This window comes from Nuphar pumila, chromosome 1 (assembly GCF_984573655.1).
Source record: "Nuphar pumila chromosome 1, dmNupPumi1.hap1.1, whole genome shotgun sequence".
NCBI classification, from domain to species: domain Eukaryota; kingdom Viridiplantae; phylum Streptophyta; class Magnoliopsida; order Nymphaeales; family Nymphaeaceae; genus Nuphar; species Nuphar pumila.
In genome coordinates, this window is record NC_143249.1 from 177,928,104 (window position 1) to 177,993,036 (window position 64,933).

The window sequence follows — 64,933 nt, forward strand, 5'->3', positions numbered from 1 at the left end:
CTAACCACAACTCTTCATTCTTTGTACATTCTGTGAGTTCTTTTGTGCTGTGTAATGCATGCAATTGCATTATTTGGATTGTCTTATTGAAATTGTGGGCCAGCACTTTATGCAGCTCGATCACGATCTAGTGGGCAAATCAACGGTAAAGATTGAAGTGATTCAGGTTTGAATTGGGGGGTCCCACTTCCATGTTTTCTTTGTTTGACTGGTAATAAGAAACTTAAGATTTAGTTATGTTTGTCCCTAAATCAGCCTACATTTATTTAGATAGCGAGTAGTTTTTCTAATCTAAAGTCAAGTCAAGATTTCAAATAGAACTAGATATTCATGGATCTGGATCAAGATTGGGCCCTACATTTCGAGAACCTTAGGTTCTACCTGATAAGGGTATTTTGGTTATTATATGTCACGTGTTCACAAAGATAAAGAGCCATGGGATTCTCTTGGAACTTGATCCACTAATTCAAGCAAACCTATCTAAAAAGATGAGGCTAAACTGAGATCCAGGACCACTTGGCTTTTACAATAAGAGAGGATAGTCATAAGCAATAACTGGATAATTTTGATGAACTAAAATGCCCTTAAGATTTGAGTCTATTAGTCCTGATATTTTGAGTAGCTTTAGTGATAGGAGGGTTCAATTGACTTGGTCAGACTATTGGATCACATAGAGATCATACTGAAAAGTTTGGTCTTCTCGAGCTAGACTCACTTTGACTCTAACCAAGTTGACTTGAGTTCATGTGCTCGTGGGCTTTGAGACCTTGCACAAACTTGACCAAGAGACAATGGACCAGCTCATTTTCTCTCTTCAGATACGGATCTCAAAATAAGATTGGAATGCATATTTAGATCAGGCTTGGATTTGCATGATTTAATTTTCTCGGATTTTGGATTTGAAATTGAATAAATACTTTATATGGGATGTATGCATGAATCTGGACCAAATCCAATCCATGGGCAACTTTTTAAATGCAAAAGCCACGTTTTGGAACCTTTTTCTATTGGATCTGATATTATTATCTAAACTTTGGATCTGGATTGAACTCTAGTATATTGGATATAATTCTGATTTGAAATTCATATTCAAGCTGTCTACCTAATTATGGGTTCAATTTTGGATCTACTATAAGCTTGAGGAACCATTTATATTTTTTTAAACAAGCCAGTTCGTGCTCGGGCTCATTGTGAGCTCAAACTTAGCTCGACCCCTCTGCGGCCAACCTAGCCCATTTCGGTAATTTCTCCTTCAACATCGGCCCCTCACTTTCTTGGTACATTCCTTCCCATAGGAAGAAAGATGGAAAGAGAGTTTCATTCATCCAAACACGACCACCGACATTTACTTTTTCCAGAAAAAAAAACCATCTATCGTCCGTAATAAATTGTTTTTAGCGACGTGCCCGTCTCTTTGTCTTGGACTAAAAATATTCCAAAATTCAACACCGTCTTTGTTACTTCACTGTTACAAAAAACCCTCGTTTCTTTTACCATTCTTGCAATTTGGCGGTTTTCTCTCTGCCTCTGGTGCACTGATCCTCGGTTTCTTGCTCTAGGATTATTGGGTATCATGCAGTTCTCTAAAGATGGTATTTTTTTTTCTTTTTTACTTTTTTGGTAAAGGTTTTGCAGATTTCCGGTTAATTTTTGTTGTGGGCTATCATTAATTTTGACTTATTGGGGGTTTTCGGTGGATTTCGAGACGGTGGTCGTCGTGAAATTTGGGTTTTGGGGAGTTGGGATTGTTTGATCTGTTGATGGGCGGTGTTGGTTACGATGGAGGTGCTGCTGGTTTGCATTAAGTGTTTATTTGATGTATTGCTTTTGTTTTAACTTCCTTTCTTTTGTTTCTTTTGTTGGTGATGATTAGTTGCAAGTCGTAGCCTCTCTTCAATTAATGAATCACAAACCTAATATTGGCATGTGCTACAGGTGTTAAGAACTGATTTCTGGCGAATTCTCAAAGGCTTTGCTTTTTTTTTTTTACTTTCTGTTTGTTTGTGTCTGCAGAATTTGATTTCAATGAACTTCTACAAGAAGCTCAGCAGCGTTGGCTGAAGCCAGCAGAGGTACTGTTTCTTTTACAGAATCATGAGAAGTTCAGGATCACTCCAGCAGCTCCAAATAAGCCACCAAGTGAGTTAATTTTATTTCCCATCTTGTTGATGGTTGTTGGCGTATATCTATGTCTCTATTCTTGCTTAGCATCTTAAAGTTGAAGAGTGGTGGTTATGATTATGAATATCTATGGTTCTATTCTTGCTTAGCATCTTAAAGCTGATGATTGGTGGTTATGATTATGAATATCTATGGTTATATTCTTGCTTAGCATCTTAAAGTAATTTTTTCCCCGTCATGGTTTCATTCTTGCTTAGTATCTTAAAAAGTTGTCTCTTTGCCATCTGATGATTGATGGTGTCCCGATATCTACGATTCTGTTCTTGATTAGTATCTTAATGTGATATTTTATCACCGATTTTCATTGCCTCTATTGTCTTTTTGTTTTTATTCCCTACAGGCGGCTCTTTGTTCCTGTTCAACAGGCGAATACTTCGTTTTTTCCGGAAGGATGGTTATAATTGGCGGAAAAAAAGGGATGGAAGAACTGTTGGGGAAGCGCATGAAAGGCTGAAGGTTAGCTGCGGATGAACATAACCTGGTCCTGTAGAGTCTGTCTGCTTGTTTTAGTTTTAGTTGAAATGCACTTGTTTTTCATCAGTGTCATTAGCTTGCCAACCAACCGTTGCACTAGATAAATCTTATTTTTGTATTTTATCTTCAATATAATAGATGGGTCATATTTTTTTATAGTATACCCTGGATGGAGGTTCAATATTGGTCATTTGTTGGCATCCATGGTGAATGCTTCTGGAACTTCAATTATCGACTAAAGGCTTCTAGTGAATTTTGGTTGTTAAATCCACAATTTCATATTGTAGTAACAGAAGTCATTACGATAAATGCTTATGTCAAGAAACAGACAGTACATAGAAAACCTACTTGGGAAGCCATGCATTGGGAGGTTGTTGAAGGGCTCTAGGGTTACATTATTCCAATGCTCTCTGTAGTCTGTATGCATGTAGATAGGCAAATAGGCATCGGTGTTGGTTATATATATATATATATATATATATATATATATATATATATATATATATATATATATATATATATATATATATATATAAAGGAAGGGGGACCGTCTAACCAAAGGAAGGTCCAAAATCTACAAATGATGATTGTCGGCAGCGTTCCTTCTCTAATGAGTGAGTTTTTCATCGATCGAACTTTACATATTGGATTTTTATCATTCATTTAGTAAGAAACATTTTTAGATTATGAATTTTCGATATTCAGATGTGTTTTTGAAAGTGCTAAAAATCAACGGCCCACAATACTTTATATTGTAAAATTTTAAATGCATTGTGAGCCGTGGATTTCTCATGTTTCAAAAAACATGTCTAGATGACATAAAGTCTTCATGTAAAGCATATTTCTCAATAAATAAATTATAATAAACAAATATATATGGTCCAATCGATCAAACACTCAAACATTGGAGAAGGGGAGCCATCTTGGTTGTACATTGTGGACCTTCCTTTGGTTGGATGGTCTCCCTTCCACACACACACACATTAATGATAGGATGTACCTAGTGCACCTACTTCCCAATGTAGACCATTGAATATTTTCAATTCAACAGTTGTGCTAGTTTAGATTAAGAACATGCATTGCGTGAAGCATCGAAACCGTTTACCTCATACCTGATTGATAACCATAATAAATGCAATCCATATTCTTTTTCCTACATTATGATAACTGTTGGATTGGAAATGTTCTAACACACACACACACACACACACACATATATATAGTGGAGGTGTTAATAACTTTGTTTACAACTTTACATCCTAGCCATGAATGTGTCACTTGCTGGAAGCGATGTAGCACTTCTATTTCTCAGTCATAGTTTGTGGCCTTTTTAGATAACGTGCTTTTTATGTTTCTTTGTTGTTGAATTTCCTAATCAATTTCCCCCCTTATCTTTTTTATCAAAAGTTTTTTCAAGACATTTTGACCTATAGATTGAATTGGGAAACACTTGGTGGAAGATTCCACTGTACTAAGTTTGCAGGCATCACAATTGTGATTTGTCAGTTATTTTGAATGTAGAAATATGTAATATAATTGTTGATTATATCTAATACTGAATCTTTTACAGGCCGAAAACTTAAAATGTTTCTTGCTTTGTATCTGGCTAGGTAGGGAACGTTGATGCATTAAACTGCTATTATGCTCATGGAGAGGAGAATCCTAATTTTCAAAGGCGAAGCTATTGGATGCTAGATGAGTAAGTTTAGTCTTTACCTTCTTAGATGGTATTTTTAGATTTTCCTTACCTTTTAGTTGTATATCTTGGTAGATTAATCTTTTACCCTTATTGTCCTAGTTATTCTCAAATTTTTGCTTTTGTTTTTTCATTTAGAGTAGGTTGTCATGTAATGTTGAATAGAATGTGATGATTTAGTGGGACAATTGGACCAAGTTTTTGTACTAGAATAAGTGGATCAATTCTTCCATTTCTATTTGTTATTGACCCTGTTTATTCCATAAGCTTATTCCAAAGTAATCAAAATTCTTTTGGCTATTTGCTTGGATTTGTTAAATTGTAATACCGAATCAATGTAATTGTATATATTATATATATATATAGATATATATATAGGAAGATACATGCACATATATATTTCATATATATGTACATATATCTACCTTTATATCTATATATATAATATATATTTATTTCTCGTAATAGTCGAAAGGGTAGTTTAGTCATTTTGCACATATCCATTTTTTGGATATGTTGTAATTTCTTTTTATTTTTTTCTCTTTAATTTCTTTTTTTTTTTGTAAACCTAGGTTAGTGTGTACCTTGGGGGGCCCACCATCTAGTCGTTGGGCCCCTCCAACGGTTGTTAAATTATGTATATATAAATATATATATACATATACTTATATATATATATACATTAGTATATATATATAAGTATATATACGTATATATGTATATATACATAATTATATAGCTTTTTCCTGTTTTGTATAAACCAAAAACCCGATAGGGGTGTTTTGGTAATTCCATATGTAATTTTTGTTTTTTACTTTTCTTTCTTTTTTCCCCTTTTTCTTTTTCTTTTTTTATTTCTGTTTTTTGCTTTTTGGAACCATAAAGGGGCCCCACCCATCTAGTCGTTGGGGCCCCAACAGTCATATTTATGACCGTTGGGGCTCCCAACGACTAGAAGGGAGCCCCCTTTATGGTCCCTCTAAAGTGCTCTCCTCCTCTATAAAAGGAGGAGGTTTCCCCTTGTAATTGTATGGGTTTTTCAAACCCCGCTCTTCCTTTCTTCAATAAATCCAACTTATGACTTTAAGTCATTTTCTATATTCTTGAGTTTTGTGTATGCACATTTGGTATTTGTGTTCTTGGCTCTTGTAGTCACTCTTAAAGAGTGACTTTTGCCCTATTGGTGCTTCCGCCTCTTTTCATTACATGGTATCAAAGCTCGGTTGGTGATTGGGCTTCTCTTTTGTCATCTTGGAAAGCGTGTCTCTCAAAGTTTTGAAGAAAGGAAGTATATTTGGTGCCGATGGAACGTGACTCTAAAGTGGAGCTCTCTTTCAAGCTAAATGGGTCCAACTATCTCATGTGGGCCTCCGCTATGGAAAATCATCTAAGAGGTAAGAAACTTTGGGGCTTTGTTATGGGAACTACTCCCGAACCCTCTCTTGTTCTTACCAAAATTGAAAATGATGTTGAAAAGGCTTTAGATGGCGATGAGCGCATCAAAGCCATTAATGAACATCAATCAAAAATCGAGGATTGGGAAAGTAACCATGCCAAAATTTTGGCATGGTTTATGAACAATGTAGATCTTAAAAATTGTGCTAATATTGCCAAGTTTAGAAGGGCCAATGAGGCTTGGTTTTTCCTTAAGGGTATGTATACCCAAAAGGATCTTGCTCGGCAATTCTTTTGTCAAGAAAAAATTCGTTCCACCAAACAAATGGATATGAGTGTCCGGGACTATTTTAGCTCTCTAACCCCTCTTTGGGATGAGCTTGCCCTTCTTGAGCCCAAATGGGTTGCTCCACAAGATATTGAACTTAGAAGGGAACAAATTGAAAAGGAGCACTTTTTTCAATTCCTTCATGGACTTCGCCCGGAATTTGAACAAGTGAGGGCATCTCTTCTCCATAGAAGCAAAGCCCTACCTATTGAAGATGCTCTTGCCGAGGTATGTCAAGAAGAAACTAGACTTGGCTTGAGCATTAGGAATGATGAGGTTTTGGCCGTTAATAGGCCCGGATCAAATGTTAAAGCATATAGACCTCCCCACTTTAACAAAAATATAAATGGTCCTAGAAAGGGAATCATATGCCACTATTGTAATGAACCGGGGCATATTAGACCGGTATGTCCAAAGCTTAAAGGAAAGGTTGCCGCGGTTGGAAAAAATTCTCCAAAGAAGGAAGAAAGTACCAAAGAAGGAGATATCAAAGAAACTCTTAATCATATCTCCGAAGTGCTCCAACACCTTCTCAAGTCTTCTCCTTCAACATCCGGAGCCGCCATCGCCTACTCTTCATCACCTCCAGGATCTCCAGTCAGGGAAGCTGATTGGGCAAGGCCATAGAAGGGGTGATCTCTATTTTATGGACTTTTTGACGCTTCCATCTAAGTCATCTTGCAATCTTGTTAAAGACAAAAGTATTGGAATTTGGCATGAGAGACTTGGTCATCCAAATTTTGTAAAAATGTCTCTCTTCCCTTTTTTGAACAATACTTGTAAAGACAATCACATGACTTGTAAAGATTGCATTTTTAGGAAATCTAAGGCTACTCCGTTTCCTCAAAGAAGTTATTTTACCACTCGACCATTTGAGCTTGTTCATTCCGATGTGTGGGGGCCTTCCCCAATTTTATCTAAAGGAGGTTTTTCGTATTATGTGGTCTTTATTGATGACTTCACTAGATTTACGTGGATATACTTCCTAAGTCGCAAATCTGAAGTTTTCTCTTTCTTTAAAGAATTTCATGCAATGGTTAAAAATCAATTTTTGGGAAATCTATCTATTCTTAGGTCAGATTCGGGAGGTGAATATATGTCTAATGATTTTCAAAATTACTTAAAAGAAAATGGAATTTGTCATCAACGTTCTTGTCCCAACACTCCGCAACAAAATGGTCTTGCGGAAAGAAAGCATAGGCACATAATAGAAACTACAAGAACATTATTGATTTCAAAAAATATCCCAAAATCCTTTTGGGCCGAAGCGGTTCTAACTTCAACATATCTCATCAATAGAATCCCTTCATCCTCTTTAAAAAATCTTTCTCCATTTGAAAAACTTTACAATATGTCTCCCGATTATAAAAGATTAAGAATTTTTGGATGTAAATGTTTTGTCTTAACTCGCAAAAATGATAAACTTTCTCCTAGGGCTATTGAATGCATTTTTTTGGGATATGGCGAAAAACAAAAAGGATATCGATGTTTTGACATAATTAAAAATAAACTTTATATCTCAAAAGATGTCACATTCCTCGAAGAAGAAAATGGTTTTTTCGCATCAACCAAATGAAAATATTGACTATTTCTTTTTATTTGACTTGTTACCTCAAGAAAACATCATAGATGATCATATTGATCCTAATGAACCTCTTAATGAAGATCTTGTTGAAAATAATGACCAAAACTTAGAAGAAAATGCTTCAAGACAAATACAAGTCTACTCTAGAAGGAATGAAAGAAATCCTCCTTGTGCCCTTGAAAGATTTTCTCAAAGTGAGTCGATAGAAGAAACCTCTCAAAGAAGATCAAATCGCGTTCCTAAGATTCCAAATAGATTTGTTTCTTATGACTCTTTTTCCCCCAATTATCGAGCATGTCTTCTTGCTCTTCACTCCTTTCATGAACCATCTCATTACAATGATGCTAAACAATATGCTCATTGGAATGAAGCTATGGAGCTTGAACTTATGCCCTTAAAAATGCACAAACTTGGGAAATCATTGATCCTCCCAATGGCAAGAAACCCATTGGATGTAGATGGGTGTTTAAAGTAAAAACTAAGAGTGATGGTTCATTAGAAAGATATAAGGTTAGGTTGGTAGCCAAAGGTTATGCCCAAGAGTATGGGGTAGACTATGATGAAACTTTTGCCCCAGTTGCTCGAATGACTAGTGTTCGAGCCCTTATTGCTATAGCTTCTGTTAAAAAATGACCCATCTTTCAACTTGATGTTAAAAATGCCTTCTTGAATGATAATTTAAATGAAGAAGTTTATATGGAACCACCTCCAGGTATGAATTTAAATGGAAAAGTTTTAAAATTAAAAAAGGCTTTATATGGACTTAAGCAAGCTCCTAAAGCTTGGTATGACAGGTTTAGTAATGTATTAATCAATTTAGGTTTTTCTTCTTGTTATAATGACACTGCTCTTTTTGTCAAAAGGAAAGGCGACTCCATTATTATGCTTCTGCTGTATGTTGATGATATAATCATCACTGGGAATGACAAAAAGGGAGTAAATGATGTTAAGTCTATGTTAAAAGATACTTTTGATATGTCTGACCTTGGTTATTTGAGATATTTTTTAGGAATTGAAGTGGCTTATTCAGCGCGTGGGTACATCTTATCTCAAATGAAGTTAACTGCCGAAATTTGTACCAAATCAGGAATATCTGATGAAAAGAAAGTGGAGACTCCTGAAGTTATCAATGCGAAACTAAGACTTGAAGATGGTGTTCTTCTTGAAGATTCAACCCCCTACCGTCAATTAATTGGATCTCTCACCTATCTATCCATCACACGTCCAGACATAGCTCATGCGATTCATGCAGCGAGCCAATTTCAGCACGCTCCTACTACAGTTCATATGGCGGCCGTAATGAGAATTGTGCGATATATCAAAAATACCATCTCCAAGGGACTCTTCTTATCCTCTTCCTCATCTCTTGAATTGACTGCTTTTACTGATGCTGACTGGGGAGGAAATCCCAATGATCGGATCTCAATTACGGGTCTTTGCATTTTTTTAGGTGAATCTCTCATCTCGTGGAGATGCAAGAAGCAGCAGAAGGTCTCCTTATCATCTACTGAAGCTGAATATCGGGCTATGGCGATGACAACTATGGAGATTGTGTGGCTCAGAAGTCTTCTTGGTGACATGGGCGTTTCCATTTCCACTCCCACCAAGCTCTGTTGTGATAACAAGAGTGCGATATACATTGCCAGCAATCACACCTTTCATGAGCGGACCAAGCATATCGAAATGGATTGCCATTATGTTCGAGACGAATATCTCAAAGGGACCATCACATTGCCATATGTCACTTCAGAGTATCAACTAGCTGACTTCTTCACCAAGGCGCTCCCAACTCCACGATTCATGTTTCTTCTTGGCAAACTTTCAGTCTTTTCCCCGTAAAGTTTGAGGGGGCATGTTAAATTATGTATATATAAATATATATATATACATATACTTATATATATATACATTAGTATATATATATAAGTATATATACGTATATATGTATAAGTATATATACGTATATATGTATATATACATAATTATATAGCTTTTTCCTGTTTTGTATAAACCAAAAACCCGATAGGGGTGTTTTGGTAATTCCATATGTAATTTTTGTTTTTTACTTTTCTTTCTTTTTTCCCCTTTTTCTTTTTCTTTTTTTATTTCTGTTTTTTGCTTTTTGGAACCATAAAGGGGCCCCACCCATCTAGTCGTTGGGGCCCCAACAGTCATATTTATGACCGTTGGGGCTCCCAACGACTAGAAGGGAGCCCCCTTTATGGTCCCTCTAAAGTGCTCTCCTCCTCTATAAAAGGAGGAGGTTCCCCCTTGTAATTGTATCGGTTTTTCAAACCCCTCTCTTCCTTTCTTCAATAAATCCAACTTATGACTTTAAGTCATTTTCTATATTCTTGAGTTTTGTGTATGCACATTTGGTATTTGTGTTCTTGGCTCTTGTAGTCACTCTTAAAGAGTGACTTTTGCCCTATTGGTGCTTCCGCCTCTTTTCATTACAACGGTCACATTTGTGACCGTTGGAGGGGCTCCAACGACTAGAAGTGGAGCCCCTCCAAGGTCTCCACCTCTATATAAATGGGGATTCTCCCATTGTAAAAATTATGGCTTTGGGTCAAAGCCCAAGTGTTCAATAAAGTTTTTATTCATTTCTTAAGTGCATTTGTGAGATTGATTGGGTTGTGCTTTTGTGCACAAGTGTTCTAAGTATTCTTATTGTGCATGTGTGTACTTGTCTTTCATCAATAACATTTGGTCTTGATTATAGTATCTTGTTGAAGATACTTTCACATGGTATCAAAGCGAGGTTGGAGAAAGAAGATCGAGTGGACTCTCACACTTTTCGGTGCCTCGAAAAACATGCCCTCAAAATTTTGGCGATTGGCGTGGATTCTCTTATTCAACCAATATTTTAGAGGCCTCTTCTATCAAGAAAAATATAAAACGCTCTTGTGGTACGTAACTTTTTCCCTTATTTTTCCTCTCTAATGGGTGAAAAAGACTCCCATTTTTCTCTCGGTTTCAAACTTAATGACTCCAATTATCACGTATGGTCCAAAAACATGGAGACTCATATTAAAGGAAAAGGGCTTTGGGGTTATGTCCAAGGCTCAATTCCAGAACTGGAGCCTAAAATCACTTTGATAGAGAGAGGAGAAATAAAGATCCTTGAAGGAGAAGAAAGAGCTAAGGCGCTTGAAGACTATAGTAAGAAGCATGAAGACTGGGAGATGAGGAACTTTAAAATCCTCTCATGGATTTTCTCATCCGTTGAGACAAGAATTAATGCCAACATTATAAAATTCAAGAAAACCTCCCAAGCGTGGGAATACCTTGAAAAAATGTACACTTCAAGGGATTTGTCCCACAAATATTACCTTAAAAAAAGGGCATTGACCCTTCAACAAAATGAAATGACTATTAGAGAGTATTTCACAGAGTTGTCTTCCATTTGGGATGAGCTTGTCATGCTTGAGCACAAATGGAGCGGAGTGAGTATTGAGCTTAGGCATAAACAATTAGAGGAAAATCGTTTTTTTAATTTCTTGAATGTGCTTAGGCCCGAATTCGAACTGTTAAGATTAGTCAACTGAATTCTTTTTTATTCTTAAAAGTGTCTTTTTGATATTTCATTCGTAATAAGGGACCCATATGTAATTTCTTCTTGAGACTAACCTCCTCTATTTAAACTAAGGTATGAAAATCAGTCTCTCTCTCTCTCTGCCTCAGTTCCTGTGTATTCAACATGGTATCAGAGCAGGTCTCCCTTCTGGTATGACGTTGCTGCTGACAATCACAGTGATCCTGTTGCTGATCACAGATCGTGAAGGAGGATCAGATATATTGAATCGTGAACTGCTCGTGGATTCTAAAGATGTTGCAGTCGCTGATCGTGGAGAAGCTTCTAAAATCGTGTGCTTGTGGCTTGAAGACACTGCTGGTGGTGGTTGTAGATCATGAAGAAGGATCGAATGTGTGGATCGTGAACTGCTCGTGGATCCTGAAGTCGCTGTGTTGCTGATCGTGGAGCAGCTGATGCAGATCGTAGATCATGTTTGATTATCGTGAAACATAAGAAGAAGATATTTCAGATCTAAAGACATCGTCTTGATCGGTTAGATCAAATTGATATTATTTTGGGGTAGAATAATTTTTTTTGGATACTGTTGAATCATTGCAGTCGGTGATCAGGTCTAAAATTAGTGATAAATCACTGTTAAATGCCTGCGATCAGATTATTGATGTGAAGCTTATATCATCATGTGTTTTTGGATCTGCCTATGGTCTTTATTTTAGGTCCTGATTGATTCAGATCTGATCACAGATCGACTTATATCACCATTCCTTTTAATGTTCTGGTTGTCGAGAACAAAAAATTTTATAGGGATTCTTATATAAGTCGTGGACCTGCATATGGATCTGATCGTATGTTTAGGGTGCTGTGAAGCCTCTATCGTCGGTTTTTTGTTTAAAGATTCAGATCTGATATTTTCTAGTCGAAGTCAGATTTCTCAAAATCAGATCGTATTCAGATCTGATATTCTTTCTGTTGTAGTTGAAGTCGTTTGATGCCAGATATGGAAATTGTTTGAAGACCCAACAAGGAGATCACGTGAAGGTTGAAGTCGTGTGAAGACGTTGATCTGGAATTAGGTTTGACGTCAAGTCTAGAAGGAAGCTGTGCAAAGACTTTAAGGTGTTTCGGTAAAGGCCATTAACTGTCGTTGATCTGCGAAGTGTGAAGCAGATTTTTAGTGTCGTCTCTAGTGGTGTCGTGGTATGCTGCCTGTCGTAGTTGTGATATGCAGCCTATATCAGTTCCTTGTTAAGGTGGATGTGATAGATTGAATTTGAATAGTCGTTGTGTTACAGTCGGTGGACGTGAATCTCAGAGTTTATCTGTGAAATTAAAACTAGATATAGTCGGTTTTATAGCTGGTTGTGATCAGATCTGGATTTTCAGCAAATTGTGTGCGCGTGTGGTTGTACCTGAGTTTTCGAATCAAGCCCATCATCTTATCTTATGGCTCAAGGGGCTAAATCATGTGAAAATTATTCCAATGACTCTGTAATTCTTAGCAGGGCTGAATATGACGAGCTCCTTGCCTTATGTTCATCCAGTTTGAAGCCTCCTATTGCGGAGGTTGCAGGCTCGGTAGGTTATGGCCTTTTTGGCCAAGGTGGTAGGTGGATCATTGATTCAGGAGCATCCAGACACTTGTGTTGAAATTCATGTAACTTTTTAAATTTAAAACATGTCTCAGATAAAAAAAGGGTAGTCCTTGCTAATGGCAGCTCTTCCCCAATTGTAGGGTAGGGAAACATGTCTATTTCCCCTACCCTTCAATTGTCAAATGTTCTTCATGCTCCTTTTCCACAGAATCTATTATTTGTCAGTCGAATGACAAAAGAGCTGAATTGTAGGGTAATTTTTTATTCTATGGGTTGCACTTTTCAGGACTTGCTGACTGGGAAGAGGATCGGTGGCGGCTATGAGGAAGGTGATTTGTATTATCTACATCAACCAGTGGGTTCTGTCTATTCTGCTGTTACTTTTTCTTCAAGTCCTTTATTGTGGCATCATCGTCTGGGTCATCTTCCAGTGCCAAAACTTCGTCGAGTCATTCCTCATATACCTCTTTCAGTTTCTTTTCAATGCGAAACATGTCAATTGGGAAAACATTGTCAAAGCTCTTTTCCCTCTAGTCAAAGTCCATCGAGTCAAAGATTGTTTGATCTTCTTCATGTCGATGTATGGGGTCCGAGTAGGATTCCTAGTACGACTCAGTGTCGTTATTATTTGGTCATTGTTGATGACTTCTCAAGGTTATCGTGGGTGTTCCTGTTAAGAGATCGGTCTCAAAGCCCTGTCATTCTTAAATCTTTGATTGCTGAAATAAAAACTCAATTTGACGTGTCTGTTAGAATTGTTCGCATTGATAATGCTCTTGAGTTCAAATCCAAAGACTTGTTTCAATTCTATTCCGCTAAAGGGATTCAACCTCAATTTACATATCCTCATACATCCCAACAAAATGGTGTGGCTGAGAGGAAGCATAGACAAATTCTTAATGTCGCTCGGTGCCTAATGATTCAATCCAATATGCCTGCATCATACTGGGGAGATGCAGTTTTGATTGTTGGTTTTCTTATAAACCGCATGCCTTCAAGTTCTGTAGAAGACCAGATCCCAATCCAAATTCTCCATCCAGAGGTTCCTCTCTTTCCTATCCCCCCTAAAGTTTTTGGATGTGTGTGCTTTGTGCATAAGTTGGGTCCTGAACGAGATAAACTTGCTCCACAGTCTATTAAATGTGTTTTCCTTGGGTATCCTAAGAATAAAAAAGGATATCGTTGCTATGACCCTATATCCTATAAAGAGTATGTCAGTGCGGATGTTACCTTCTTTGAGTCTATTCCATATTTCTCGAGTATTACTCCAAGGTTACAGGAGAGTCAGGGTGATGTTTTTCATCTGCCAATTCCTCTTTTCCTTTAGAGTCGTTCACTCCACAGCCGTTGGCTCCATCCTCTGGTGAGTCTCGTTATAGAAACCCTCCTATAGTATATACTCACAGGTTACCACCTACCTCCATGTCCCCATTATCTCCTTCTCCTGAGGTAAGTATCTCTGAGCATACTGAAGTTTCTGCTCTTGATGATGATCTTCTAATTGCTTTGCGCAAAGGGAAAAGACTGTACCCTTCATCCCATTTCTCAGTTTGTTTCTGAAGTTAATCTTGGGGCATCTATGAAGAATTTTATCTCGGCTCTGTCTGCCTCCTTTGTTCCGCTTTATCACAGCCAGACTCTATTCGACCCCAAATGGATGCAGGCTATGCGGGATGAGATGAATGCCCTATGCTCTAGGGGTACTTAGGACTTGGTTGATCCTCCTACTGATGCAGATATTGTTGGCTACAAATGGGTATATACCATTAAATATAACTCGGATGGGTCAATTGAACGGTACAAAGCCCGGTTGGTTGCAAAAGGCTATACTCAGACTTATGGTGTTGACTTTTTTGAAACTTTTTCTCCAGTCGCTCGTCTTGGTACTATTTGTCTCGTTTTCTCTGTTGTAGTGCACTATGGATGGCCCTTGTCTAAGTTGGATGTCAAGAATGCCTTTTTGTATTGGGATTTACATGAAACAGTCTATATGCAACAACCCCCAGGCTTTGAGGTTCAGGGGGAGTGTCAGAAGGTGTGCAAGTTGAAGAAGGCTATTCATGGCCTGAAGCAGAGCCCTCGGGCATGGTTTCAAAAATTATTTGAGGTAATGTCGGATTTTGGATTTGTCAGGTCAGCCTCAGACCACTCTTTGTTTATCAAGAAAACTAGTTCTGGAATTGTGGTTATGGTGGTATATGTCGATTACATCATATTAACAGGAAGCGGTGCCCAAGATATTTTTGCAACAAAGGATCATCTTCAGAAACATTTTGTTACTAAAGATCTTGGTTCCCTCCTATATTGTTTGGGTATTGAGGCTACAAGAAACAAAGAGGGCTTAGTTTTGTCACAAAGAAAGTATGTGTTGGACTTATTAAAGGAGACTTGAATGCTAGGGGTGAAGCCAACTAATATTCCAATGGATCCCAAAACTCATATGTTCGATGAGAAGTCCGAATATGTGGATAGTACCAGTTTTAGATCCTTGGTGGGTAAGCTGTTATATGTGACTGTTACTAAACCTGGCATTTCATTAGCCATGAGTAAAATTAGTCAATTCATGGATAAACCTACCAAAGTTCACTGAGATGCAACTATGATGGTTCTCAGGTACTTAAAGTCATCTCCTGGTAAAGGACTGTTGTTTAAACAAAATCCTTCCTTGGAAGTTGTTGCTTACACTGACGCAGATTATGCGGAGTCTATCGAAGATAGAAAGTCAACAACTGGATTCTGTATTTTTGTGGAAGAAAATCTCGTTACCTGGAGGAGTAAGAAACAAATTGTTGTAGCCAGGTCGAGTGCTGAATCAGAATACCGAGCTATGGCTCAGACCGTTGCTGAGATCATGTGGGTAAAATCAGTTTTGACCGAACTTCAGGTGAAAGTATCCCTACCTATGTTGATGGTGTGTGACAATAGGGCTGCTACATATATTGCCAACAACCTAGTTTTTCATGAAAGGACTAAACATATTGAAGTTGACTGTCACCATGTACGTGACTTGGTTCAAGCTAGTTATATTTGCACAGATCATGTATCTTCTGAAGATCAAGTTGTTGATGTCTTTACCAAGGCCCTTGCAAGGCCTAATTTCTCCCATTGTTGTGACAAACTGAGCATGATCGATATCTATGCTCCTGCTTGAGGGGGAATGTTAAGATTAGTCAACTGAATTCTTTTTTATTCTTAAAAGTATCTTTGATATTTCATTCATAATAAGGGACCCATATGTAATTTCCTCTTGAGACTAACCTCCTCTATTTAAACTAGAGGAGAGTAGGCCTAAGGTATGAAAACCAGTTTTTTTCCTCTCTCTCCCTGCCTCGGTTCATGCGTATTCAACATAAATTCGGTATTCCCTTCTATCCGCTTTCACTTCCCCCTCTCTTGAAGATGTAATTACTAAACTAAGTGGGGAAAAGACTCGTATGGGTATAAGCAAGAATAACCCAAGTGTTCTAGCAACACCTTCCAATAATGAAGAAAATGAAGGTGTTAATGTGTCTCAAGACCAGGGAGCAACTTAAGGACCTACAAGCCTTTCCACTTCATGAATCAAAACCAAAGTTCAAGTGGCCAAGGTGGAAAGAGGGATTATAGCAAGCTTGTGTGCCACTTTTGTAAGGAATCGGAGCACATCAAGATGATTTGCCCAAAGTGGAAGAAGTTGCTAGCTATGGCTACCACATCCCAACCTCAAAAGGAAGAGTGCTCGTCATCTTAAAATGAAGTTATCTCGCTACAACAAATTGTGGATGCACTGGAACTTCTTCTCAAAGGGGCTATTTTCGGAGCCACTATGTCAACCTCTTCTCTTCCTGGTAAGACCTCGTGGCTTTTAGATTCAGGTGCTTCATTTCACATGTCTCCAAGTATTAGTTCTTTTTCCGAATACTCAAACAATCTTTCTCCATCCTTTGTTTCAACCGTGGATGGAAATCTCTTGAAGTAAAATGAATTTGAAATTTTGAAAAATAAAGGTTCTTTATTCCAAAAATTAGATTTATACTCAAATTAAACTTAAATTTGCTTTCGGTTTCTCAACTCTCGGATCATGGGTGTGATATAAAATTTTCTTCTAACAAATGTTGGATACATGATCGTCGATCCGGGAGGTTGATTGGGGAAGACTATAGGAAAGGCGATCTATACTATGTCGATTCCCTTCAAATTTCAAAGAACCTGTTTTGTAATGTTGTCCAACAAAAGGATATTAATGTATAGCACAAGAGACTTGGACATCAAAATGTTGTAAAAATTTCTCATTTACCTTTTCTTAAAAAGCTATGTAAAAGTGATTTAACTTGTAACAGGAAAATGAAAAAATTACCTTTTTGTCAAAGATCTATGTTTACAACAAGACTTTTTGAAATTGTCCATTCAGATGTATGGGGACCGACACCTATTTTATCAAAAGGGTTTTTTGCATATTATGTCATTTTTGTTGACAACTACACGAGATATTGTTGGATATTTTTTCTTAAGCACAAATATGAAGTTTTTTTTTTACTTTTAAAACCTATCATATGATGATTAAATCCACATGTCAAATCCAATAAATTTCTTTTAGCTGTCATCCAGAGTCCAGACTAGAGATCTGTGTACAACTGTATATAAAATGAAATTTGAAGAACCCTAGGCAGTGGCGTGGCAGTGGCGGTGGAGCCGTAGGCCTCGTGAAGACTCTCTCTCCAACAAACCACATCAAACCTTTTGCTTATATTTTTTTTCGTGAAGACCAGGGAGTTTCAGACATGATTGAATCATGATAGTTAGCAAAACGCAACAGGCTGGGTCGATCAAATTGCCAATCCTTTCGGTTTATCAATTTTGTCCCATTGTGCCAAAGTACACAACAAGCAGAACGTGGGTAACAAGTCTTCAAACAAACACACCAGCAAAAAAAAAGTTGGTTATAAGTCCTATATATATATATATATATATATATATATATATTTTGCCGCACCCGAGTTTTTTTGAAGTGCTGCATCCCCGCACCCGCACCCATGTGACATAGGCTATATGTTTCCAGAAATGTGAGTTTTCTTGAAAAAGTTAACGGTTTTGAGAGAAGTGAACCTTATAAAGAAAACATGGATTACTCCTTTTTATTTGAGTTGTTAGCACAAGATGATGATGAACTCACTAATAATGATGTTAATGATAAAGAAGATGAAGAAAATATTTTCTCCCATCCACCTATCTTCCAACATAGTGATGAAGGGGCATCGAGAGATTCTATAACATATACCCATAGAGATATAAACAATTTTAGGAGTGCAATTGGAAAATACAGTGAACCTAGTAGCTCCAATTCAACAAATGATGAAAACCTACGAAAAACTGAGAGAAGTAGAAAGATGCCTTCTAGGTTCATCTTATATGATTCCTTTACACCTAAACATAGAGTCTGCCTTAGCGCCATTCACTCCTATGTAGAACCCAGAAACTTCGAAGAAGCCAAAAAGAATGATGAATGGCTGAAAGCAATGGAATGCGAGCTTTCAGCTCTCAACAGGGCAAAAACTTGGGAATTCCAAGATCTCCCTAAGGGTAAGAAAACAATAGGGTGTAGATGGGTATTCAAGGTGAAAACTAAGAGCGATGGATCTCTTGAGAGATATAAAGCTTGGTTAGTTGCAAAGGGATATAGTCAAGAATACGGGATTGACTATGAAGAAACGTTTGCTCCTGTGGCCCACATGGTCACAGTCTGATGCCTCATCACTGTTGTCTCAATTAACAAATAAATGTTAAAAACGCTTTTCTAAATGGTGATTTAAATGAAGAGGTATATATGGATGCTCCGCCAAGAATGGAGACTCCCAAAGGAAAAAGGCTTCGTTTTCAAAAAGCACTTTATGGTTTAAATCAAGCCCCCGAGGCTTGGTATGATAGATTTAATTCGGTAATGTTAGAAAATGGTTTTTCATCCTGTTTCACTGACACTGCTTTATGTTAAAACATATGTAATAATACCATAATACCCGATAGGGGTATTATGGTCATTTCACAAAGTACCCCATGGGGGTACTTATTTTGTTTCTTTTATTTCAACAGTTTTTATTTTTCTTTTTATTTTTATTTTTGTATTTTTTGGATACCGAAAAGGGGCCCCACAATGGAGTCGTTGGGGCCCCCAACGGTCACATATGTGACCGTTGGGGGCTCCCAACGACTCTATTGGGAGCCCCTTTGGTCTCCTTTTCTTATAAATAGGGGGAACCCCCCATATATGATGTATTGCTCTTGAGAGCTCCTCTTCAATAATAGTGATATTATTTTTCATGTGTGTAGCCTTTTTATAAGGCCCTTTGTATATCCCTTAGTGGATTTTCTCTCTTGTGCTTGTTGCACTTGTCCGTGTGGGACATAGTGAATGCTTTAGCATTCTTGGTTTCTTCCGCTTATTTCATTACATGGTATCAGAGCCATAAGATCTACTAAAGGTAAAATCTTGTCTCTCTCTACTTCTTTTCTTTCTCACATCTTCATTGTGTAGCAATGGAAGTCAAGATCGATCTATCATTCAAACTCAATGGAAAAAATTACATGATGTGGGCATCCGCAATGGAGAATAATCTCAAAGGCAAGAAGCTTTGGGGTTATGTAATGGGAACCGTTCCGGAACCCCAACTTAAGCTCACAAAGATGGAAGGAGATCAAGAGAAAGCACTTGAAGGCGATGCTCGTCTCAAGGCCATTGAAGATTATAATCATCAAATGGAAGATTGGGAGAGCAACCATGCAAAAATCCTAGCATGGTTTATGAATAATGTCGAACTTAAGGTATGTGCAAATATTGCAAAATTCTGCCGGGCAAATGAAGCTTGGTTTTTTATGAAGGGTATGTTTACCCAAAAGGATCTTGCAAGAGCTTATTTCTTGCAAGAAAAAGTAAGAACCACAAAACAAGGAGACATGAGCATACAAGATTACTATAGTGCTCTAAATCCTTTGTGGGATGAATTGGCTCTTTTAGAGCCTAAATGGGTATCTATGGAGGATGTGGTTCTAAGACAAAAACAAATGGAACAAGATAGATTGTTTCAATTTTTATTTGGGCTTCGTCCCAAATTTGAACAAGTGAGATCCTCACTTCTTCATAGATCCACGTTTCCTCCCTTAGAAGAAGCTATTGCCGAGATTACTCAAGAAGAGACTAGGCATAGCATGGGTAAAAGCATAGAGGAAGTTCTTGCCGTATCTAAACCCGGCAATCATGTTAAAACATACAAACCACCTCATTTTGGTAAGCAAGGGAGTGGTGGAAGAAAAATGATTATATGTCACCATTGTTATGAGCCGGGACATATTAAACCCGTTTGCCCAAAGCTAAATGGAGCATTCAAGCCAAAGGTGGCTTCCGTTGAAGAATCCACCACCAAAGAAGATGACGGCAAGAACGGGGATCTCAAAGATACTCTTGGACAAATCTCCTTGGCTCTTCAACAAATTTTAAAGGTCACTTCTTCCACCTCCGGTGCCGCCATTGCCTCATCCTCACCTCCCGGTACGTACTCTTGGATTTTAGATTCCGGAGCTTCTTTTCACATGACCCCTCATGAAAATGCATTAACCAATGTGCACACCAATTCAAAAATGTCTTGTGTCTCTACGGCCGATGGAACTTTTCTCAAAATAAATGGTGTTGGAACTCTTGATTCTAAAAATGTTCAAAATTTCCTTGTTCCAAAAGTTAGAATAGTTCCAAAATTAAATCTTAACCTCTTTTCCGTTTCTCAAATAGCCGACCATGGATGTGAAATATCTTTCTCATCCCAAGGGTGCTTTGTGCAGGATCTCCGGTCCGGGAAGCGGATTGGGCAAGGCCATAGGAAGGGAGACCTTTATTTTATGGATAATTTAATGCTTCCAAATACCTCATTTTGTACTTATGTCCAAGACAAAAATATTGAAACTTGGCATAAAAGGCTTGGACATCCAAGTTACTCTAAAATGTATCTTTTTCCTTTTGGACACAAGTTTTGTAAAGAAAAAGATATCAATTGCAAATATTGCATTTTTGGCAAAATGAAGTCTACCCCTTTTCCTATTAGATCCTTTGTGACAACAAGACCTTTTGAATTGGTGCATTCCGATGTTTGGGGGCCATCTCCGGTTCTATCTAAAGGTGGTTATTCATATTATGTCACTTTTATTGATGATTATACTAGATATGTATGGATTTATTTTCTTAACTTTAAATCGGAAGTTTTTAACTTCTTTAAAAAATTCCATGCAAAAATTCAAAATCAATTTCAAAGTCAAATATCAATTCTTAGATCCGATTCGGGTGGAGAGTACTTATCAAATGATTTTCAATCATATCTAAAAAAACATGGCATTTGTCATCAAAAATCTTGCCCAAGAACTCCTCAACAAAACGGTCTAGCGGAAAGAAAACATAGGCATATTTTGGAAACCACTAGATCCTTACTCATTTCTAAAAATTTTCCTAAAAATTTTTGGGCCGAAGCCGTGTTAACCTCCACCTATTTAATCAATAGGATGCCATCTTCAAAATTGAATAATATCTCTCCTTATGAAAAACTTTTTAATATGACACCCGACTACAATCGTCTTCGGATTTTTGGGTGTAAATGCTTTGTTCTTTTACATAAAAGAGATAAATTGTCACCTAAAGCAATAGAATGTGTATTTTTAGGATATGGTGAAAATCAAAAAGGCTATAGATGCTTTGATCATAAAAACAATAAGTTATTTGTCTCCAAAGATGTAACCTTTTTAGAAGATGAAAATGGATTTGACATATTGGAAAAATCAAATGAAATTGATTATATGTTTATCAATGATCTTTTAGAAGATTCAAATGATGACTCTTTGAGTCATCCGGAAATTTTAGAAAATACTCATGATTCTCATGATAATGATGTATCACCAACTAATGGTGACAATCTCCAAGTATACACTCGGCGTGAGGAAGCCCAACCTATTAGTGCTTTAGAAAAATTCTTGCGGCTTAATGAACCCCTAGAAGAAACCTCCCTTAGGCGTTCTTCTAGAGAATCAATTCCACCTAATAGGTTTGTCTCATATGAAACTCTTTCACCTAAATATAGAGCTTGTCTAATAGCCTTGCATTCTTACTATGAACCCTCCCATTATAATCAAGCAAAAAGTATACCTCATTGGGTTGAAGCAATGAAAGTTGAACTAGATGCTTTAAATAAAGCTAAAACTTGGGAAATAGTTCACCTTCCTCCAAATAAGAAAGCTATAGGATGTCGATGGGTCTACAAAGTCAAAACAAAAAGTGATGGTTCCCTAGAGCGTTATAAAGCTAGATTAGTTGCTAAGGGATACTCACAAGAATATGACATCGATTATGAGGAAACTTTTGCTCCCGTAGCTCGCATGACAAGCGTTAGAACTTTAATTGCGGTAGCATCATCTAAGAAATGGCCTATATTCCAATTAGATGTTAAAAATGCCTTTCTTAATGGTCAGTTGAATGAAGAAGTATATATGGACCCTCCGCCGGGAATCAGTGTTAACCAAGGTCAAACCCTTCGGTTATTAAAAGCCTTATATGGTCTTAAACAAGCCCCTAAGGCTTGGTATGATAGATTTAGTGCTATCATGTTACAATTGGGATTTCGCTCCTGTTATACTGACACTGCTCTTTTTGTTAAACATGCAGGTAATAGTATCATCATCCTTCTGCTTTATGTTGATGATATGATCATCACTGGCAATGATGAAAGCGGTATTCTTAAAGTTAAAAATATGTTAAAACATAATTTTGATATGTCTGATCTGGGTTTTCTCAGGTACTTTCTTGGTATAGAAGTTGCATACTCTCCCCGGGGGTATATTTTGTCACAGATGAAGCTTGTTGCAGACATATGTTCCAAATCTGGGATTTCAGATGATAAAAAGGTGGAAACTCCCGAGGTTATCAATGTTAAACTACGACTGGAGGATGGAGTTCTGCTGGATGATCCTACGCCCTACAGGCAACTCATAGGCTCCCTCACCTATCTGACTATCACCAGGCCCGATATTGCTCATGTTGTGCACTCTGCAAGCCAATTTCAGCATGCTCCTACATCTGTGCATATGAGTGCTGTGCTCCGGATCATTCGATATATTAAAAATACTTTGACTAAAGGGCTATTCCTATCCTCACTCTCTTCCTTAGATTTACTAGCTTATACTGATGCTGACTGGGGAGGAAACCCAAATGATCGAATCTCAACTACTGGCTTTTGTGTGTTCCTAGGAGATTCGCTAATTGCTTGGAGGTGCAAGAAACAGCAGAAAGTCTCATTGTCTTCTAGTGAAGCAGAATACAGGGCTATGGCAACTACTACAATGGAGCTGGTGTGGCTTCGAAGTCTTCTTCAAGATATGGGAGTCGAAATTACCGGGGCTTCGAAGCTTTGTTGCGATAACAAAAGTGCCATCTACATTGCCAGCAACCACACTTTCCATGAGAGGACGAAACATATTGAAATGGACTGTCATTATGTACGTGATGAATATCTTCGTGGGACAGTAACACTGCCATATGTCACTTCAGAATATCAACTTGCCGATTTCTTCACCAAAGCCCTGCCTGCTCCTCGCTTCTTGTTCCTCCTTGGCAAACTTTCGGTCATTCCCCCGTAAAGTTTGAGGGGGGGTGTTAAAACATATGTAATAATACCATAATACCCGATAGGGGTATTATGGTCATTTCACAAAGTACCCCATAGGGGTACTTATTTTGTTTCTTTTATTTCAACATTTTTTATTTTTCTTTTTATTTTTATTTTTGTATTTTTTGGATACCGAAAAGGGGCCCCACAATGGAGTCGTTGGGGCCCCCAACGGTCACATATGTGACCGTTGGGGGCTCCCAACGACTCTATTGGGAGCCCCTTTGGTCTCCTTTTCTTATAAATAGGGGGAACCCCCCATGTATGATGTATTGCTCTTGAGAGCTCCTCTTCAATAATAGCGATATTATTTTTCATGTGTGTAGCCTTTTTATAAGGCCCTTTGTATATCCCTTAGTGGATTTTCTCTCTTGTGCTTGTTGCACTTGTCCGTGTGGGACATAGTGAATGCTTTAGCATTCTTGGTTTCTTCCGCTTATTTCATTACATGGTATCAGAGCCATAAGATCTACTAAAGGTAAAATCTTGTCTCTCTCTACTTCTTTTCTTTCTCACATCTTCATTGTGTAGCAATGGAAGTCAAGATCGATCTATCATTCAAACTCAATGGAAAAAATTACATGATGTGGGCATCCGCAATGGAGAATAATCTCAAAGGCAAGAAGCTTTGGGGTTATGTAATGGGAACCGTTCCGGAACCCCAACTTAAGCTCACAAAGATGGAAGGAGATCAAGAGAAAGCACTTGAAGGCGATGCTCGTCTCAAGGCCATTGAAGATTATAATCATCAAATGGAAGATTGGGAGAGCAACCATGCAAAAATCCTAGCATGGTTTATGAATAATGTCGAACTTAAGGTATGTGCAAATATTGCAAAATTCTGCCGGGCAAATGAAGCTTGGTTTTTTATGAAGGGTATGTTTACTCAAAAGGATCTTGCAAGAGCTTATTTCTTGCAAGAAAAAGTAAGAACCACAAAACAAGGAGACATGAGCATACAAGATTACTATAGTGCTCTAAATCCTTTGTGGGATGAATTGGCTCTTTTAGAGCCTAAATGGGTATCTATGGAGGATGTGGTTCTAAGACAAAAACAAATGGAACAAGATAGATTGTTTCAATTTTTATTTGGGCTTCGTCCCAAATTTGAACAAGTGAGATCCTCACTTCTTCATAGATCCACGTTTCCTCCCTTAGAAGAAGCTATTGCCGAGATTACTCAAGAAGAGACTAGGCATAGCATGGGTAAAAGCATAGAGGAAGTTCTTGCCGTATCTAAACCCGGCAATCATGTTAAAACATACAAACCACCTCATTTTGGTAAGCAAGGGAGTGGTGGAAGAAAAATGATTATATGTCACCATTGTTATGAGCCGGGACATATTAAACCCGTTTGCCCAAAGCTAAATGGAGCATTCAAGCCAAAGGTGGCTTCCGTTGAAGAATCCACCACCAAAGAAGATGACGGCAAGAACGGGGATCTCAAAGATACTCTTGGACAAATCTCCTTGGCTCTTCAACAAATTTTAAAGGTCACTTCTTCCACCTCCGGTGCCGCCATTGCCTCATCCTCACCTCCCGGTACGTACTCTTGGATTTTAGATTCCGGAGCTTCTTTTCACATGACCCCTCATGAAAATGCATTAACCAATGTGCACACCAATTCAAAAATGTCTTGTGTCTCTACGGCCGATGGAACTTTTCTCAAAATAAATGGTGTTGGAACTCTTGATTCTAAAAATGTTCAAAATTTCCTTGTTCCAAAAGTTAGAATAGTTCCAAAATTAAATCTTAACCTCTTTTCCGTTTCTCAAATAGCCGACCATGGATGTGAAATATCTTTCTCATCCCAAGGGTGCTTTGTGCAGGATCTCCGGTCCGGGAAGCGGATTGGGCAAGGCCATAGGAAGGGAGACCTTTATTTTATGGATAATTTAATGCTTCCAAATACCTCATTTTGTACTTATGTCCAAGACAAAAATATTGAAACTTGGCATAAAAGGCTTGGACATCCAAGTTACTCTAAAATGTATCTTTTTCCTTTTGGACACAAGTTTTGTAAAGAAAAAGATATCAATTGCAAATATTGCATTTTTGGCAAAATGAAGTCTACCCCTTTTCCTATTAGATCCTTTGTGACAACAAGACCTTTTGAATTGGTGCATTCCGATGTTTGGGGGCCATCTCCGGTTCTATCTAAAGGTGGTTATTCATATTATGTCACTTTTATTGATGATTATACTAGATATGTATGGATTTATTTTCTTAACTTTAAATCGGAAGTTTTTAACTTCTTTAAAAAATTCCATGCAAAAATTCAAAATCAATTTCAAAGTCAAATATCAATTCTTAGATCCGATTCGGGTGGAGAGTACTTATCAAATGATTTTCAATCATATCTAAAAAAACATGGCATTTGTCATCAAAAATCTTGCCCAAGAACTCCTCAACAAAACGGTCTAGCGGAAAGAAAACATAGGCATATTTTGGAAACCACTAGATCCTTACTCATTTCTAAAAATTTTCCTAAAAATTTTTGGGCCGAAGCCGTGTTAACCTCCACCTATTTAATCAATAGGATGCCATCTTCAAAATTGAATAATATCTCTCCTTATGAAAAACTTTTTAATATGACACCCGACTACAATCGTCTTCGGATTTTTGGGTGTAAATGCTTTGTTCTTTTACATAAAAGAGATAAATTGTCACCTAAAGCAATAGAATGTGTATTTTTAGGATATGGTGAAAATCAAAAAGGCTATAGATGCTTTGATCATAAAAACAATAAGTTATTTGTCTCCAAAGATGTAACCTTTTTAGAAGATGAAAATGGATTTGACATATTGGAAAAATCAAATGAAATTGATTATATGTTTATCAATGATCTTTTAGAAGATTCAAATGATGACTCTTTGAGTCATCCGGAAATTTTAGAAAATACTCATGATTCTCATGATAATGATGTATCACCAACTAATGGTGACAATCTCCAAGTATACACTCGGCGTGAGGAAGCCCAACCTATTAGTGCTTTAGAAAAATTCTTGCGGCTTAATGAACCCCTAGAAGAAACCTCCCTTAGGCGTTCTTCTAGAGAATCAATTCCACCTAATAGGTTTGTCTCATATGAAACTCTTTCACCTAAATATAGAGCTTGTCTAATAGCCTTGCATTCTTACTATGAACCCTCCCATTATAATCAAGCAAAAAGTATACCTCATTGGGTTGAAGCAATGAAAGTTGAACTAGATGCTTTAAATAAAGCTAAAACTTGGGAAATAGTTCACCTTCCTCCAAATAAGAAAGCTATAGGATGTCGATGGGTCTACAAAGTCAAAACAAAAAGTGATGGTTCCCTAGAGCGTTATAAAGCTAGATTAGTTGCTAAGGGATACTCACAAGAATATGACATCGATTATGAGGAAACTTTTGCTCCCGTAGCTCGCATGACAAGCGTTAGAACTTTAATTGCGGTAGCATCATCTAAGAAATGGCCTATATTCCAATTAGATGTTAAAAATGCCTTTCTTAATGGTCAGTTGAATGAAGAAGTATATATGGACCCTCCGCCGGGAATCAGTGTTAACCAAGGTCAAACCCTTCGGTTATTAAAAGCCTTATATGGTCTTAAACAAGCCCCTAAGGCTTGGTATGATAGATTTAGTGCTATCATGTTACAATTGGGATTTCGCTCCTGTTATACTGACACTGCTCTTTTTGTTAAACATGCAGGTAATAGTATCATCATCCTTCTGCTTTATGTTGATGATATGATCATCACTGGCAATGATGAAAGCGGTATTCTTAAAGTTAAAAATATGTTAAAACATAATTTTGATATGTCTGATCTGGGTTTTCTCAGGTACTTTCTTGGTATAGAAGTTGCATACTCTCCCCGGGGGTATATTTTGTCACAGATGAAGCTTGTTGCAGACATATGTTCCAAATCTGGGATTTCAGATGATAAAAAGGTGGAAACTCCCGAGGTTATCAATGTTAAACTACGACTGGAGGATGGAGTTCTGCTGGATGATCCTACGCCCTACAGGCAACTCATAGGCTCCCTCACCTATCTGACTATCACCAGGCCCGATATTGCTCATGTTGTGCACTCTGCAAGCCAATTTCAGCATGCTCCTACATCTGTGCATATGAGTGCTGTGCTCCGGATCATTCGATATATTAAAAATACTTTGACTAAAGGGCTATTCCTATCCTCACTCTCTTCCTTAGATTTACTAGCTTATACTGATGCTGACTGGGGAGGAAACCCAAATGATCGAATCTCAACTACTGGCTTTTGTGTGTTCCTAGGAGATTCGCTAATTGCTTGGAGGTGCAAGAAACAGCAGAAAGTCTCATTGTCTTCTAGTGAAGCAGAATACAGGGCTATGGCAACTACTACAATGGAGCTGGTGTGGCTTCGAAGTCTTCTTCAAGATATGGGAGTCGAAATTACCGGGGCTTCGAAGCTTTGTTGCGATAACAAAAGTGCCATCTACATTGCCAGCAACCACACTTTCCATGAGAGGACGAAACATATTGAAATGGACTGTCATTATGTACGTGATGAATATCTTCGTGGGACAGTAACACTGCCATATGTCACTTCAGAATATCAACTTGCCGATTTCTTCACCAAAGCCCTGCCTGCTCCTCGCTTCTTGTTCCTCCTTGGCAAACTTTCGGTCATTCCCCCGTAAAGTTTGAGGGGGGGTGTTAAAACATATGTAATAATACCATAATACCCGATAGGGGTATTATGGTCATTTCACAAAGTACCCCATAGGGGTACTTATTTTGTTTCTTTTATTTCAACATTTTTTATTTTTCTTTTTATTTTTATTTTTGTATTTTTTGGATACCGAAAAGGGGCCCCACAATGGAGTCGTTGGGGCCCCCAACGGTCACATATGTGACCGTTGGGGGCTCCCAACGACTCTATTGGGAGCCCCTTTGGTCTCCTTTTCTTATAAATAGGGGGAACCCCCCATGTATGATGTATTGCTCTTGAGAGCTCCTCTTCAATAATAGCGATATTATTTTTCATGTGTGTAGCCTTTTTATAAGGCCCTTTGTATATCCCTTAGTGGATTTTCTCTCTTGTGCTTGTTGCACTTGTCCGTGTGGGACATAGTGAATGCTTTAGCATTCTTGGTTTCTTCCGCTTATTTCATTACATGGTATCAGAGCCATAAGATCTACTAAAGGTAAAATCTTGTCTCTCTCTACTTCTTTTCTTTCTCACATCTTCATTGTGTAGCAATGGAAGTCAAGATCGATCTATCATTCAAACTCAATGGAAAAAATTACATGATGTGGGCATCCGCAATGGAGAATAATCTCAAAGGCAAGAAGCTTTGGGGTTATGTAATGGGAACCGTTCCGGAACCCCAACTTAAGCTCACAAAGATGGAAGGAGATCAAGAGAAAGCACTTGAAGGCGATGCTCGTCTCAAGGCCATTGAAGATTATAATCATCAAATGGAAGATTGGGAGAGCAACCATGCAAAAATCCTAGCATGGTTTATGAATAATGTCGAACTTAAGGTATGTGCAAATATTGCAAAATTCTGCCGGGCAAATGAAGCTTGGTTTTTTATGAAGGGTATGTTTACTCAAAAGGATCTTGCAAGAGCTTATTTCTTGCAAGAAAAAGTAAGAACCACAAAACAAGGAGACATGAGCATACAAGATTACTATAGTGCTCTAAATCCTTTGTGGGATGAATTGGCTCTTTTAGAGCCTAAATGGGTATCTATGGAGGATGTGGTTCTAAGACAAAAACAAATGGAACAAGATAGATTGTTTCAATTTTTATTTGGGCTTCGTCCCAAATTTGAACAAGTGAGATCCTCACTTCTTCATAGATCCACGTTTCCTCCCTTAGAAGAAGCTATTGCCGAGATTACTCAAGAAGAGACTAGGCATAGCATGGGTAAAAGCATAGAGGAAGTTCTTGCCGTATCTAAACCCGGCAATCATGTTAAAACATACAAACCACCTCATTTTGGTAAGCAAGGGAGTGGTGGAAGAAAAATGATTATATGTCACCATTGTTATGAGCCGGGACATATTAAACCCGTTTGCCCAAAGCTAAATGGAGCATTCAAGCCAAAGGTGGCTTCCGTTGAAGAATCCACCACCAAAGAAGATGACGGCAAGAACGGGGATCTCAAAGATACTCTTGGACAAATCTCCTTGGCTCTTCAACAAATTTTAAAGGTCACTTCTTCCACCTCCGGTGCCGCCATTGCCTCATCCTCACCTCCCGGTACGTACTCTTGGATTTTAGATTCCGGAGCTTCTTTTCACATGACCCCTCATGAAAATGCATTAACCAATGTGCACACCAATTCAAAAATGTCTTGTGTCTCTACGGCCGATGGAACTTTTCTCAAAATAAATGGTGTTGGAACTCTTGATTCTAAAAATGTTCAAAATTTCCTTGTTCCAAAAGTTAGAATAGTTCCAAAATTAAATCTTAACCTCTTTTCCGTTTCTCAAATAGCCGACCATGGATGTGAAATATCTTTCTCATCCCAAGGGTGCTTTGTGCAGGATCTCCGGTCCGGGAAGCGGATTGGGCAAGGCCATAGGAAGGGAGACCTTTATTTTATGGATAATTTAATGCTTCCAAATACCTCATTTTGTACTTATGTCCAAGACAAAAATATTGAAACTTGGCATAAAAGGCTTGGACATCCAAGTTACTCTAAAATGTATCTTTTTCCTTTTGGACACAAGTTTTGTAAAGAAAAAGATATCAATTGCAAATATTGCATTTTTGGCAAAATGAAGTCTACCCCTTTTCCTATTAGATCCTTTGTGACAACAAGACCTTTTGAATTGGTGCATTCCGATGTTTGGGGGCCATCTCCGGTTCTATCTAAAGGTGGTTATTCATATTATGTCACTTTTATTGATGATTATACTAGATATGTATGGATTTATTTTCTTAACTTTAAATCGGAAGTTTTTAACTTCTTTAAAAAATTCCATGCAAAAATTCAAAATCAATTTCAAAGTCAAATATCAATTCTTAGATCCGATTCGGGTGGAGAGTACTTATCAAATGATTTTCAATCATATCTAAAAAAACATGGCATTTGTCATCAAAAATCTTGCCCAAGAACTCCTCAACAAAACGGTCTAGCGGAAAGAAAACATAGGCATATTTTGGAAACCACTAGATCCTTACTCATTTCTAAAAATTTTCCTAAAAATTTTTGGGCCGAAGCCGTGTTAACCTCCACCTATTTAATCAATAGGATGCCATCTTCAAAATTGAATAATATCTCTCCTTATGAAAAACTTTTTAATATGACACCCGACTACAATCGTCTTCGGATTTTTGGGTGTAAATGCTTTGTTCTTTTACATAAAAGAGATAAATTGTCACCTAAAGCAATAGAATGTGTATTTTTAGGATATGGTGAAAATCAAAAAGGCTATAGATGCTTTGATCATAAAAACAATAAGTTATTTGTCTCCAAAGATGTAACCTTTTTAGAAGATGAAAATGGATTTGACATATTGGAAAAATCAAATGAAATTGATTATATGTTTATCAATGATCTTTTAGAAGATTCAAATGATGACTCTTTGAGTCATCCGGAAATTTTAGAAAATACTCATGATTCTCATGATAATGATGTATCACCAACTAATGGTGACAATCTCCAAGTATACACTCGGCGTGAGGAAGCCCAACCTATTAGTGCTTTAGAAAAATTCTTGCGGCTTAATGAACCCCTAGAAGAAACCTCCCTTAGGCGTTCTTCTAGAGAATCAATTCCACCTAATAGGTTTGTCTCATATGAAACTCTTTCACCTAAATATAGAGCTTGTCTAATAGCCTTGCATTCTTACTATGAACCCTCCCATTATAATCAAGCAAAAAGTATACCTCATTGGGTTGAAGCAATGAAAGTTGAACTAGATGCTTTAAATAAAGCTAAAACTTGGGAAATAGTTCACCTTCCTCCAAATAAGAAAGCTATAGGATGTCGATGGGTCTACAAAGTCAAAACAAAAAGTGATGGTTCCCTAGAGCGTTATAAAGCTAGATTAGTTGCTAAGGGATACTCACAAGAATATGACATCGATTATGAGGAAACTTTTGCTCCCGTAGCTCGCATGACAAGCGTTAGAACTTTAATTGCGGTAGCATCATCTAAGAAATGGCCTATATTCCAATTAGATGTTAAAAATGCCTTTCTTAATGGTCAGTTGAATGAAGAAGTATATATGGACCCTCCGCCGGGAATCAGTGTTAACCAAGGTCAAACCCTTCGGTTATTAAAAGCCTTATATGGTCTTAAACAAGCCCCTAAGGCTTGGTATGATAGATTTAGTGCTATCATGTTACAATTGGGATTTCGCTCCTGTTATACTGACACTGCTCTTTTTGTTAAACATGCAGGTAATAGTATCATCATCCTTCTGCTTTATGTTGATGATATGATCATCACTGGCAATGATGAAAGCGGTATTCTTAAAGTTAAAAATATGTTAAAACATAATTTTGATATGTCTGATCTGGGTTTTCTCAGGTACTTTCTTGGTATAGAAGTTGCATACTCTCCCCGGGGGTATATTTTGTCACAGATGAAGCTTGTTGCAGACATATGTTCCAAATCTGGGATTTCAGATGATAAAAAGGTGGAAACTCCCGAGGTTATCAATGTTAAACTACGACTGGAGGATGGAGTTCTGCTGGATGATCCTACGCCCTACAGGCAACTCATAGGCTCCCTCACCTATCTGACTATCACCAGGCCCGATATTGCTCATGTTGTGCACTCTGCAAGCCAATTTCAGCATGCTCCTACATCTGTGCATATGAGTGCTGTGCTCCGGATCATTCGATATATTAAAAATACTTTGACTAAAGGGCTATTCCTATCCTCACTCTCTTCCTTAGATTTACTAGCTTATACTGATGCTGACTGGGGAGGAAACCCAAATGATCGAATCTCAACTACTGGCTTTTGTGTGTTCCTAGGAGATTCGCTAATTGCTTGGAGGTGCAAGAAACAGCAGAAAGTCTCATTGTCTTCTAGTGAAGCAGAATACAGGGCTATGGCAACTACTACAATGGAGCTGGTGTGGCTTCGAAGTCTTCTTCAAGATATGGGAGTCGAAATTACCGGGGCTTCGAAGCTTTGTTGCGATAACAAAAGTGCCATCTACATTGCCAGCAACCACACTTTCCATGAGAGGACGAAACATATTGAAATGGACTGTCATTATGTACGTGATGAATATCTTCGTGGGACAGTAACACTGCCATATGTCACTTCAGAATATCAACTTGCCGATTTCTTCACCAAAGCCCTGCCTGCTCCTCGCTTCTTGTTCCTCCTTGGCAAACTTTCGGTCATTCCCCCGTAAAGTTTGAGGGGGGGTGTTAAAACATATGTAATAATACCATAATACCCGATAGGGGTATTATGGTCATTTCACAAAGTACCCCATAGGGGTACTTATTTTGTTTCTTTTATTTCAACATTTTTTATTTTTCTTTTTATTTTTATTTTTGTATTTTTTGGATACCGAAAAGGGGCCCCACAATGGAGTCGTTGGGGCCCCCAACGGTCACATATGTGACCGTTGGGGGCTCCCAACGACTCTATTGGGAGCCCCTTTGGTCTCCTTTTCTTATAAATAGGGGGAACCCCCCATGTATGATGTATTGCTCTTGAGAGCTCCTCTTCAATAATAGCGATATTATTTTTCATGTGTGCAGCCTTTTTATAAAGCCCTTTGTATATCCCTTAGTGGATTTTCTCTCTTGTGCTTGTTGCACTTGTCCGTGTGGGACATAGTGAATGCTTTAGCATTCTTGGTTTCTTCCGCTTATTTCATTACACTTTATTCGTTAGAAAAACAAATGTAGGGATTGTTATTCTTTTTTTGTACGTGGATGATATGCTAATAACCGGAAGTGATACTAAAGGTGTTAGAAGCATAATATCTATTTTAAAGGATAGATTTGAGATGTCTGATTTGAGATTTCTAACTTATTTTTTTGGTATTAAAGTAGCACTCTTATAGAGGGTATTTTTTATCTCAAACTAAAGTTGCCTCTGTGATTATTGGCAGGTAAGGTATTACGGATGATGAGGTTTGTGAAACCCCTGCTATACTAAGAGCCAAAATGAAGATTGATGATGGCATCCCTCTTTCCGATCCCACCCTCTACAGGCAGCTTATGGGATCATTAATGTATCTGAGTATTACTAGACCAGATATCTCTCATGCAATTCATATTGCAAGTCAGCTCCAACATGCACTAACATCGGTTCACATGAGTGACATCTTGCGGATAATAAGATACATAAAGGGTACACTAAATAAGGGACTATTCTTATCTTCTTCTTCTGAATTAAAATTAATTGCTTATACTGACTCGGATTGGGGAGTTGACCCAAATAACCGTCACTCCACTACGGGTTTTTGTGTGTTTTTATGAGACTCATTAATTTCATGGAGATGTAAGAAGCAGTAAAAAGTGTTTCTTTCCTCAGTTGAAGCTGAATATCGAGTCATGACAACTACTACTATGGAGATTGTATGGATTCATCTTCTATTAGAAGACATGGAGATTAATGTAGAAGGACCCACTAAGCTATGCTATGATAATAAGAGTGCAATCTATATTGCAAAAAATCATACGTTTCATGAGCGGACTAAACACATTGAGATGGACTGTCACTATGCTCGAGAAGCCTATCTAAAATGAGTCATAGATCTTCCATATGTAACTTCATAATATCAGTTGGCAGATTTCTTCACTAAAGCACTGTGTTCTCTGCGGTTCAACTTCCTTCTTGGCAAACTTTCGGTTATCATGCCCTAAGTTTGAGGGTGAGGGTTAAATTGTAATACCAAATCAATGTAATTGTATATATATTTTATATATATAGGAAGATGTTTGAGGGGGGGGGTGTTAAATTGTAATACCAATCAATGTAATTGTATATATATATATAGGAAGATACTGTTAAGATATGTTATAGTATGCATATACATATACATATATGTATATATATATATATGTTTAAAGGTTGTAAACCAAAATACCCATCAAGGGCTGTCACATGGGTGCAGGGATGCGGCACTTCCAAAAAACTCGGGTGCGGGGGTGCAGCAGGGGCAAAAATATAAATATATATATATTTGAAGTTTTAACAGTTTAACATTTAACAATTAACATTGTCATAATATGATTCATCATGCATGCAGTATATCAACCTAAATATCAAATTATCAATCAAATAAGTAAAACAATTACATAAATCGACCTAAATATCAATCAAATAAGTAAAGTATAAAAAAACTAAATTATATACCAAAGTATATCCTGATGAAGTAATGGATGTTAATAATTTTCTTCTTCATCATCAAATGCATCATTAGAAGGAATACTGGGCTTAGTTAAATCCATGTTTGTTATGTTGAAATCATGTTCTCCCTCGAAGTCACACTCTTCTGGGTTTACATCCCAAAATTTGGATGTTCCTTGTCTGTGTTATAAACCCAATTTGAAAATGATAAATACAATACAAGTATATTTAAATGAAAACTAAGAGAACAAATTAGTACCTGTATTCATCATTGCTTCGCGAAAGTAATCGAAGATTTGAATGAACATATACTAAATCCTCTGCACGCTTGCTGGTGAGTTTGTTTCTCTTCATGTTGTGGATTTGAGAATATGTGCTCCAATTTCTTTCACAACAAGATGAACTAGCAGGCTGCGATAGCAATCTTAATGCAAGACGTTGGAGAAGAGGTGTTTCTGATCCAAATGTTGACCACCATGTGATAGGATCTATATTATCTTCTTCTCTCGCGAATAATGCCGGTCTATATGATCTCGAAGATGAAAATTTTCCAAACTCTTGTGTGACTTGATGTAGAAGATATGCTTCTGGAAAAAGTCTTGTCATACACATATTTCTATGTATTGATAGCTCTAGGTCTAAATTTGGAGGGACACGACCAATACCACCAGCCCGCCACTTATTTGCATAATATTTTGGATTAAGAGAATGTGTCATGCAATGCAAAGAAATGTTGCTCTTATCTCATCTTCTGACTAAAATTGAATGGATATGATTAAAAAAATCTGAATCATCCAATGCAAGATTTTTTTTCTTCATGCTTAAAAACTATAACTTGTATTTTTTCAATCATATTATCTCATATTTCATAAACTCTTGAAGAATGGGCTCATCCTTATCAACTTCTCTTAACATTTCCCCAAATAGGTTGCGTAAATTGAAGGGAGTATACCACTCTGTCCCAAAACTCATCATCAAGAATGAATTTTTTAATTTCTTGAGCCTTGATATCATCATCAGCATGATAGAATGTCCAATTTTCATCAGTCACCATGTTAATCAAAGCATTCTTCACTCTTTTAATCATCTTCATCATCACAATGATGGATGCAAAACGTGTTTCAACGACCTTCAACAATTTCAAACCAGAATGCCTATTAAATATAGCATTAACACGATGGTGGTTAACAACAAAATTCCTAATGCTTTTGACATTTCTTTCTAAATCTTCAATCCATGAACATAAAGCATATGCTTGTGAATTTTCTTCTTTGGGGTTGCAGATGCTCTTTAGGGCTAGATTTAAGTTGTGTGCTACACAGGGAGTCCAAAAAATATGAGGGTACTCACTCTCCAAACTCAACGATGCACTTTTACAAACTGGAGCGTTGTCTGTAATGATTTGTACCACTTTCTGATCACTCACTTCTTTTATCACTTCTATAAACAATCCCTTCAAATACTCTGCATTTTTATATTCCTCAAATGCATCAACTGCTTCCAAGAATATTGGGCCACTAAGCGAACAAGCAATGAAATTGATTAATGGACGCCTTTGAATATCTGTCCATCCATCCATCAGACACAATAGAAACTACATTTTGCTCCCATGAATATTTTTTAATCTCTAGCAACCTCTCCACATTTGCCCTCTCTTCTGCAAGAAGTGTGGTTCATATTTTTTCTGAACTTGGAGGCACATAACCACTCAAATTACAATTTGCCAAGGATGTTACTAAATCCTTCCAATAAGGATTTCTAGCCGCATTAAATGGGAGTGAACCAGAATAAAAATACCTCCTAACTTTTATATCCAATTCTTCTTTTACATATGTATTGAATGTTGCTTGTATTGTTCCTCTACCTCCTACATTGACTTTTCTTTTTTTTTTCAGCATCTTCTTGGTGGCTTGCAAATGGCACACTGACTGCAGAAGAATCGGCCATTGCCTTTCTCTTATCATATTCTTGTATTTTCTTGTATTGTATTCGCATTGCCTCATCAACTTTTCTGCAAGCTGAAATGTCATGTCCTGGTATCTTCAACAAATGAGCCTTCACTCTTGTGTAAGACTCAACAAAATCTTTTTCGCAGAGTTTGCATCAAAATCTCTTGTTTCCACCACCTCCTTCTCCAATTTTTGCAAGTTTATCTACATGTACTCATAGTGGCCCCACATCATCAATCTCGCTGCAACTATTAGCAAAACTAGCAGCAGAACTCACATGTTGGGATGAAGATGATGCAAGTTCTTTCCCTTTATCCGTTATTTTTATCCTGAAAACACACAAAAAATACATTAAAATTTTCAAATCAATTATACTCGACCCCCTCCCCCTATCGAAAACACAAGGAGAAGGGGGGGCTCAACCCTCCCATGCCAACCCAACAAGAGAGCGAGAGCAAGGGGGCTCAGCCCCTCCCCTTCTGAAAACAAAGGGAGCAGGGGGGGGGGGGGCTCAACCCCTACCCTGCCAAAAATAGGGAGGGGCTCAGCCCCTTCCCTACCGAAAACAGGGAGGGGGCTCAACCCCTTCCCTACCGAAAACAGAGGGAGCAGTGGGGGCTCGGCCCCTCCCCAGTCGAAAACAGAGGGAGTAGGGGAGGGCTTGGCCCCTTCCCTGTCGACCCAACAAGAGAGCGAGAAGGGAAGGGGGTGCTCGGCCCCTCCCCTGCCGACCCAAAAAGAGAGTGAGGGGGGGGGGGGGGCTCACCTGTTGAAAACAGAGGGAGCGAGAGGGGGGGATCGGCCCCTCCCCTGCTGACCCAACAAGAGAGCAAGAGGGTGCAGGGGGGACTCGGCCCCTCCCCTACCGACACAAGAAGAGAGTGAGAGAGCGTACATACCTGCGAAATGAGAGGAGGAGCCTGAGAGGTGCAGCTGGGGCGTCAGAGAGAGCTCGAGCTCGGGGGGAAAGGAGAGAAGAGATTAGGGCAATTTTTTTTTTTGCCCTAATCTCTCTTTTTCATCGGGGGATTTTTTTTTTACGCCAAAACAGTGGACAAAAATGACCCTGGGTGCGTTGACCTCACCCAAGGTCGTGTTGACCGCACCCGGTGTCGCACCCGCACGCGCACCCGCGTCGCGTCGACGTGGGTGCGACACCTATTTTGCTGAGTCCCTGTGACTTAGATCAAGGGTATTTCGGTACTTTCACTGTAACAACTCTTTTTATTTTTATTTGTTTTTTGGTCTTTTTCATTTTATTGTTTTTTGGGTCATTGGGAGCAGCTCCAATATGACTGTTGGAGCTGGGAGCAGCCCAACAATCACATTGGGCTGCCCCAACAACCCTCTCTTGCTCTATAAATTGGCCTTGAAGGCCTTGTATTTTCAACACACTCTCTTGAGTGAATATATGCAATATTAATTTGTTAGATGCTTGTGTGGGTGGTTCAGTGATTCAATCAAGCATTCCACTTGATTGAAAGACTTCTCTTGCATGTTCTTGCATGTGTATCAGATTCAATCCACTTCATTACATGGTATCAAAGCTTTGGTGTTCCAAAGGACGTTTGTTATAAAGAAGGTCGTGATCAAAAGGAGGATCTTGAACTTGGGAAAATTTTGATCGTTGCATCGGGAAGTGGACCATCTCCAAAAAAGGCCTTGTATCACTTTCTTCCACTCTTTCTCATCTTCTCTTGTGTTTTATTTTTGCTTGTTGTAAATGGAGAATGAAAGGAAAGTAATTGTCTTCATTCCCATATGCCTAAATGACACCAACTATGTGATGTTGGCATCCATAGTAAAACATAAGATATGGGAAAAGGGCTTTACGAGTTGGTTGACGACACCGACAAGGAACCTAAGCTCATCCTTACAAAGTTGGGAAATGGAAAAGAAATTGTGCTTCAAGGAGAGGAAATGGCTAAAGCCGTTTCCGAATATGAGAAAAGATGAAAAGAATAGAGGATGGGTCATTCCAAAATCATTGGATGACTCATCAATAGTGTAGACATTCACAAATATTCTAATTTGGCCAAGTTTGACTTCACTAGTGATGCTTGAAAATATCTTAAAGACATGTATAGTCTTAAGGATATTGTGTATATATGTAATGTCCAAAATAAAGTGAGGTCTATGACTCAAGGGGAGATGAGCATAAGAGAATACTACAATGCTCCCTCTCTCCTTTGGGATGAATTGGCTCTTCTTGAGCCAAAGTGACATTACCCACATGATGTTGAGCTCCGCGAAAATCAAATCAAAGCAGAACATTTTTATCAATTCATAAATGGGCTTAGGCCCCAATTTGAAGGCACTAAGTCCGTTTTACTTCATAGAGGAGTTCCTTCCATAGTTGAGACTCTTGAAGAATTAACTATGGAAGAGAATAGGTTGAAAAGGCCATCCACTTCTAAGGATGAAGAATACGTGCTTGCTATGTTAAAGCCCGAAAGCCATACGAAGAGTTATAAACCACCTCATTTTGTAAGAAATGAGAATGGAAAAAACCCCAACTATGAAAAAGGTGTGATCATGAGTCAAAGAAAGGTGAAAAAATTATTTGCTACCATTGCTATGAGCCGGGACACATCAAATCTTTTTGTCCCAAAAGAAAGGAGGATTATAAAGAAGATAAAAAAAGTGGATTCGGTGGAAAGGAGTGAAGTAGACGACTCCAAATGCATCGGTTCACTATCCTTAGCTCAATTGATGGAGGCTTTGCAACCTATGTTCAAAGCTCAATCTTCCTCGTTTTCGGGAGGGGCCGTATCGACCAGTGACAACCATGGTAAGACCTCTTGGATCTTAGATTCCGGTGCTTTATTTCATATGACCCCTAATGAGTCTATATTGTCCGAATGCAATTTTAACTCAAATGATTCTTGTGTTTCCACTGCCGATGGCACCACTTTAAAAATCAAAAGTTTTGGTATTTATCAAAAAATACCTATATTTCACATACCAATTATTAGAGTAGTACCAAAATTAAATTTAAACATCCTATCGGTTTCTCAAATTGCGGACTATGGTTGCAAAATAGTTTTCTTATCTAATAATTGTCTAATACAGGATCTCCAGTCCGGGAAGCCAATTCGGCAAGGCCATAGAAGAGGAGACCTTTATGTTATGGACAATCTTGAATTGCCAAAACAACCTTTTTGTAATTTTGTGGAAAAAAAGATATAGGAATTTGGCACAAAAGGCTAGGACAAACTAGTGTGACCAAATTACAATTATTTTCATTTCTTTCAAATTGTAAAAAAGAAAAATTTTTATGTGAAGATTGCATTCTTGGTAAAATGAAGTCTTTACCTTTTCGAACAAGACTTTTTTATTAATTAAGAATCCATTTGAACTTGTGCATTGGGATGTATATGGATCTGCATCAGTTATATCTAAAGGAGGCATTTCTTATTATGTTGTGTTTGTAGACGATTATAACAGACACTCTTGGATATTCTTTTTAAAACACAAATCTGAAGTATTTGATTGTTTTAAAATTTTCATAGTTATATACAAAATCAATTTAAAACCAATATCAAATTTTTAGAACTGATTCTAGGGAGAATTTGTGTCAAAAGAATTTTAAAATTATCTTGGCTCAAATGGAATTGTACATAATTTGTGTCAAAAGAATTTTAAAATTATCTTGGCTCAAATGGAATTGTACATAAAAAATCATGTCCCTATACCCCTCAACAAAATGGTCTTGCTGAAGAAAGTATAGGCACATTATTGAAACCACTAGAACTCTTCTAGTGTCTGAAAATGTTGCAATTTTTTTTGGGCTGAAGTTGCCCTTACGGCAGTCTACTTAATTAATAGAATGCCTTCAAAAAATATTGAAAACATTTCTCCTATTGAAAAACTTTGTAAAATGTCTCATGATTATAAAAGACTGAGGGTTTTTTGGAGCAATTGCTTTGTTCTTACCAACAAAAATGATGTGTTTTGGGGCTATACCGAAAACCAAAAAGGATATAGGTGTTATGACATTGAAAGAAACAAGTTATATGTTTTTAGAAATGTTACGTTTCTTGAAAGTGAAAGAGCGTTTATCAAAGAGAATATCCAAGAAAGTTATGATTATTCGTTCCTCTTTGACCTTGTCAATGACAAGAGTGAATATATTCACGAGAGTCAAAACATTCATGAGGCAAATGAGAATATGAGTAAGAGTCTTGACAATGTAGACCTACTTCACGATAATTTACAAACCTGTGCCCGTCGTATTGAAGATCACCCACAAAGTGCTTTAGAAAGATACTTCAAATGCCAAGAAGAAGATTCTTCTAACCTTAGAAAATCTATAAGAATTTTGAAAGCTCCTAATAGATTCATATCATATGATTCCTTTGAACCTAAGTTTAAATCTTGCCGAATGACCATTCACTCATATTCTGAACCTCAATCATATCATGAGGCTAAACACCGACATGAATGGATTAAGGCTATGAATGACGAGTTGGAAGCATTAGAAAAGGCAAAAACTTGGGAGATCGAAACATTACCTAAAGGAACAAAAACTATAGGATGCCGATGGGTTTACAAGGTAAAAACCAAGTACGACGGAACATTAGAAAGATATAAGGCTAGGTTAGTAGCCAAGGGATACAGTCAAGAATATAGGATTGACTATGATGAGACATTTGCCCCAGTTGCTCGCATGACTACTGTTAGAACTCTCATTGCTATAACATTAATTATAAAATGACCCATATTTCAAATGGACGTTAAGAATGCCTTTTTAAATGACAACCTAGATGAAGAAGCATACATGTATCCTCCTCCTGATTTGTTTTTAGCACATGAAAAAACTCTCTGATTACGTAAGGCCTTGTATGGCCTAAAGCAAGCTCTAAAAGCTTGGTACGATAGGTTCAGTGATGTGATGACTCAACTTCATTTTAAATCTTGTTTTACTGATATTGCATTGTTTATTAAGTCTTCTGACGAAAGAATGGTGATTTTGCTACTGTACGTAGACGATATGATAATCATCGGGGATGGTAAGCAAGGAGTTAACCATATCAAAGATGTGCTTAAAGTCAACTTTGATATGACAGATCTTGGTTTTTTTATGATATTTTCTTGAAATAGAAGTTGCTTATTCAAATCGTGGTTACTTTTTGTCATAGACTAAATATGCGACAGAGATCATTGAAAGATCAGGACTCTCGGATGAGAAATTGGTTGATACTCCGGAAGTCATAAATGTCAAAATGAAGATAGATGATGGAGAACCCTTGCAAGATCCAACGCCCTACAGACAAATGATTGGGGCTTTGTCTTATCTCTCCATTACTCGCCCTGATATATCCCATTGTATTCATTCTGCTAGTCAATTTCAACATGCTCCCACTACAGTACATATGAGTGTTGTAATGAGAATTATTAGATATATTAAAAAATCTAACCTTGGTTTGTTTTTATCATCATCTTTCTCACTAGAAGTCATTGCATATTCTGACTCTGATTGTGGAGGGGATGTCAATGATAGACGCTCAACCACTGATTTATGTGTTTTTATAGGTGATTCTCTAATCTCATGGCGATGCAAAAAGCAGCAGAAGGTGTCACTATCTTCGACTAAAGCTGAGTATCGGGCCATGACAACCACTACGTCGGAATTAGTTTGGTTGAGACAACTTTTCAAAGACTTGGGGGTTCATACCGCAGAACCTTCAAAATTATGTTGTGACAACAAGAGCGTTGTTAAAAAAAACATTGCAAGCAATCATACATTTCATGAGAGAACGAAGCACATTGAGATGAATTGCCACTACGTTCGTGAAGAGTTCTTGTGAAAGACCATCACACTACCTTATGTTCCATCAGAATACGAACTTACGGACTTCTTCACCAAAGCGCTACCATCACCTAGATTCCACTTCCTACTAGGCAAACTCTCGGTGGTTGTACCATGAGTTTGAGGGAGGGGGGGGGGTGTTAAGATATGTTATAATATACATATATGTATAGTATATGTATGTTTAAAGGTTGTAAACCAAAATACCCATCAAGGGTATTTTAGTACTTTCACTGTAATAGGCATTAGCCCAATAGGGGCTGACAACTCTTTTTATTTTTTCTTGTATTTCTATTTCTTTTTTTTTTGTCCTTGGGCTGCCCCAATAACCCTCTCTTGCTCTATAAATTGGCCTTGAAGGCCTTGTATTGAGTGAATATATGCAATATTAATTTGTTAGACCCTTGTGTGGGTGGTTCGGTGATTCAATCAAGCATTCTACTTGATTGAAAGAGTGCTCTTGCATGTGTATCGGATTCAATCCACTTCATTACAGATACATGCACATATATATTTCATATATATGTACATATATCTACCTTTATATATATAATATATATTTATTTTTCGTAATATTCGAAACTCGGAAGGGTAGTTTAGTCATTTTTTGCATATCCATTTTTTGGATATGTTGTAATTTCTTTTTATTTTTTTCTCATTTATTTCTTCTTTTCTTTTTTGTAAACCTAAGTTAGTGTGTACCTCGGGGGGGGGGGGGCGCCATCTGGTCGTTGGGCCCCTCCAACGGTCACATTTGTGACTGCTGGAGGGGCTCCAACGACTAGAAGTGGAGCCCCTCCAAGGTCTCCACCTCTATATAAATGGGGATTCTCCCCTTGTAAAAATTATGGCTTTGGGTCAAAGCCCAAGTGTTCAATAAAGTTTTTATTCATTTCTTAAGTGCATTTGTGAGATTGATTGGGTTGTACTTTTGTGCACAAGTATTCTAAGTATTCTTATTGTACATGTGTGCACTTGTCTTTGATCAAGAACATTAAGTCTTGATCATAGTATCTTGTTGAAGATATTTTCACAGGATTCTCTAGGGAAATAAGAAACCTTTTCAATGTCTTTGAATTTCAAAGCAAATGAATGGCACATTCACACAAAGGTTGCCAAATTAAGAAGCGGAAGTGGGAAATGATACGGGAAGCATAAGCGAGAAGCGAGGCTTTTTTAAAATTTATAGGAAGCGGGAAGTGAAGTATCAATTTGACAGCAAAATATGAATAAAAAATGACGCAAATATGGTAATTGAATAAGAATCGAACAAGAAACAAATAAAAACTAAAATAAAATTGATCATTCTTATATTTCATGATTTTTCAGTAAAAGAGTTAAACTTTTGTTAAAATCTAACAATGATGGTTACTAATTTAGAGAAAGTACATGGGAAGTAAGTGAAAGCGTGAGAGGAAAAACATGAAAAAAATGTGAGAAAAGCATATAGGAATTATAGACCATGTGTGTGGGAAGCATAGAAGAAGCACGGGGGAATCAAGATTCCCATGAAGTTTCGGAAGAGAGGAGTATCGTGCTTCCGAAGCGAATTTCCAGGAAGCGCGCTTCCCACCTACCTAAGAAGCTTCCAGTAACTCTGATTCACACCAAATTCAGTTGTTTTCTGCCTTCCAAACTAAATTAGATGTAATAAATTGGATTCTTGGGAACATCAATTGTGCAGACCCCTTTTTAGAGGGGAAAATATGATAGTTTACATTTATGGGGGTGATCTTATTACAGTGTTATTATAAGTCTCCATCAAAAGGTGTCTAAACATCAGAAAAGATTTTAGTGATTAACCTTTCGACATAAAATCCAACTTTTGAGTGCAACAAGATATTTATATCTTGCTGATCTTGGTAAAAATTATAAGGCTTCATTTGGATCTCACTTGTTGAACCCCAGTTGCCTGTTACCTAGCTATGCAACATCTTTACTGGACCCAAATTTTGAACCAAGTGTTTCTGGATCTTGGTCAAATGATAGTCTTCCTCAATGTATCAGGGTCTCTAGGCACCTGCAAACTATATTGTAAAGAGTGTAAGATGCAAATAAAATTCTGTGTCTACAATTGGAATTTAAAGATATAAAATATGGAGAATTGAAGAAGCAAGTAATGCATAAAATTAGTACTAAGTTTTAAAAAATTGGAGATGTAAATGAAGGCCGAATAAATTATTGTTCATCTTCACATGCTCTATACAATCAACATGGCAAGACGTGACAATAATGCTTGAAAAGGAAAAGACATTAGTGACAGTCCCTTTATTCACATGCAACAAATAAAGACTACCTAAATATGCTTCAAGTGTTCAGAACCAAGTTCAGTAACATAAAATAGTTATCCATTAAACTATTGTTGCTGTTCAGCAGAAAATTTGAAGTACAAAACAAATTTAATTACACAACGATAAATAATGTCATGTAATTGATCAGTGATGCAAAAGATCATTAATTGATGAATTTTTTAGCAAGGAAAGAATTAGGTGTCTAGTATATCTATGTTGGTAACAATCATGGATCTATCAGCATTTTTCAGAATGTCAAACTGTATACAAGTATTGTTAAGCATTATTCGGGGAGTCATCCTTAACGTAATGGAGAAACCTTGAAACCTCCTATTTTTCTCTTCTTGGAGACCCTGGAAAACTTTAACCAGGTGAAAAAAAAATAAGGAACTGGGTCTTAGAAGAAATGGCTGCAGACTAAATGTCCAAAAAGTTCTTGCTAAAGGTACTAAAATCAGGACGAAAAAAAGAAAACAGAAAGCTGGAGATAATTCTAAGATTTCTCCTTTTTTTTTCTTATGGATTGGCGGGCAGGGGGAGAGGACAGGGTGAATGTGGGGTCTCTGGGATTGAATGTACAAAACATCTATAGAGCTTTATTCAGCATGATTTTCATATCACAGCTGCAGTCGACAGTCCTAGTGACTATGGACATCATCGTCATAATAAACTTCTTTACTCATCATGATCATCATTCATCACATCGTCACGATCCTCATTCATCATCAACTTTGATACAAAAAGGGTTCATGTATTTTAAGTGTACTTGGTGCTACAGAATTTTCTGTGTTTGTTTTGTTTTTATCCTCATGAACTGCATCTGCATTTTTATGGATCTGACTACAGCTGCTGCTGTAAAAAATAAATTGTAGTGGACATGGGCATCAACAATAATTCATGGAGACACGTTTAGAAGTTATTTATTTACTTTTGCATTTATCTGTCTGCAGGGCATATGAACACATTGTTCTTGTTCACTACAGAGAAGTTTCTGAGGTGGGTACTATAGCTATTTCGATTGATTAGGAGTCATATTTATGTTACCTTGTTTTTTTTCCTTTTCTTTCTCTTCACTCCAAACTGATGCAACTTTTACTTGGTGATAACCACTATTCTTGGTTATTACTTTAGCCTATTGATGCCTGTTTGAAACTTTTTCTCGGAGAGTTTCATTTTTAAGTTGTTACTTGAGTGCATGAAATTGTGCATTCTAGTGCGTTTATGCCTATTCTACATCTTTTTGTAGGCAATAGGGTGCGAATTGGTCTAATATGAGTAGCTTATAGTAAATCAGAATCCAAATATGAATATTTTGCAACAGAGCTGTCTAGATTCAATCTGAACTAAACCTGATTAACAGAGTTGAATATGGATCCAACTTTGACATGATCATGCTGATCCGACCAAAAAGGAAATAAAAATAAGGGTTTTACATGTAATGCAAATTGGATTGTATTTGGTCTGGACTCTGGATCTGGATGTAGATCTGACAGAGTACTTATCCGATTCCAACCAAAATTGAAAAAAGGTCTGACCGTGTAAGTCCGAATCTGACATTCAGATCCTATTTTGATATCCAAATCTTAGAATAATGTGTCAGAATTGCTTTTAAAACCCGACCAAAACTGAACCATTTTCACCCCTACTGTGTATGTCCGAATCTTGTTTTTCTTAATTTCTTTTATTATTTTTTCAAGGAACTGAAACCTCACCTTACCTTGTTTCAAACTCTTCTCATCAACATCAGCGTCAGCCCATAAGCTCTACCAATAATCATAAGTGAATAAAAAAATCTTAGAAATAATTTTTTGTAATTCTTAGCCAGAATCTCATTGCATGTTAAAATATGGTTGGATCACAGCTGCATGGTTGGATTCAACTCCATTCGGTCCACAATCCATTTATCTGATAGATATTCTGGCCATCAGTTCTCTTGAAGTTTTCAGTTCTTCCAACTCGTGCTGATAAGGTTATACTTGTGCAGAAAGTAATTGCAGTAATCTCCTCTGTGTAACTATTGGATAGGCTGATTAGTTCATGTATAACATGAACATGACATTCATGGGAATGGGACAGCACTTTGGGCATTTTTGCTTGTGGGAGTATAACTGTTATGGTGTATGAGCATGCAAGTCTGGTCTATGTTCATGCAAGTCATTTCTAAAGCAATTAAAATGACAAATGAGCTTTCTATTGATATTTTATTTCAAGATTATTGATACTTAAAACCATGTTATTTGTGCTTGTTTTGCTGTCAATTCTGAGCATATGCTGCTGTTGATAGGAGTGAACAAGTCCATCCTTCACCTTGCAGGTTAGGAGCACTCCAGGATCCACGTCTAACTTGGTATCAGAAGCTTCTTCCACCTTTAACAGTCAGAATATCAGTTTTTCTGATCCTCAAAATTCTGGTTACGTCCCTAGTCTTAGTGAATTGTATAATCCATCTTGGGGTTCAGTAAGTCCAGGATCTTTGGAAGAAGTTAGCTCCAAAGTGCTTCCTCCCAATGATTATGGAGAAGTTTTGGATGATATGGACAGACCTGGAGAATTTGAAGCTCAGTCCAGGCCTGGGGTCAAACTCACTCTACGCAGGCTTGCTGAGCAATTAAGCCTTGATGATGATGATGATGATAATATTTCCACGTATTATCCTGAAAACCGACCTTATCCTGAAAACCGACCTTCATACTGTAGTTCAGACGAGCGCTCACAGTTTTCCAGTGTTTCAGAAAACAATATACACAACCCTGAGCAGGATATGCTCATTAATCTTCTAAGTGATCAGGAGCGATATCAACATCTTTATGGGAGTAAAAAGACATTTGATGACAAAAACATTAACCCGTTGCTGCAGAAATCAGGTATATCACACTCTTTTTTGGGCCACATATCTATTGTTTTTTTATGGTATATGCAGTTTAAAGATAGACCAATATCAGTAGCATGATTAGATATCGAGAATGGTGCATTAGGTATGGCTCATTTAGTCACAATGACTGTGAACAAATGTACAGACCATGCATTTCTTTCTCAATGCAACCCCTTGATCCTGGAGTCACTTAATTTGGTCATTAGACATTATTCATTTGCATGTCAACTTGAAGCTCGGACATGGTTTCAAATCATCATCATTCTATTTGTCAATACTTCATAACTTTGAATGTCTGAGTCCTGGGTATCATGTCAAAATACTGGTCTTAGCTCTCAACAGCAGCTTCAAGATAAATCACTAAAATTGGATATCAGGGTAGTTGGCTATTAATAGATTTCATGGTTTGAGGCAACGGAGTTTCTTGCTTTATTCAGGTTATTTGGTACTATTTTAGGCTAGTTATAGTTGTGGGACTTCATTATGTACAAAAGGGTATAGCCAATTTATTTTGTAATTGGGTTATAAAATACTCATGCAAGAACAGTAAAGCTGCTAGTCAGTGGTGTTTTACTGCCTTATTAACGTTCAAACTTAGCCAACACCCTTGCCAGAACATGAATGCTGATAAGAGATTATAATAACCTGCAATTGGCATCTGGCATCCACAGGACTGGGTTTGCAGTTATAAAAAGGGAAAAGGAAGTGCTTATGTATTTTAGAAATTGAAAAAAAAGATTCTATTATTTGTGGAGAATGAAAAGATAATTTTCGTTCCTGTTGTTTTCTCTGTTCTTCACAAACAAACATTCCAGGATAGATGCTTTTCCTATGCTTGTTGCAATTTGGATTTATATAAGGTTCATTTTATGCAATCTCATTCTCTGTTCTTTCATGCACACATTCCCATGCTAATTTAAGTGATTAAGTCTTTTTCTCCTCTTCTATTTATTATCAAGAAGTTCACATTCAAGTCTTTGATAACTTTACAAATTTGTTTATCTCTTGGGGTGAGTTTTCTGTTGGAAAATGGATGATTTTAGTGGCATCGCTTCTCTGTTGGTGGTTGTCTTCTTTAATAGTGTCTTGGTTCTTTATCGGAAGAATGGTCATTTTCTCCAGATAATTGTTTTTTTTTATCACCCGACATTGCTTATCTTTGTCTATATTTTGGTTAGCACTTGATTATTTACTGAAGTGCCAGAAATTTACTTTTATATTTCACATTCTCTTTAGACATTCAGGGAAAACAGAATGGGCAGCCATGTAGTGAGGCAGTTGAAAGAAAAGGATCTCCATCTTGGAAAGAAATGCTGGAGCTATGCCCAAGTTCAACTGGACCTGTAGAGAAAAGCTCAAATGGAGTAGATGTGCAGTATGTTCCTAGGTCATCAACAAATGGGACAAGTAAGCTTGGTGGAGAATCTGCATTGGACTATTCCAGTACTACAATATCCAATGAAAGAGTAAGTATAATAGTGAGTGTAAGTGTTTCTCTATTTTACCGTAACTATCATCTTCTAGATTATCTGTTTCCTCCATTGGGATTCCACAGAGAATAATTTATGAGTAGTTACACTTTGGGATTTGATATATCACTATAATGCTTTAATAAAAATTTTCTGACTCATGATTTACATAGAACAGTTGGTTCCTGTAATAAGTACCTAACCCAAAATAAGTTGGTTGAAGTATTTGCAGTTTATATTTACTGTATATATTGTTTGGTATTTATTTTCCAAGTGTGGGCCTTTTTCCTTTCCTATGCATATGGGACTGATTTTTAACCAGAATTTCATGTGATATTATTTAGTAGGACTAAAAGCAAGAGATTGATTTGATAATGCAATATTTGTTTCTCCCAGTTACTGTTTAACACCTTTGTGAAAATTTTGGCACAGGATTGGCCACAAATTTCTTTTGAAAAAGGGGATATTTCTATCAATTCTGATGAACAGTCTACAAATTTCGCTTGGAGCTGGAAAGATGCTGGGGGTAACATGGGACAAAACAGTTCTGGTCAGTCTTCCTCATATAATTTGAGACAGCAACTTTCAGCTGCACGGCGCTTCCTACTTGGGACTGACAGCCTTGCATCACCAACTTCAACTTCCTTGCCTCTACATAATGAAAGACCTTCAGGTTCGCGAAGTTCATTAAGATCTAGCATTCATGATGGTGACCACCATATTGGGATAGTTGGAAGGGTAAATAGTCTAGAATGGACTGAGACTAAGGACATAAACATTTCTGGTAGCAAGTATTCTCCTGAATATTATGGAACGCTATTTGATCAAGAAAATCATCTGGGCCAACTTCCTGAAGCTGATTCAGGTTTGACTGTTTCACAAGTCCAATGTTTTACTATTCGAGAAATATCCCCAGAGTGGGCGTACTCTACAGAAGGTGCAAAGGTATTTTCCTCTTTCTAGAGGGCACTTATTGTAAGATTCTTTAGCATGTGAACTTTACATTTTTTTTTAATAAGAAAGGTGGGGGATTATTTGCCCTCCATTTCCTAGCTACATATCATCTTTACAAAGCCTACATTCATGCAAATTACATATATCTCTCCAATTTGGAGGTTTGTTCTTCCAGTACAAGGCATCATCCATACTATTCAAGGACTAAAAAAACACAATGCAGAACTAGCTACCCCCAATGCAATGAAACACAGTTGACCCAGTATTGCATCAAAAACTCGCATTAATATGTTAGGAACTTTAAATGGTTTTTATCTAACAAAAAGATAATATGTTTTCCTTATGAATCATTTATTTCTTAAAGTCTACAGTTAGTGAAAGCATATTCTTGACTTTTTTTATTTCTTAAATCATAGTTTATTGGTGTTGTAGGATTTTCTTTATTTTGTCATTTGTTTTTATCTTTGAATTTTCCTGCTCTTGTTGTTTTCACACAAAAAAATGATGGAAAACTTATGGGCCCACAGGGATTACCCTCAAGTTGCATATAGTTTGATCTTCAAAATGGTGTTTAATTTCTTAGTGGGTTCATCATAATATCATTTCTTCTTTGGTGATGATAACTAGGGTTTACATGACACATTAACAATTGTTGTTTTACTTGATTTAGATGCTCTGTTTATTTTTTGCGTTGTGTCAATTAATGTGGTTTCCATGTCCTATGCAGGTTATAGTAATTGGTGATTTCCTTTGTGATCCATCCGAGTGTGCATGGTGTTGCATGTTTGGTGATATTGAAGTTCCAATAGAGATTATACATAAAGGTGTCCTTCGTTGCCAGGCTCCTCCACATGTGACTGGAAAGGTCTCATTTTGTATCACTTCTGGAAATAGAGAATCCTGCAGTGAAATAAGAGAATTTGAGTATCGTTTTAACCCTCACAATTATCCTATGGTCTATAATCCACTACAACATGATACACCTAGCTCAAGAGAAGAATTGTTATTGCTTGTCAAATTTGCACAGATGGTTTTGCATGGAAGTGTACATGCTTCAATAGAAAATAATATGGAATCAAAAGGTGCATCCTCAGTTCGGTTAAAAGTGGGTGATAATCAATGGGAAGGAATTATAGCTTCAATTTTAGATGGTTCAGAGAATGCTTCTAATATCAAGGATTGGCTATTAGAAGAACTTTTAAAGGTGAGATTGGACCAATGGCTTTCGGAGAAATGCCAGAATGATGCAACAGCAACTTGCTCCCTATCCAAGCATGAGCAAGGTATAATACATATGATTGCTGGCTTAGGATATGAATGGGCTTTGAGTGCAGTACTTAATTCCGGTATTGTTGTTAATTTTCGAGACAACAATGGGTGGACTGCTCTTCATTGGGCTTCAAGATTTGGGAGGTAATTGTCAAACCATATAGTGTCTATTTAAATTCAATGTTGGCTCCTTGTATTCTTCTGATGGCAAATTCCTGTGTCTTAATCAACAGGATTTCACATATTTGCTTGAGAATTAAACGTGTTCCAGATCCTTGTTAAGTGTTTTCTTTGCATGCTTATCGGTGTTCATTTTTATTTTCCATCAGAAATGTTGATAATTTTTTAAACCGTTAAATTGCCTCACTTGTATCTTTATCTGAAATTGAACAAGAAGACGGAAATGTTGTGGTATAACAAAATACCATTTTAATTATATATTGCAGGGAAAGAATGGTTGCTGCTCTTCTAGCTGCTGGCGCATTTGCCGGAGCTGTGACAGACCCAACTTCACAAGAACCAGCTGGTAGAACTGCTGCATTTGTCGCTGCTGCCAGTGGGCACAATGGACTTGCAGCATATCTTTCGGAGGCGGCGCTTACAAGCCATCTTTCATCACTCACGTTGGATGAAACTGAAATTTCTAAAGGATCGGCTGCTGTTGAGGCAGAAAAAACTGTGGAAAGCATATCGGAAAGGAGCAACCTTCAACTCCATTTGGGTGCTACAGAAGATCAGCTTTCATTGAAAGATTCTTTGGCAGCTGTGAGGAATGCAGCTCAGGCAGCGGCACGCATACAGTCTGCTTTCCGTTCTCATTCCTTCAGAAAGCGGCAACAGATATCCGCAAACAGATGTGACGAGTGTGGTATGACTCAAAGTGACATTCGTGGGATAATAGCTGCATCAAAATTTCATAGGGCTTATAATAGTCGTGATCACAAGTTAGATATTGCAGCCATCCGTATTCAAAGGAAATACCTGAGTTGGAAAGGGCGCAAAGACTTCCTAACCCTTCGACGGAATGTAGTGAAAATTCAGGTTTGATTTCTGTCCCCCCACCCCCCATGAGCTTAGATGGTACATGCAGCACAGCTGTTTGATGTTCATTGATCACCTTATTGTGCCAGAGCAAGGTTCCATTAATATTTGGGTGTCCCTAGATAGATTAATCAGTATAACTTTTCATGTAAGGAGAAAATTTGTCAGAATAAAGAATTGAAGTTTCAGATTTCATTTAAAAATTGTCGTGATTGTGATGCCATTGACATTTTTGCCTTTCTGATGGATATTTTCTGCCCTTGCATCTTGTTTTTAATTTCACCTCTCATTTTTCACTTCTTGTCAGGCTCATGTGCGAGGGCACCAGGTTCGTAAGAAATACAAGGAATTTGTGTGGACTGTCGGAGTACTTGAAAAGGTCATACTGCGCTGGCGTCGGAAGGGAGCCGGCTTACGAGGATTCCGAGCAGAGCAAGAATCTGTTAATGAGGATGAAGATGAAGACATACTCAAGGTATTCCGGAAACAGAAAGTTGATTTGGCTCTTGAGGAAGCTGTGTCTAGAGTGCTTTCCATAGTTGATTCTCCCAATGCCCGCCAACAATATCGCCGCATGCTTGAAATCTATAAGCAAACTAAGGTTAGCTCAGTTACAACTTACAACACTGAAATTTACTGGTATAATCAAGAATATCACGAATCTTTTCTGTTTCACTTGTCTGGACTTGGTGAATAGTCAACCCAGCATTGAGTTATTTCTCTCTCTCTCTCTCCCCCCCTTCTGCAGGCTGAAGGGCAGGCAAATGATTCCATGGAGGCTGATGACTTTAACCAATTCAGGTATTAGTTGGATGTCCATATTCTTGTTATTAATCCCAGGCTTGAATCCTGCAAAATATTTAATGTAGATTGTTGGAATGATTTTTATAGCAATAGACGTTTGTACAGTGTGTTTCTAGGCCTAAAAGCATTGTAGCCTTTGCATACACCTCTGTAAGCTTGATTTTTCTTGTAAATAGATTCTTTACCACTAAATGCATGATAGTATTGTGTTTTTGTAATTCATGTGTCTGTGAATGCACTGCGGGCGGTTTACATAATGGATTAGACCACTCTTTCCTACTGCGAGCATAGAGTGTAGACTGAAGAGTCGGAAGCTTTTCTGAAGGCAAGGGATATCTCCTTCGCCATTGTGCCTCATGGATGATCCTGCGATAGAAGAAATTGCATCCTGTTTGGCAATTTCTGAAGTTAGGATATAACAGCTTATGAGAAAGGCAGCATCGTGATTCATTCCTGAAAAGGAAGACAGCTATGCTAATAGCTATCTCAGAGATAGGTGGACACGAGGACACTGGATGCAGGTTCCACTCGCAAGTTCAAAAGTACTTCCCAAATGGGACATGCGGAGACTGATAATTTTAATTTTTAATCAATAAAAAGTTATTTTTGATATTTAATATTAAAACTTTTTATTGAAACATTATTAAAAAGTCAATAATTTATGGAAAAATATTAAAATAATGGCCATACAAATCCGTGTCTGATTCAGTGTGTCCACTCCCAGGGACACGGACAATATGATGTGTCCTGTGACATGGGCTGCATTGTTTTTTAGTCCAGTATCTTATTCAGGCCAAAGACCTTGCCATAGTTGGCTCTGACTCAGCTGAATTGTCTGATTCTTTGGGGTTTAGCCGCTAATGGGTTTTTCTCCGGAAATTTTACAAGCACCTGAACCTAATATGCTAAATGAGGTGAATTGAATGATTCTTATACAGGCCGCAGATCCAGGGAAAATGGCTTTCAATTCAACTTCTCACTGAAAAAATCATTTTTTTGCTATATGCAAAATGAGTAGCAATGCAGGGGGTAAATAAATCTTTTAACGTAAACTTGGTTATTTCATGCAAAACTTGTTGCAAAATTCTAGTCTCCCCCACAGCTGGTCGCCTCGGAAAAGGGCTCCCCTGTGTTGCCGAGGAAGAAACAACCTCCGAAGTCCGCTGCTGAGGTCACCCCATTGGAGTCTCTGCCACTAGGGTCGCCCATGTGTTGCCATTGAAGAATAAAGTAACTCTCTCTCTCTCTCTCTCTCTCTACAGAAGCATGGGGCTCCCATAATATGTTATGGGGATTTTATTTTTCCGTTTTTGGGTTTCTGAAAAATTAAGGGTTTTATTGTGTTGGGATTCTAGAAAAAAAAATTGGAGCTTTTATTGATATGAGGTTCCATAAAAACCATAGGATTTTTATTTATCCAGAGACCCTAATGGTCGTGCTCAACTTTGTGGGAAGAAAGCCCTAGCTTAAAACCCCTAATTCTTTTGGAGATTTTTTAGGGGTTTATTGTTTGGGGCTGGCCAATATCACATTATTATCAAGATATTATCTTATTTTATTTATATTTTAAAGTTTTAATATTATCTTGTTTTTTAGTTTGTGTTTTTCACTGTTTCCCTGTGTTTTTCTATGATTAGTTTTACTGAGATTTTCTTTATATTTTTTGAAATAAATCACCACAGTTAGCATTCAGGAGAAGAGAGAGAGAGAGAGATACTAAAAAACGGCAATCACTAAAGAGATGGCTACCTTTAATGTTTTATTATGTAACATATTACAAAGGGTTTAAAATACAAACAAATAACAAAAATGCCATTACATAAAGAAAACACTCTAAGAATAATAAAATGCACGGATCTGGATTCTATTCAAATCAGATGACGTCAAAACACATTTTATCACTCTCCCTCAAGTTGTGCATGGTCATGGACCATGGATAACTTGTTCATTAAGAACCAAAATTGATGTTGTGTTCGGTCTTTGGTGAACAAATTTGCAACTTGGCTTTCTGTATAAATGTGACGAGGCTCAATCTTTTTGTCTTCAATCTTCTATCTGATGAAATGTTGATCTATCTCAATATGCTTTGTGCGACCATGCTATATAAGATTGTAAGCAATGTTAATAGCACTCTGATTATTACATAATAAAAATGATTGTGAGATTTCTTCTTCAAGATCTGCAAGAAGATGTCTAACCCATGTAGCTTCAGCTGTCCCAGCTGCTATAAACATATATTCAGCTTCAGTAGTGACACCAAATTTTTTTCAATAAATATACAATATGTAGAAACAGATTGCCTTTCATCCGGATCTCCAGCCCAATCTGCATCACTGCAAGTAATGATCTCATGTTTCTTATTGTCAATCCAATTTCTTTGAGAAAGAAGACCATCACTAATTATTCATTTCAAAAATCTTAAAATTCTTTTCATGACTTCAACATAACTAGTTCTTGGTTCATGCATGAATTGAGAAACTTGATTAACAGAATAAACAATGTCTGGCCTGGTAAAGGTGAGATACTGAAGCATTTCAACGATACTCCGATAGTCGGATAATCATATAAGTCTCCACCGTTAGAACTTAGTTTTTGATGTAGAATACAAAGTGTGCTTAGGGGTTTACAATTAAACATACCTACCTTGCTCAAAAGATCAAGAGTATATTTATGTTGAGTAAGAGTTAAAACATCATCTCTTCTATCCACCTCAACCCCAAGAAAATACCTTAAATCACCAAGATCTTTTATCTTGAAATTTTGCATCAATAGTTCTTTCACAATCTGTATATGTCTGTTATAATTGTCTGTAAGAATTATGTCATCAACATAGATAAATAAAAGAGTTGTGACATCCTTATCCTTGAAAATGAATAGAGAATGATCAAGAGAGCATATGCAAAAACCATAGTTTTGAATTTTAAGAGAAAAACTCTCAAACCAAGAATGAGAGACTAGATTTAATCTATAAAGAGCCTTTTTCAGTTTACAAACATAATCCTTGGTTTCTCCTTCAGTATATCCAGGAGGTTGCTCCATGAAAACTCTGTCCTTCAAATCTCCATCTAAAAAGACATTTTTAACATCAAGTTGACTTAATTGTCAACCATAATCAACAACCAAAGATATAACAACCCGTATTGTTTCCATCTTAACAACAGGACTGAAAGTTTTATCATAGTTTTGCCCATATTCTTGTGTGAAACCGCGTGCTATAAGTCTTGCTTTGTATCTTTCAATCAATACATCCATCCATCAAGTTTATACTTAATCTTATAAACTCATTTGCACCCAACAACATATTTCTTTTCAAGTCTAGAAACAATTTTTCAGGTTTGACATTCATGAAGAGCTTCAATTTCCTCATTCATAGCCTTTATCCATTTATGTGATTTAATGGCTTGATGAAAGTTAACAGGTTCATCATGTTTCTCTACTTAAGATATGAATAACTGAAAATTCATGAAAAAATTCCCATCTTTGAATAGGATGATGTATCCTTTCTGATCTTCTCAAAGAAGGTTGACTCATACCCTGCTCAACATTGTCCGTGGCATTATCTCTTGCCCTTCTGACATAAACTTGACCAGAAAATCTATGAAATCCTCTAGACACTTCATTTTCAGAAGGATGTAAAGGTTCAAGACATTGTTCATTTAAATTCAGTTCTTCACAAAATGGCAGACAAGATCTCTTTTCGCTCTCAAATAGTTCAACACTTAACCAGGGATCATAAACTTCAATATTTCGAGATTAGTTCTGTTCTTTGACTAATGACATGCTCTCAAAATTTTGTTGATCAAAGAAAACATTTCTGAAAATCTTGATATGCTTGGTTACCGGATCATAACATCTGTATCCCTTATAATCATCTGTATATCCAACAAACCTGCACTTCAAAGTTTTATCCTAAAATTTATTCCTCGGAGATTTGTCAATATGAACATAACAAACACAACCAAAGGTGCACAAGTTGTTATAATCAGGATGCTTTCCAATAAGGGTAAAATATGGGGACTTGTCTTCTAAACTTCTCATGGGCAAACCGTTAATCACATGTAATGCAATATAAAAGGCTTTTGTCCAAAGATTAATAGGAATATTACTATTATGAAGCATACTTATGGTACTTTCAATGATATATCGACGTTTTCTTTCAACCACTATATTTTGTTGAGGAGTGTGTAGACAAGACACACGCCTACTTAGCCTATTATTTCAAAGAAAAACAACAAAGTTATTTAAAGAATATTCACCTCCACCATCACACTAGAAATTCACAACATTAGAAGAGAAACGATTCTTAACAAAGGCACAAAAGTCTTGAAACAATCTAAAAACTTTGAACTTATGTTTTATGAAATATATCCAGGTGAAACTAGAATAACTATCAATGAATAGAACATAATATTGACTTTCAGATAAAGAACATACAGGAGTTGACCCTCATACATCAGAATACACAATTTTAAAAGCTTTTGAGGCTCTTTCATTAACCAAATTAAAAGGAAGAACGTGACTTTTACATAACTGACACTTTGAACATTTTTTAACATCTAGGACAGAATGTAAACAAGACTCTGGAATCAAATTTTATGACACAAGTTTCTTAATGAAACCATGACTACAATTACCCAAACAACTGTGCCACAAATTTGGCTTATTACATTGAGAAAGACTAAAAACATCTTTATGACAAGACTTGAGGCTATGAAATGTCAGCTTAAAAAAAGAAGACCTCAAGGTAGAAGAATAATGAAAAGTTGGATCATTCTTGAAGATATACATGTTTTCTCGTCGCTCTCTTTTAGCGAATGTCTCCTTCGTTTGAAGATCCTTAACATACACAGAAGGAGTAAATTCGATAAAAGAATTTATATCATCAACAAGTTCAAATACAAAAACAATATTGTTTTTAATATTATGCGCTAAAAAAACATTGGACAAATTAAGAGATGTACTAGGCAAAGAAATTTGTGCACTTCCAACATGAGAAATGTGATTATGTGTTCCATCTCCAGTGATTATTCTACCACTTTCAAAATAAGGAGATAAATTCGAGAGCTTACCAGCATTTTTTGTGACATGAGTGGTCGCTTTAGAATCCACGTACCATTCACCTTGTTCATTTTGCTTAATACTCATCTGAGATAAAGCCACTAACAAAAGTTGTTGCATATCTCAAGAAGATCTTTGTCCATCAGCTTCTCTTTTGTTTCCTAATTTATTATTTTTTTCTTTGTTTTGAGGGTTAAACCAACAATCAGCTTTGACATCCTTTCTTATTATACTGAAAACATGTAGGCACCTTTTTTTGATTTCTTGTATTGAAAAATCCTGGTGTACTTGGAGTAGGAAGAATACCATGACCTCATTAACCAAAACAATCTCGACCTCTGTCACCTTGAAGACTGTTACTTTCATGCTCAAAACTGTGTGATATATCCGATGCCAAGACATTATGAGAATCTGCACAGTTAGCATTGAACTGAAGGAGGAAGGAGAAGAGAGAGAGAGATGTTAAAAAACGGCAGCCACTAAAGAGATGCTAGCGCTAATGCTTTATTATGTAACATATATTACAAAGGGTTTAAAATACAAACAAATAACAAAAATGCCATTACATAAAGAAAACACTCTAAGAATAATAAGACGCATGGATCTGGATCCTATCAAGATCCAATGGCGTCAAAATACATTTTATCATTTTTTTCCAAAATTAAAAATTTCAACAATTTTCCTTCATTGATAAAATGCCCATAAGAGGGTTTGTGACTCTGCTTCTGCTCAAGTGCCTACTTTCCCGTAGATGAAGTTCACTGTTGTAGGTGAGATTGCTGCTTATACTGAAAGATATCAAGTTTTGTGTTTCAGGCTTCATTCCTCAATTATTTTGGTGGTTCTCTCCTATTACTTGTGGTGGGTATCTGTGCTTGTCAAAATTATTTTACTGTATCTGCAGATTCTTCACCACCCATTTGATTGATGAGCCTTCAACTTGTGCGAGCCCCATAATAAGAGCCATCCACATTTGATTGGTACTATGATGCATACTGTGGAAGTGGTGATGTGCCAACTCATGGAGAGTATAGCACACAGACTTGGTTTCATGCTTTTGACAGATAACCTTGCCTGTAAATCTCATCTTGGACTACCAGAGATAGGTAGGCTGTCCTAGCAGATGGCAGAAATTCGAAGTAATTTCGATTCCAAGTGAGATGATAATGTGGATCACCAGATGTGCATGTATGAGGTGAACAACTTAATTGGTTCCCAGACTAGCAAAGAACAAAATTGGAAACATGCACAACTAATTTCTTGGGACCTTCTAGATATGTTACTTTTATCCAGATTTTACATCAGCATAATAACATGGATGTGTGTGATACCTTCATCAAAGAGCAAGCTATGAAGCTCCTAGGGTGGCTTTCTCTAAAGAGAGCCATGAAAGCTTATCTTAGAAATATACAAGACCTATTTGGTGGAGTATTTTAATTACCTTGTGCAAGCAACATCACAAGTCAGTGCTGCTAGTGTAAGACCATATCATGAAGAGATTATCTATTTTGCAAATAATTATGTCAGGAGATGAGAATTACTATGGTCCACTTTCAGTCATGGTTCTTGAAGTGCTAGACGCTGCTAGGGTTTTATTGAATATGGCATACTTGCATTTCATTTATTTTTGAAGAATATACGTTCAAATAAATCATGTAAAAGCTTCAAGCAAACCAGGCATACTGTGTTAAAAGAAGGTTAATTACAAGCAAAAATGGCTTGACACTTGCAGCAGCTATCAGTATGATCAAAGAGTAATTATAGGCAAGAGGCTCTTTGCAAAATGAATTCTCATTACAAGCTTTCCTTTGCAAGTGACAACACCAATAACTTAAATGCAGACACTGAAAACTATAGTATAGGCAAAAATCAGATATTTTTTTTCTATTACGAAAAAAATTACTTGTACAAAGTGGTTGTGATAGTCTTAGACTCTTAACTATCCTTTTGCCAATCACCCCATGTTATTGTAAAACCAGCTTTCAAGTATCATCCCTGTCCACCATGGTCTTCCACTATTTTAGCCTTATGATAAAGGATGCACACTCTTAGGGTGTGTTTGCATGTCACAGAAATAGTGGGATTTCTGTAAAAATGCATAAAGAATGAAGTGTTTGTGTGGGCCTCACTGTAGTTATGTAAATGCTTTTAAGCTTTTCCTCGTAGAAAAGCAACCCCAAAATCAATGGCCACCCATTTCCACGAAAACCACCCTGGGAAATGGTTTCCATGGAAATGGGGGTGACAGTTGATTTTGGGTTTGCTTTTCTGCGATGAAAAGCTTGGCAGTGTTTGCACAACTACGATGAGGCCTACGGAAACACTTTGCGATTTGTGTGTTTTTGTGGAATTCTCACCCTTTATTGACATGCAAACACACCCAATCGACTGAACATATCTTTTTTATCTAATTTATTTATTTATTTTTAAAGTCTAGCTGGGATTAGGCAGATCCCTACCAGTTATACAATGATACCATTGGGATTCGAACTTGCAACATCAAACACAAGGTGACGTGCCCTAGCTGCTCCTACCACTATAATATGAGAGAGAGAGCATGGAACCACAAGTATTTTGGTGGCATTTCACAACACTATCAACAGACCAAGAACTTGCCTTAACCACTTGAGGAGGGTTGGGTGCTTTCAGACTTTTCTTTTTCTTTTTCGTTTTTAGGGGAAGGTGTCTGTTATGATAGTGCAACTTAACCATCCAGCTATATCATCAATCCGTATAGATTCGTAGAATTATATCCAGAAGACCATGAGGCTTGTTTATTACAAAAGTTGCAAGAACAAATATTATTTATCCGTAGTTGGACTATTGTACTCACAATGTGAGAACCTGTAATGTAATTCAGATTCTAGCCAGAAACTATAGCCTCAAAAAAATTGAATATGAATAAACCAGACCTTGTAATATGCAACAATCCACACCTCCAAGAAACTCCACTCTAAAAAAGGATGAAATGAACCATCTTCCATCTCCCATGTCCATGAATAAGCTTTACACAAACGATTGTTGTTTGCCCAGGCTGGCACTTTTAGGAATGTAACATTAGGGATGGCAGTGGACCGGGGCGGGGGATAAGGTCTCCACTCACGCCTCCTCTCAAAATCCTACCCTCCATCCCCACATGGGTTTTGATTTTAACCTTCATCCCCGCCTCCATCCCTTGTCCAAACAGGGCGAGGCGAGGCGGGGGGGCATTTTTTCCTCGGTCCATTGCCATCCCTAAAGAAAGATTGAGGACGGGGCAGGGCAAGGATCGGGACGGGGACGGGGTGGGGCGGGAGAAGTCATAAGTCCATCCCTGCACAGGTTTTGATTTTAACCTTCATCCTCACCTCCATCCCCGTTTCATGTCCTCTATACCCAGTCCAAATGGGACGAGGCAGGGCAAGGCTCTGTTTCTCCTCGATTCATTGCCATCATCCCTAAAGAAGGATTCGGGACGGGTGGGGTGAGGCAAGGCAGGGCAGGGCAGGGCAGAGCAAGGCGGGGATCGGGGCGGGGCAGGAGAAGGCGTAAGTCCATCCCCGCATGGGTTTTGATTTTAACCTCTATCCCCGGCCCAAACAGGGGTGAGGCGGGGCAGGGCCCATTTCCCCCTGGTCCACTGCCATCCCTATGTAACATCAACCATCTGCTTCACTCAAGATAAAACTTGTAAGCATCCCAATCATAGAATTTGTTTTGGAATGCAACCCAGTGAAGCCTCAAAGCATGCAGCAATGCACTCATTGTTTCCATCACGAGCAAAACGTCAACGGTCGCACAAATAAACAGTGGCTCTAATAATAAGGATACATATGTTGTTGAACTTGCAGAAACACATCATTATGATTCAGGCCCCAGACTGAAAATTTGATATTTAAGATTCAAGAAATAAGCAACAAACTACACACCCACATGCAAGAAGCAGAATCTCATAGAATTACACTCGACAATTCTGAGTGAGCGAGAGTGCATAAAGAAAACAGATAATGAGAATAAAATTGCAGAAGAGAAACAAGGTGGACAATGAATAGGGTCACATAAGTACCTAACCGAAGATACGAAGCAGTCTTTGAGACAGCCTCAAGAACAAACTCTATGGCGTGTATGAGTTGCTGAACAAAGACTTCGCTGAACTCAAATTCCTCATTATCAGAAGAATCATGATCCACATCTGTGTCAAATGAGGGAACGACCTGCCACTGCAAAAACAGAGTAAAAATGAAAGGAAAAATTACTTAAATCTCATGCAAGAAAAGTAACAATGACCTAAATTCACAATGCATACAAGAAAAGACAACTGCATCTACGAGAAAGTAGGCACTTTGGCAGAAGCAGAGTCACAAACCCTATTATGGGTAATTCCTCAATGAACGAAAATCTTTGAAGATCTATTCTTTTTGGAAAAAAATTATAGGGAAAATCTCAGTAAACCTAAATGTAGAAAAATACAAGGGAAACAGTGAAAAGCACACGATCTAAAAAAATAAGATAATATTAAAACTAAAAAAATATAAATAAAATAAGATAATATCCTGGTAATAATGTGATATTGGCCAGCCCAAACAATAAACCCTTAAAAAATTTCCAAAAAGATTTAGGGGTTTTAAGCTAGGGCCTTCTTCCCACAAAGTAGTGCACGACCATTAGGGTCTCTGCATAAATAAAAATCCTATGGCTTTTCTGGAACCTCAAATCAATAAAAGCCCCAATTTTTTTCTAGAATCCCCAACACAATGAAGCCCTTAATTTTTCTGAAACCCCGAAACAGAAGAAAAAAACTCATAACATATCATGGGAGTCCCTGCAGAATTCTGTAGAGAGAGAGAGAGAGGGTTACTTTCATCTTCAACGGCAACACATGGGAGACCTTAGTGGCAGAGACTTTAATGAGGTGAGCTCGACAGCGGACTTCGGTGGTTGTTTCTTCCTCGGCAACGCAGGGGAGCCCTGTTCCGAGGTAACCAGCTGTTGGGGAGACATAAGCTATTTGGACTGGTTGCGCCCATCTAAGATGCAGAAACCACTAGCTAGCAGAGCAAGAGGCTTCAGTAGTTTGGATGGTGGCAGCGGTGGTAGGTTGTGCAAAGGCGGGGCTAGCGGCGGCATCCGCCAAGGTGATCGGCAGTGGGGAAGAGGAAGTCTCCGGCGATTCGGCTGGTGGTGTTGGTGGTTTCCACTCAGGCGGCAGGAGACTCCCAGCGTCACGCCTGAAGCGATCCGCAGGGAGGGAGAGTTGAGAAGGGGTCCAATGGATGTGAGCGAAGACTAAAATGGTGAATTAATTTTTTTATTTTTGGTCACATAAAATAAAAAATAAATAAATGAGACCGTTGATTAATCGAGATGAACGGCCCATATTGGACTGGCTGAACCATTAAAAAAGTTCACGCATTTCTCATTCGGTAAATATTGGCTCTTAAAAAATTTCACTTTTTTTATCTATATGCTCTGTTAATCAGAAAACTTGTTATGAATCGTGTGATGATAACGAGTAATAAAATTTTTTTTAAAGGGATTAAAAAATTAACGACCCACGATGTGCCAAAATTTTATAATTCAAGAGATCACATTTTTACATTATAAAAGCACACTCTACTGGCTTGATCCTTTGCAAGTCGATACAACTTGCACCTATGATCTTTAGCTCATTAGTTTCTTATCTTTATTAATAACAAATATTTTCTCAGTTAGTTCTTTGACCATTAGTAATGCGTTACTTATGCTCTTTTTCCTTAGGTCTCATTAGGCTTCTTCAAAAATCATAATTTTAATTATTTTTCTTCACATCTAACACTGTAGATGTGATTTATAGGTTTTGTTTAGTGAGAACTGGCTTTTGGATAGTCAAAATCTGACCTGTATATAGTTTTTCCAGTGATCCAAAATCAATGACTATGAAGGTATGAGTTTTTTCTAGCTCAGAAAAACTTTTTTTTTTCCAAAAACATGAACCAAGAGTCATTTCTCACTGAATCAAGAATGTTAACTGCATCTAACTGTTCATATCTATCATAAAACACTTAAAACCTATGAGGTGAGAAATAAGGCCTAATATATTAAGTTCTCTCTCTCTCTCTCTCTCTCTCTCTCTCTCTCTATATATATATATATATATATATATATATATATATATATATATATATATATATATATATATATATATATAATGCTCTCTCTTCCTGCCTACCTTCTCGTTCTGCTCCATTTTTTTCTTTAAAAAATGTTGTTTTAATTTTTTTTTCTTACATCTAACACCATACATGTGACACTTAAAACCTATGAGGTGAGAAATGGGCCCTAATATATTCACCTCTCTCTCTCTCTCTCTCTCTATCTATCTATCTATCTATCTATCTATCTATCTATATATATATATATATATAACAAAGATTTGCATATGGTTTTTATTGATTTGGAGAAGACATACGATAGAGTACCTAGGGACGTTCTCTAGTGGACAATGATGAAGAAAGATGTTTTTCTTAAGTACATTAGTATAATTAAATATATGTATGAAGAAGTAGTAACCAATGCCCGCACTTGTGGAGGGACAATAACCAATTTTCTTATAACGGTTGGGTTACATCAAGGATCTGCTTTAAGCCCTTTCCTATTTGCTATAGTGATGGATAAGCTTACGAGA

At 37.4% G+C, this 64,933-nt stretch overlaps 1 protein-coding gene across 6 annotated transcripts; it reads left to right on the forward strand.

The window, feature by feature from the left end:
- Positions 1-1,422: 1,422 nt before the first annotated feature.
- Positions 1,423-53,450, forward strand: LOC149851424 (calmodulin-binding transcription activator 4-like). 6 transcript variants are annotated; one of them, XM_090000667.1, is made up of 13 exons: positions 1,527-1,592; positions 1,706-1,785; positions 2,014-2,139; positions 2,522-2,637; positions 4,266-4,354; positions 45,774-45,819; positions 47,138-47,687; positions 48,932-49,161; positions 49,597-50,109; positions 50,846-51,531; positions 51,834-52,428; positions 52,736-53,029; positions 53,177-53,450. In XM_090000667.1, the coding sequence occupies exons 2-13, from the start codon at positions 1,761-1,763 to the stop codon at positions 53,234-53,236; spliced, it is 3,330 nt and encodes a 1,109-aa protein (XP_089856793.1). In that variant the 5' UTR covers positions 1,527-1,592; positions 1,706-1,760; the 3' UTR covers positions 53,237-53,450. The 6 variants fall into 6 exon arrangements, with proteins under 6 accessions (XP_089856798.1, XP_089856793.1, XP_089856804.1 ...); XM_090000678.1 differs by lacking the exon at positions 1,527-1,592 and having other exon boundaries at positions 1,599-1,785; positions 51,834-52,255; positions 52,346-52,428; XM_090000672.1 differs by lacking the exon at positions 1,706-1,785 and having other exon boundaries at positions 1,423-1,592.
- The last annotated feature ends 11,483 nt before the right edge of the window (positions 53,451-64,933 follow it).

Excerpts from the sequence above, each read along its gene's own strand:
- LOC149851424 (XM_090000667.1), top strand. The coding sequence starts at position 1,761 with ATGGGCGGTGTTGGTTACGATGGAG. Across the intron at positions 2,140-2,521 it reads AGCTCCAAATAAGCCACCAA|GCGGCTCTTTGTTCCTGTTC; the intron begins GTGAGTTAATTT and ends TATTCCCTACAG. Across the intron at positions 53,030-53,176 it reads AAATCTATAAGCAAACTAAG|GCTGAAGGGCAGGCAAATGA; the intron begins GTTAGCTCAGTT and ends CCCCTTCTGCAG.